Source organism: Crocodylus siamensis, chromosome 6 (assembly GCF_052110815.1).
Source record: "Crocodylus siamensis isolate JL-2025a chromosome 6, ASM5211081v1, whole genome shotgun sequence".
Taxonomy (NCBI): Eukaryota; Metazoa; Chordata; order Crocodylia; family Crocodylidae; genus Crocodylus; species Crocodylus siamensis.
In genome coordinates, this window is record NC_143400.1 from 12,751,865 (window position 1) to 12,816,676 (window position 64,812).

Sequence of the window (64,812 nt, forward strand, 5' to 3'; positions counted from 1 at the left end):
TCTTGAGGCCTCAGAAGATGCCACAGAAAGGGACTGGATTAATTAGTCAGCTGGGAGTGGGTTAATTCGCTTAAGTTCCTTTCAAGAGCAGCAAACAGCAAGGCAGAAAACAGTTGACATCTCCCCCTCCAGGCTTCCTTCTCCAAAACAAAACATGCCATGACCAAGCTCTGTGCTCCTTTCTTACCACCCAAACACGCTCCTTCCTTCTGGTTAAGGGCACTCCCCTGTTTCCAGCCATTGGTCTCGCAGCCCTTTGCTGAGCAGGGCAACAAGAATGGGGCAGGAATCTCCTCCTCCCTGGAAGATGACATCAAAGTGGGGTGAAATCCTTTTCTAAGTGCTGCAAAACGTATCCAGCTCCTTCTTGGAAACACAGATTTTTTTTTCTAGTTTTTGGCTAAAAGTATGACAAATAAATGCTCACCCAGTCCTGGGGCTGGGATGGATGAGGGCAAGTTTCCAAGAACAGCAGATAGTTTCTGCAGAAGTTTTTGGGCAACCGGAAACAGAATTTCCCACCCCAAAAAAGTTTAAGCTGGAAGGCTCTGCCCTGCCTTTGTTTATACCTCCCTGCCCCTCCAGATCTGTACAAATAGCTTGCTCGGGGTTGCATATCAGTCTGGAGCCAAGGACAGAACCCAGGCATCCGGCTCGTGGTCAGGGGAAGAAGACACTGCCATCCCTTTGGGGAGAGCTGGTCCACATCTGGGTGTGGGTTCTCCCTCTCCTCTGTGGCAGGGGCAAGACAGGAGACGGCTGGACCGGCTCAGACCCAGGGCCCATCTCTGCCAGTCTCCTGCCTCCCAGTGTCACCCCATTGCTCTGTCTTGTGCAGGGGAAGGTTTTGCCTTGGAGAAACCAGCTCCCCGTGATGCTGGAGCAAGGGCAGGTGAGTGCAGCAAGGCCCTTGCAGGGCCTGACACGTGGGTTCACAGCCCTTGGGGCAGAGGCAACCCAGCCCCGGCACAGGCTGCCAGGTGCACCAGTGTTTTGCACCAATGTAAAAAGCTGGAAGTTTCCAAGCAGAGGCTGGAAAGGAGTCTGCCTGGGCTGGAGCAGGATCCGGCATCTGGCAGGGGGCTGAACTAGGAAGTCTGAGCTTCTGCATCCAGTCCTATGATTTCAAACGATCTGGTGCAAAACCAGTGCCTGTACCGGCCCCAGCGCCCTCCTTATAGCACAGGATTTAGCCCCTAGCTCAGAGGGATTCCCATCTCGGGAACCACATCCTTTTAGCATCCTGCTGGAGGATTCCTCAAGGCACCCACACTCAGTTCTTACCCGGCACCTGGGGTGTGCAGTCAGGACAGCCCAAGCTGCAGCCGACTGGGAGCATCTCAGTCTCCTCCAGAGGTGCCTAGCACCCTCTGCCAGGCCATAGTGGACGAGCACTCAGCCCATGCTCGTTCGCTCCATGCAAGCTCTAGGCTGCAAGCTTCCTGCAGTGTGCCATTGGCCAGCTTTGCTCCTCCCCAACACTGCTCCAATATTAGTCTCTGCCCACGGATAAACAGAGAGCCGCCAGAGCGGTGAGAACATGGATGGTGAAGCGGCCCGTGGCCGTGCCTCTCTCCTGCTATTTCTCATGATGCTGATCAGCCTCTGGCCAGGTGAGTGAGACTGTCCGCAGGGTGGAGCAGAGCCAGGCACGTGGCAGCAGAGGGGACGGGTGGGTGATGTGAACTGCAGGAAGGAACAAGGGCTGGAAGGGAGACCATGGACCCAGCAGGTGGGTTTCTCCCTAGTGCACCCATCTAAGTGCAGGGGAGCAACTGGATGCTGAATGAATACCAGGGAAAAAGCAAGGACAGACGCACAGAGGCTTAAGGATCCTCTATCCCAGCCAGCAGAGGTCTGTCACTAGCTGTTTTCTAGAGCATTGTCTAATCAGGCCAGTAGATGCTGCGTCTGAGCGCGTGAATTCAAGGATTCATGACCGGGTCATGCAACACGCCTGATTTCTTCCTTCTGCTGGTGATGCCAGGGAAAGGAGCCTGCTCCACACAAACTTGTCTTCTGACCTTTTCTGTGCCACAATCCAGGCACTCGGCTGGTTAGGAGCAGGGCAGCATGGCCTGGCCCATTTGTAGCAGCCAAGGGGCTGATGTGGATCCCCCCCAAAACAGCTTCCTTATCTTTCACTTGGAGAATCCGTGGATGTGCTGCTTCTCCCCCGACTCTAAGGGAAAACCACAGCAGGAAGATCAGATTACCAGGGAGCCCTGCGTCCCTCAAATGCAACCCTCTGGCCAGATTTAACATTGCCCGGTAATTGAAGCATCCTCATCCCAGTCTCAAGCTCTGCTGCTCTGCGATGTGAAGAGATATCACCACAAAACCAGGAACCGCTCTAACAAGATGACTTAGGACTTTGCAGCAAGTTGTGAGTTGCTCCGTGATGCTTTGGCAGAGTTCAGACCTGGGACAGAAACTAGGTAATGCTGAACAAACCCAGGTGCCTCCCCTGCCGCTTCCTCCTTTTGTCACATTATTAGACCTGCGCTAGACTAATTCACATCCAGACCTGACCATGGGGATTTAGTCCCAAGCAGCTCAAATTTGTAACCGTTGTCTGGATAAAGCAAAAATAAGTCTCTCTCTGGAGCATTCGTAAGCTCAGGTTTAAGCCTCTTCAACTCTTGGACTTTTCCGTTGTAATCCGGGGCTCTCCTACAAACGCGCAGATCTTGTGGGTTGAGAGCAGGGATTTGCTGAGATTAATGTGTTGCAGGCAACTTCTGGGTAAACAAGATAAAATTCAGCTGCTCCAACGAGCTCAGGAAACGTTGCGATTGTAACAAAGTGACCCAGCTTCGGCATTTTTTCCGACCTGTCATTTCCTTAGAAGAACCCGAACAATAAAGCGGGGACCGCGCACGCCACTACCATATAGGTAATGAAAGAGCAGCTGGCAGCCTGAAACGGATGTCGAGATGTCAGAGGGACCCACGCGCCAAAAGGTCAGATGGCCGCTGGCAAACGGCTCGGAAAACCAAGTGGAAAAATGCCGGGTGTGGAAAGAGCAGAAGCACACGTCTTGCATCCTGTTAGTTGCTGGGACGTGCTTTTGTTTTAACTGCCAGCCTTAAAATGAACTACAAAGCGGTCATGAGAACAAAACATGGCAGCGGTGTCGGAAGGCAATCCAGGGATTGAGGTATCAGATTCATAGGTTTTGTGGGGGTTGGTTCTGGGTTTTGTAAGCCTAGGACAGTTGAAGAGTGTGTGGGCTCCTGAATCGCATGGACCTGACTGACCCAGCGCTCAATCCAGCAGTTTGTTCTGCTTTTGAGGCATGATCTCAATTTCCTGCTTGGCTCTACACTTCCCGTGCCTCTAGGAAATGGGAGGAATAACACTCCCCTACTTTGCAGAAGTCTGCTAATATGGGCTGCTGCCTAGGGACATAGGGTAGCACACCTTTAAATAGCAGGTGAGCCCTACAGGGGGGACTCACCATGTTCAGAGGCCAGCCAGGACAGCAGCCCAGGGCTGCATCTTAGTGGTCTCAGTGGTCCGCGCTGTGCTTTGATCGTAATGTGTACAAACATCCTCAGTGGTCAACTCATCTCGTCTCTCCTGTGTAACCAGCTGACGATGCAGCTGGGCCCCAGCTGTACATCCAAAAGCAAGTGGTGGGAGCATCCTCAGAGCCTGACATTTTGGGGGAAGGTAAAGGCAGCTGGTTTGGGCTTGACATGCTGTCCTGAGGGCACGGACATCTCCTGTCTCCCTGTATGCAATGCTGCAGAGCCCAGAGAGCACTTCCCACAGCCCCGGCTATGAGATGGGAGCCGAGTCATTATGTTCTCTGGAACTGGGAGTTTTGTGCATGCAGCATTTTCAGGTCTCAGCTGCCTCCAACGGACCAGATTTTCAGATAAGGTCGGGTGCACGAAGCGCTGTGTCTACTGGAAAATCCAGCCCCGGCAGTGGGTGCTGAGGTTGAAAGCCAACCTTGAGTTCTAAAAAAAAAAAACCAAACCATTTGATTTAAATCAGTGCCTGGTACCATAGAACGGTTAGATGCGGCCTGAGTTCCCTTGCCATCCTTTTAGCTGCTTCCTTTCTCTCTCCCCAGCCTTGCCCTGTAGCAGATCGAACATGCACAGTACAGGAAAGCATCCCGCCAGCTCCAACCCATCCAGAAAGAGTCCACCTCCCGCCATCCCCCAAAAAATAAAACCCCAAATGGCCAAAGAAAAATAAAGGTGGTTGCAAATATTACAGTGGGTTCTCCCCTCTTTGCTACAGCCTTTGTGTGTCCTGTTTGGATTGTTACCCCTGTGGGGAAAAGTGGGGGGTGTTGGGGGGGGGGGTCCAATGTGTGGCACAAAGGGGCCTTGATCTGGTCCGCTAGCAGACCACACAGTTTTTGCAGTAGCAGTATGGGTAGCATTGCCAGGTGGTGCTTCTACACCATCTTCTACGTTTGCTCTTTCAGCGTGCGAGTGAGTGGTCAGTCTTGGGAAGACGTGCTGTGTGAGGGCAAAGCTCTGGGGGGAGGGAGCAGGGGATTCGCTCTCTACCAGGGACTTCATTCTGGGGGGCAGAGCTGTCCTGTCATGGCCCCGGTGCTGGGCAATCCTTCCTCTCTCTCAGCTCTACGAATTCAGAAGGGAACAAAATGGCCGGAGAGGCGGCCGGGAGCAGAGTTTTGCAAGAGCCAAAAAGAAAATCCAAGAAAGGCAAAGAGGACTCAGTTCAGGCCATGCACCAGGACCCACAGAGACACTGCAGGGAGGTCGCTTGTAACTTGGCCGGCCGAGGGTTTAGGCACAGCCAGTGCTGCTGGGTTTAATCTTCTTGGATACTCAAGGCACATCTGCTTCTTCTGCCTTGCAGCAGGAGACCAGAGTAGGGAAATCACAGTCCATGCTGCTCCCTTTGACCTGGTTTATGTCGAGCATTGATGTCTGAGAGGTGGCAGCAGGATCCAGGGACCACTCCGCCCATCACCAGGGTGGGGGAATAACTTCCAGTTGACTTTGGGGTCTCTAGCCATGTAGTGCAGTGCTCTCGCCCTGCCCCCAGATGTGGCTTTGAGCTGACGTGACTCTGTGCAAACCAGGATACATGTTTTTTTAAGACCAGGGAGACTGATTGCCCATGGTGACCCCCTAACAGGTCTCAGACTGTTTCCAGCGGTTCCTTGTCCCCAGCTCCAAGTTCCTAATGGAGCTGGATCCAGAGCTGGCCGGTGAGTCTAAAAGTTTCCTGGAGTCCTCAACACTGAGAGGTGCCCCGAGGCCAGACCCCGGGGATGAGCATCAGAATCTGTCTAGATGGGTCTGTGGAGATCTCAGTGGCTGCATTGGGTAGGAGCATTGCCAGCAGATCGAAAGGAGTGATCCTTCCCCTCTGTTCAGCACTGGGGAGGCAACATCTGGAGTCCTGTGTCCAGTTTTGGGTCCCCCACTACAGAAAGGATGTGGCCGCACTGGAGAGAGTCCAGTGGAGGGCAATGAAAATGGTTCAGGGGCTGGGGAACATGACTGGTGAGGAGAGGCTGAGGGAACTGGGCTGATTTAGTCTGCAGAAGAGAAGACTAAGGGGGAATTTGGCAGAAGCCTTCAACCCCCTGCAGGGGAGTTGCAAAGATTTCATAGATTTCATAGACATTAGGGCTGGAAGGGACCTCAGAAGATCATCGAGTCCAGCCCCCCACCCAAAGGGCAGGAAGTCAGCTGGGGTCATAGGATCCCAGCAAGATAAGCATCCAATTTACTCTTGAAGGTGTTCAATGTAGGCGCTTGAACCACCTCCGCTGGCAGGCTGTTCCAGACCTTGGGGGCTCGGACAGTAAAGAAATTCTTCCTTATGTCCAGCCTGAAATGGTCTTGCAATAGTTTATAACTGTTCGACCTCGTCATCCCTTGGGGCGCTCTGGTAAACAAATGTTCCCCCAGATCCTGGTGGTCACCCCTGATAAACTTATAGGTGGCCATCAGATCACCCCTGAGCCTGCGCTTTTCCAGGCTAAAGAGCCCCATGGCTTTCAGCCTGTCGCCGTAAGGTCTGCTTTCCTGACCTCTGATCATGCGCGTGGCTCTCCTCTGGACTCTCTCAAGCTTCTCCACATCCTTTTTGAATTGTAGAGCCCAAAACTGGACGCAGTACTGCAGCTGCAGCCTCACCAAGGCCAAGTACAAGGGGAGAATGACGTCCCGGGATTTGCTTGAGAAGCATCTATGGATGCAAGCCAGCATTTCGGTTGCTTTACTAGCCGCAGGATCACAGTGCAGGCTCATGTTCATCTTGTGTTCAATGATGACCCCCAAGTCTCTTTCTTCTGTAGTGCTATCCAACGTAGCACTGCCAAGCCTATAAGGGTGCTGCAGGTTTTTCCTCCCAAGGTGGAGAACCTTGCATTGTTCGGTGTTAAACACCATGAGGTTCTCGTCTGCCCATTTGCTGAGCCTGTCCAAGTCTGCCTGGATCACCCGCCTATCTTCTGGCGTGGATGCTTTACCCCAAAGTTTGGTGTCATCGGCGAACTGGCCAGTCCGCTCCTGACTCCAACGTCCACATCATTAATGAAGATGTTGAACAGTATGGGTCCAAGGACAGAGCCTTGGGGGACCCCACTGGTCACAGGGCACCATGATAAGTGACTGCCATCAATCACAACCTTCTGGGTCCGGCCACGGAGCCAATTTCCCAGCCAGCGGATCATGGTGGACCCAAGGCCACAATTAGCCAGTTTGGCCAAGAGGTGATCATGGGATACCAGATCAAAGGCTTTTTTGAAGTCAAGATATATGACATCAATCTCTTCTCCCTTGTCCAGATGATGGGTCACCCGGTCATAGAAGGAAATGAGATTGGTCAAGCAAGACCTACCCACATCAAACCTGTGCTGGCTATCCCTCAGGATGTTGGCGTCAGCCAGTCCACTAAGGATGGCCTTGTTCATAAACTTTTCTAAGATCTTCCCCGGGATAGAAGTCAGGCTGATGGGCCTGTAGTTAGCCGGATCCACTCTCCTCCCTTTCTTGAAGATCAGCACCACACTGGCCTTCTTCCAGTCTTCGGGCACTACACCAGCACGCCAGGAGTTTTCAAAGATCCGTGCCAGGGGCTGGGCTATGACGCTCACCAGCTCCTTGGGTACCCTGGGGTGTAACCCATCAGGGCCGGCTGACTTGAAGGTGTCCAGCTTCTGAAGGTGTTCCTTCATGAGGTCAGCATTGATGGAGATCAGGGGATCTCCCTCACCCTGACCTCCCTGTCCCATAGCAGGCATGGGCATCCCATGGGACTGATGAAAGACTGATGCAAAGTACTTATTTAATAGGTTGGCTTTTTCCTGGGCGTCAGTTGTCAGTTGCCCCATCTGGCTCAGCAGGGGTCCAGCGTTGCCTTTGTTTTTCCTCTGGCTCCCCACATATCTGAAAAAGGACTTTTTGTTGTCCTTGATGCTCGAAGCTAGTTGGAGTTCAGTTGCAGCCCTGGCTTTCCTGGTTTGCTCCCTGCAGGACCTGGCCAGCGCAAAATAATCCTCCTTGGAAGTGAATCCCATCCTTTATAAGCCTTTCTTTTTAGCCTCAGGAAGTCTGCTAGGTCCCTGGAGAGCCAGGGGGGGCTGCTGTGTTCTCTTGCTGCCTTTCCTCTGAGCTGGAATCGAATTAACTTGTGCTAAGAGGATGGAGCTGGACTGTTGTCTATGGTGCTGGCTGGGGATGTGGCCTGCAGCTCTCAGTGGGAGTTGTGTCTGGGTCTGGACTTCCCCGCCGGCTGAAAGCTGCCCTTTGCCTCTCATGAAGTTCCCCCTCCCTGCTGCAAAAATTCATTCACCACTGCCCCGGGAAACCTGCAAAAACCAGCCCTGCCATCAATCTGGCAAATGCACCACTAGATGGTGGGTGCCCCTACCCCACCCCAAACCTAATCTCAGCACAGCATAGTGGGCATTTAGATGGGCCAGTATTGACAGCCAGAGATATTAGGACTCCTTGTTTTCACTTCTGGGTAAGAGAGTTTTGTGGCCAGGCACGGCTGTTTGCGGGGGGATTTAGCCCAGGATGGCACAGGCGGCCAGGGACGGACCTATGGTGGAAAGGAGGAACCGATACCGTTGTGGTCTCCGCGCCCCGACTAGCCAAGCAGGCAGTGAAGGAGGCTGTGTGGGGGCGCAGCCATCCGCAGGGGCTCCCCCATCCTCCTAGGGGCTGTTGCACTGCAGAGATCCACAGAGATGCGTGGGAGGGGGGAAACGGGGCCGCTTTGAAACTGCTGCTTTGAACAGACCTGGGGCCTTCCCAGGTTCCCCGGAAGCTGTCTGTAAAACCAACTGAGCCCACAAGTCCCAAGGGAATTTTTGGCACTGGCCAGACCCTCTACTCGGCTGGGTATCCTTGGCTTTGGCGGGACCATTGTATCAGAGGCCCAGCCCTGTGTCAGGATGCTACATTGGCACTGTACAAACTCAGGACAAGGGATCTCTGTTCAAGGGCATGTTCTAGTGAGGCACTAAAGCCCAGATCCTCCAAAGCTGCCAAAGTCCCTGGAGCCCAAGCACCCCTAAATACGTCCTTGCTGGGTGAGATTCGCCCCTGCCCAGATACTGCAGGGATCAGGGTGCTGCTTGAGCACCCCTGGCAGGCGGGGCTGGGGCTCAGTGCTTCGAGCAGCATCTTGCTTCCTTCTCGTGCTGCCTCGGTGGCCCCCAAAGCCTTAGGACAATGGGAAGAGACACAGCCCAGATAGGGGTGTTCCCCGCAAGCCTTCGCTCTGCTGATGTTGCTGCAATCCCGTGTTGCTAATGCTCCTTGTGCCTCTCTCCGCAGACCCCCCAGCCAGCCATGCACAGGCCCCACCACACCTCATGCAGCCCACGGCCCGCCAGGTGAACGGGGTGCTGGGCAGCTCGGCTTGGCTGTCTGTGTCCCTGCCTCCGGGGGCGCAGGTGAAGGCAACAGAATGGAGCTTCACCGCGGGGCCAAGCAGCGCCATCGTGGTGGCAGAGTTCAACGCCGGGAAGCTGGAGCGGCCGGATCCCGGTGACCGGTTCCGGCAGCGGCTGGAGGTGCCCAACGCCACAGCGCTGGGCATCCGGGCACTGCAGCGGGATGACAGCGGCAAGTACAGTGCCCGCGTGAAACTGCACCCGGCGGTCGTGGAGGATTACGACTTTCACCTCGCCGTCTACGGTAAGAGCCTGGAAGTCCGTCAGGGCTCTGAAACACAAGCAACTCCTGCGCTGGCTCTAGGCCTCACCACTGCTCATTGTTGGCAGATCCAGAGGGGGAGTCAGGTGAGGGATGAGGGGACTTGCCTGAGGCCACCCAGAGGCAGTGGCAGAGCCCAGGTTCCCACTGGTGCTCTAACCGCGTGGCCTAGAGATTCGCACCTCACGCCCACTTGGCACCTTCCTCCTCACAAAGTTCACACGTGTGTGTCTGGCATGACCCGCTCTCCACTTGCATTAAATCTCTCCAGCTCTGGTGTCTCTCTGAGCCCCAGAGATGGAGACGAAGAACTGTGCAAGTGTCTTGGTGGGCACCGATAAGAGACCGCTCCTTCCCCTGGCCCTGGCCTGAGTGAGCCCCAAGGAACAGGAGTATCAGAGATGGTGAAAGTCTGGGCATCTCCTCAGGGCCTGATGGATTTTGGGTGCTGGAGGCTGGGGCACATGCCAGGGTCGGGGTGGAGGACGCTTGCCAGGGTGGCTTGGTCTCTGCAGTGTCAGATCCAACTGCCTGTCTCCCGCATGCAGAACCAGTGCCAGCACCCCGGGCCCACTGCCAGCTTCTGGGCAGCACCCCAGAGTGGTGCAACGTCACACTGCATTGCCAAGCACCCAGCCAGGCCTCTGTGAATGTGACCTGGGGGATGGGCAGCCCACCACGCCCACTGCGGTTCGAGCCACACCAGCTCTCCGCTGACGGCCGGAGCCTGCGCCTGGCCCTGCCGCCCAGTGTCTGGAACGCCACCTACACCTGCAGCATCAGCAACCCCGCCGACCGGAAAAGCGCCTCCTTCGACCTGCATGCCACCTGCCTCCGGGAAGGTGAGGGGCTCAGGGCCTGGCCTTGCATGGCTGCTCCAGGGACTGGGATCGTGGGACTGCTGCTGGAGGACCCTGGACAAGCATCTCCCCCTTCTCAGAGCCTCATGTCCCCACTGTCATGACATGGGGGTGCATTTGCAGCCACTGAGTGCTCTGGGGACAGGAAGGGAGAAGCACAAGGCTGGAGGCAGTGCCTTTATGGCACCCCATGTTCTCCGTGCAGTGGGGAATGGGACCAGCTAGCATGAGTGAGCTGTGGGGCATGCAGCCAGCACAGTGATGGGCTGTCCCTGTCCCCACCAAACCCCCACAGCCAGTCCCAAGCACCCTCCTAGCTCCCCCTCGGCCCTGACCCGTGGCCCCTGCCATTCCAGACCGAGACTCGTCCTCCTCCAAGCCAGGCTACGTGGTCCTGACTATCATCCTGCTGGCACTGAGTATTGGTGGTGCTGTCTGGTGCTGGCGCTTCAACAAGAAGAAGTCGGCCCAAGCCAGTAAGTCCTGGGGATGCCAGGTGCTATGCCATGCCTCAGGGAGCTGGGGCTTTGGGAGGGAGGTGCTGCACTGCAATGGGTCTGTTTGCACCTGGGAAGGCATGAGACCACGCAATGCCCCTTTGGAGAAGCATCCACCGAAACCCCCCGTGTCTCGTCTGGCTGGCACCTGCACTGCAAGGCATTCTGCACAGCCAGGGGGGTTGGGGCACAAGGAGGGTGCAGCTGCCCAGATCAAGGTGCTGGGGGTGGGGAGAGCTGGGGGGTCTCACCCACCTCTCAGCCTCATGCTCTCATTGCAGCTGCAACCCCCCCAGTCCCAGCTGAGCCCAGCTCCTTGGACCCCCAGTACGCGGAAATCCTGCGGAGGAGCCCTCCAGAGGGCAACGACCAGGTGAGGTCTGCTGGGAGCAGGCAAAAGGTGAAGGCTTTGTGAGCAGGCGGGAACATGAGTTCAAATCCTGCCAGCACATTTGCCCAACACTACTTGGGAGGCAGCCCCATCCTCGCCTCCACTGCACTCAGCAGATGTGGAGCTTCCCGGGGCCCTTTACTGAAACTGGGGCAAGAAACAGCTCTCTGGTGCTAGGAGATAGGGCTGCTGCCACCATGGCATGGCTTTATCTGTCCTGGGGAGTTGATGACTTGGGGTGCACCGCAGAGCCTAGGCAGCCTGTGCCCTCTGGTTGTGCAGCCGGCGCCAACAGTGCACAAGTGGGCACGTGTGCATCTCGTCCTGGGAGCTGCTTGCTGCTACGCTGCACTTCAGGTGCAGGGCTGTGGTGGCCTCTGCCTTGCTCCCATCGCTGTGATGTGTGTGTATGCAGGGGAGGGGGGGATATGGTGTGTACTTGTGTGTCCTCTCTAGGAGCTGCTGCTCTCTGCTGCATACCCCTTTAGCGGGGTTGATGCTCCCCTCCCTAGTGTGTTGCCCCTCACTGGGGCAGAGAGGGCATACCATGCCAGGGGAAGCCCATGGTTCAACCCCACTGGCAGCCTGGGGAGGGGGCAGACCAGCCCACAGTCAGCTGGCAGAGCAATGGTGACGGCCTCCTCTCCACTTCAACCTCAGGCCCTGCGGCACCTGGATGGCACTGTGGACCGGCGCTTGCAGAAGGAGGCACTCATCACCACCGTGTACGACCAGATCCACCCGACCCCAGCAAACGCAGCCGAGGTCACCTAAACTGAGCAACGTAAGGGCACGCGCCCCTGCTTCCCAACAGATCAAGGGAGAAGCGAGGTCCCCAGGGGCTGGGGAGGCCGGGAGAGGATGCTCTTCTGAGCCTGTTATCATGGGCCCCTCGCTGCATGGGGGCCCCAGGACCAAGCCTCTGGGGGATAGAGGGGGTCAGGCCTTGTCTACACTTGGCTGTGCTGGTTTCACTTGAAACTGGATCAGGAACTGAGTCGGTTACATTGACACAAGCCATTCCATTTACACCCAGTGGAGATGAACCTGATCCGGATTTCTCCCAGGGATGGGGCGAAGCATGTGAACAGGGGCTGCAACCAGAACAGGGCTCAGCCATCCCCAGTGTCCCCTTAGGAAATGTCCTGAGCAACAGACGGGATCTCCAGACTCGCCTGTGCTGGAACATGTTTGTCCAAGGGGTTTGGGAGCATGTGAGCATGTCTCAGGGCAGGGCTTGGACCAGGGGACCCTACACCCCTATGAGTGGCCTCAGGGACCTTTCTCCTTCCCCCAGGACCCAGCTGAGTGGGAGCTGCGGGGTCGTTGCCACCCAGCGCCCTGGCTTCAGCTCACCCGGTGCTCTCCTGCCCCATGGCTCTCCTACCACCTTGTGTTTTACAACCTTCCCTGTGCCCCCGGAGCCTGCTGGGGAAAAAGGGACTGGAGCTAAGGCAATGGAGCTGGCTGCGGTGGGAGCAGAGGCTGTAGTTCCCGGGGTGCAAGCCACCGAGAAAAAAGGCCAGAAAGGAGAGGAGCCAGGCTGCACCGGGGGGCACGGCCCATCCAGAAGGGACATCAGCAAAGCAGAGAGCCACGGTCCCCCTCCCCGCGGGGCTGCAAGCCGGGCTGCAAGTGGAGCATCGTGGTGGCAGAGGACAGGTTGCTGTGCCCCTCCCCAGCTCTGAACAGGATGTGGCCATAAGAAACCATTGATCTCCACGTGCCGGGACCTTGAGCTGCATTTATTTTGTTCAGTGGTGCTCAGCGAGCTGCAACGCAGCAAAGAGAAGCAGGACTGATCCACTAATGAGAGCTTTGATGTGGGGAGGGTCAATGCTGCCTGGCTCCAGGGTACAGTCCCAGCAAGGGGGAGAGGCAGCTGGAGCATTAGGGAGGGGAAAAGCTGGCAGGGTAAAGAGAGACAGCTGGAAGGGTGAGCTGCAGCTGGTTGGGACTGAGGGTGACAGGGCCGGCTGGGGTTGCAACGTGGCACAGGGCCTGGAAGAAGCATCCCCATGATATTCCTGGGTGGGTGAAAGGTGCAGGGCTGCCTGGGGCTGGTGGAGGAGCAGCCCCAAGATCACAGGTATCCCTTCCCAGGACCACGGTAGATGTGCTGGTGAGCAAATTAGCAGGGAGGTGCCAGGAGTTGCATGTTACCAGGTGGAACCTGCTAAAAGGTGTATTGACCAGAAAATGTACTTTGCTCACACGCACTTCCCTAGAGCTGGGATGGGACGGGAGCGGGGTGGGATCAGTGCCTGGGAAAGGCCCAGGCCTCCCACTGATGGCAGCAGGCTGCAGCCCAGAGTGAAGCGCCCTGATGAAAGGTGTATTGACCATCTGTCAAGAGATGGACTTTGCTCACACGCACTTCCCTAGCAACTCTAGAGCTGGGTTGGGACGCACGGTGCGGTAGGATCGGTGCCTGGGGTGAAGCGTGGATCTGAGCCCTGCCCAGAGCAGCCTTCTGGGGGTCCAAGACCCTCATCCCCAGCCCTGCTCCCTTCTTGCCCTGGGGGGGTGTTACTGCTGTCTATAAAGGGGGTATCTCCATTCCCGTTTCCCTCTGTGTATCCAGCTAGGATGGGTGGGGAGCGCTGGTGCTAGGGTTACCCCCTCTGTCCTTGATCCAGAAGGGATCTGGCTCTGGGCTGGGACACGGGGCATTATCAGGATGAAACAAGTGAGGATGAGTTGGCAGGCAGATCTCATGTGAAACGTGTGTGTATGTGTGTGTACATGTGTATATGCGTGTGTGTGTGTGTGTGTACATGTGTGAAGAAATCACCCCAACCCCAGCGTGTCTCAAAGTCCTCTCTTCTTTTCCCCACTTCTGTGAGCACATGTAGCAAGGCAGGCGTCTGTTCCCGACAGGGTATGCCTCTGCGTTCATGCAAATATAAGAAAATTATGAAAATTAGCAGCCGGTTGCAGTAGTCTGTGGGGACGTGAGGTGGGTGGGCAAGAAGAAGAGCAGCTCTGGTTCTCACTGCCCCATTGTTCAGCCCCAGTGCTATGAATTCCCAGACAATCCTGCCCTGGGAATAGGGAAGTTCACCTCTTGCCACTTCCCTATTTGGTGATCCCAGAGCTATCTGCATCCTGCCCCAACCAGGACCAGCTCAGTCCTTTGTGTCCGGTCTCAGCCGGGACCGCTTCGCTTTCCTGCCGGCAGTCTTCCTCCAGCCTGCTCTGGTCCAAACAGCCGGTCCCTCCTGCGGGACCGCAGCCCAGGGCAGTGTGGGACCTGCCCTCGGGCACCTGCTGCAGCCGGCAGGGTAATCAGCACGTGTCCGGTCAAGCCTGGCTTAGTCAAACTGCTGTCGCGCAGGTTGCCGTGTAACTAGGCCATGTCGACCACAGGCAGGAAATGCAAGGGTGACCTGCCCTGCAGCTTGAGAGACAGCAGCCTGCCCTCCGCAGCTGAGCTGTTGTGACAAGGGAGCTGCAGGCCCCTGGGGTGCCGCCCATGGCCCTGTCTGGCGGGGGACAACAAATGGGTGCCACGAACAGGTGCATCTATAACATTGCCACCATCACGCCTGGCTGTGCACGGCAAAGAGCGTTGGGGAGGCTGCTTTATGAGTGGCCGGCCTGAGGGAAAGCTAAAAGGGACAGAAATATGAAGCAGGTGGTGATGGGAGAGGGCTGGAAGAAGCATTGAGATCCCCAAGGGGCTGCGGGCACGCAGCTCTGGGTGCAAAAAGTGTCTGGAAGGGAGAGGCAGCCTGTTCTGTGATGCTTGCAAAGCCCTTGGCTTCTTCCTATGTCCCCTCCCCGTGCAGGCTTAGTGAGCAAGGAGATGAGCATGCACTCTCACTTCCCCTTGAGCATTTGCAGCTCCGAGATCTTCGCAGCTAGTGCTTCAAGGCATGGCCTGCAAGAGCCCGCTGGCCCCAGGGATGCTACTAAGACTGATTGGCTGCTGGGCAGGTAAGCTAACACGCAGGCGGGGACACAGGTGTTTAGCAGTAAACAGGTGGCTTATTGTTAGTGAGGCAGAGCCACTCTTCCCTCTGCTCTTTAGTCCTGCTGCTTCTAGCTCGGGAGCTCTGAGCTCCAGGTGGAGAGAAAGGCATGGAGGTGGCCTCTGTCCCTGTCTTGCTGCTGCTCAGCTCTTGGACAGGTGAGTGGGCAAATGCTGGCTTGTAGCCCACGTCTTCCCAGCTTGAGATAAGGGCAGGAAACAGATCGGGGCAAACAAGGGGAAGGTTTGCAACTGCCTCTGCCCATTTTCCCCCTATGGTAGCACCCAGCCGACCTATTTAGAGAGATGCAGAAGCTCCTACCTGGCTTGAAGTGCTGCAGGTCAGACTAGGTGGGAGATGGGGAGGGTGCTGGGTGTCAGGTGAATGCTGTTGGGCTGCTATTTTTTTTATATGCAGCTGCCAGTCATGAGAAATAGCTGCTCTACCTTACCTGCTTATTCACCAATTTTCATAAATTGTAGTTCTAGAAGATTTTCATATTTCTGGGGTTAAAACTAGAAACACCAGGGTCATGAGTGGAGTTTAAACCTTCTCATCCTTGGTAAACCCAACAAACTCACGAGCCTGGGAAAACTTTATGGTGGTTGGAGGGCTGTTTGGCTGGGTGGACGGAAAGGAGCTGGTCTCTGCCGGCGCAGTGGGTTTGCTCGATTCGCTTGCCGGCAAGGTTCTTTGGGTGGATGCGATATCTTTTATTAGACCAACTAAATAGCTGGGAAAAAAAAAGTTCTTTCTTTGATTCTTTTGTGTACTCACTGCATTAAGGAAAGCAGCTCTGCTTAGAGCTGGAAGTGCTTTGCAGCTCTGAATACTCATCCAGCCCCGGGGTGTTAAGTCTAAAGGGTCTGAGCAATGCTTCTTCAGTTCTCTGACTGGTTTTTTGGATTTGTTTTGCTCTTTGTTTTTTCTTGGCTTGTCAGAGGAGAGTCCTAGCCGGTTCCCACCCCTGCTTTGTTCTGGATCTGGGAGGGGATGTTACCCCTTATCTCAGTGCAGGGCTAGTGTGTGGGTTCTTGGCATGGAAGCTGTGGGGTTAGGATTGGACCCCAGCTTAGGGGCAGGACACTTAAGATGCCTGTAAATATTGATTTGATTCGAGATGAGGGAGAGGCTGAGAACTGCTGGTCTCCATTGTATCCTGGCGGGTGCTATTCTGTAGTTTAAGTTTAAAACAAAGCCCCCAGAGCAGCTCTCTTCCCTCTTCCTTTCAAAGTCCCAAGAGGAAATCGCAGCACAAGTCCTAGCTGTCTTGGGAAACTATCACTTTGCAGCCCGGGGAATCTGCAGAAAACTCTTTGTCTCATGCCTGGTGGGTTAGCCCTGGGGTGGGGGGAGCTGTTTCTAGCCAAACTCGGAAGGAATTGGCCCTGGCCTGTGGTTTCACACTGTGGTGCCCTGAATTTGCAGCCCCGCCATGCAGATCTCAAAGAAGAACGTACTTTGTGCTGCTTTGGAGTAAGGGAATGGAGAGGCGGAGAGGCAGAGCGGCAGGGCTGTGTCCTGTGAATGCTCCTGGCTGAAATCAGGCATGGGACACAGAAAATGAGGGTGGGAAGGGACCTCGGGAGGTCACATCTAGTCCAGCCCCCTACTCAAAGCAGGACCAACCCCAACGACATCATCCCAAACAAGGCTTTGTCTACCCAGGTCTTAAACGCCTCCAAGAATGGAGATTGCACCACCTTTCTGGGTTGCTTGCTCAAGTGCTCTACTACCCTCCTCGTGAGAGGTTTTTTCCTAATATCCAACCTGCCTTACTGCAACTGGAGCCTTTTGCTCCATGTTTTGTCACCTACCACAACTGAGAACAGTCCAGCTCAGTAGTTTTCAACCTTTTTTCATTTGTGGATCCCTAAAAACAATCGAATGGAGGTGTGGACCCTTTTGATCTGTAAGCGTGGGTATTCATGTACTTTTCATTGATCGCAGTTATTTTTCGTGGACCCTTAGGCATAACGTGCACGCCTTCAGCAGTCTGTGGACCACAAAAACCACTAGTCTGGCTTCATCTTCTTTGCAACCACCCTTCAGGTAGTTGAAGGCTGCTGTTAAAGCCCCCCTCTGTCTTCTCTTCTGCAGACGTCTGCCAGTTAGACAAGGTGCTGGATACCACTCGCACGAGGCTCAGGGACCCTGGGTGTGGGGTTGGGACCTCTAATTTTTGCCCCTTTTGCAGCAGAGGCTGCCTCTGCAATTCCACCCTCTCCTGGCAGCAGTGCAGCTCCTCATGCTCCCTCCCAGGGCTTGTGGATAAGGGGCTGATGTGGCATTGAATAGTGAATACAGATGGCATTGAATAGCATACATTCATTCATCCTTGTTATAGGAAAGATCTCCCTCGAGGCTGGCCCAGGTCTCTGCATTCACCTCCCCCAAAGACCAAGGTGGGGTTCCCAACCTGCCTCCCATCCAGCTGTTGAAATGCAGCTGTGGGTCAGAACTCCCTGAACTGGAGGGGGCCAGGCAAACTGTTCTGGATCAGTCCCGTGGCTAAATAAAACCTTAATGCTCCACACACGTCAGGCTTAGGATGACAGCCCCAGATCTATTTTAAGGTTAAACTCCACAGATTTGATCCTCTGGTGCCCAGCAGCATGTGCTGTCATTTATCCCCTCCAAAGCGGATCTAAAATGGCACTGTTCTGCTGTTCTGCAACACGTCGTGGCCCCGGGCACAGCTGGAGGGGGCAGGAGAGTCTGTAACGCTGACAGCAAGACCTGCCAAGGGAAAGCCCTGGCCTTGAGCCAGCAGGCAGGTAGCTGAGCAGAGGCTGGTGAGGCTGCGAGCTGCAGAGACCATGTTTGAGGATAAATATTAAGACTAGTTTATTATTCTGTAGCTGGTGAATACAGTACACAGAAATGGAGGCCTCGCCTCTGGCACACCTCCGGGACACCAGCCTGTTCCTGGCAGAAGGACACAGGTGGCACTGGAGCTAACCCAGACACCAGGATCAGCACAGGCTGGTGCATCCTTGTTCTCTGTTGTTGGCAAACCAGCATTTCACACCTGCTTAGGCTGGGTTTAAATTATTGCACAAGCTAATACAGAGGCTGAGCATAGCCTGGCCTGGGGCCCGATCGCCGAGCTACCATGAGCGGCTGATAAACCCACACCTCTGCTCCTGCTCTAGATTATTTTCATATAATAGAGACCACTGGGTGCTGTGGTCAGGGTAGAAAGCGGGGTGCAAGCTGGAGCGTGCGGCATAGCAGCAGCTGCCTTTGTGCTATACAGGCTGCACAAAGGGGCTTCAACCGGAGCGAGACTCTGGTGTTTCTCCAAAGGGCTGGTTGGTGGTGGGTTTCAGAGCAGGGGGGTGGGGGCGTGTGTGTGTGTGGCACGCATGTCTCAGCCTCCGAAGCCTGCAGCTCCGTGCAGCAGGTGCTGGCACGTGCTGGGCGTGCGCCTGTTACAACCCAGCCTGTGGTTTGCCGGGTTCTGCGCTGGGCTGTGGTTCCCTGTCATTTCAGCTCGCAGACTTTGCAAACCAAATCGACCTCGTTGACTGACCCAGAGTGTGTGCAAAGAGGCAAGAGAGAGGCAGACAAATCCACCTGGCCGAGCTCAGAGCTGAGAAATAATTAAATGTCATTAAGAAGTCACCCCCTTCCCCCGCCTTCTGGAGACGAGCTCTGCATAGTGCAGGAAATCAGCGTCTCATAATTTTGACCACCAGAAGCTTTAATACAAAATTGGCTCTGTGATGTGGAAGCCTGATCTCCCTTCCTCTGTGTAATCGCATCTGCCTGTCCCTTTTAAAGCCCTGGATCTGAGTGATAAGCAGAGGCTGCTGGGCTGGGGGGATGGAGGGGGGGAGGGGAGGGCGATTAGATTCAAATTTAGTAATACCCAACTTTTGTATCACCTTCCCCATCCCAAACCTCTTCAAGAAAATTGGAGCCAAATCCCACGGTTCTCACTCAAGTGGAAATGACACTAGGGATGGGAAGTGGGGCTGGACTGGGAGCTGGGTAGAAGGGTTTGGGACACTGGTCCTGCACTGGGACTCGGGAGATGCGGAATAAATTCCTCGTGCTGACAGCATGCAAGACACAGGGTGTTTCTGGATTGGCTCTTCCCCACCTCCCCGCCATTCAGGCCGGGACTAATGTTTTTTTTTAATAATATATTTATTTCATATGCCCAGTCAGATCATCCAAATCAGTTCCAAATCATATAGATTGAGCAGAACTCAATCTTTCCAAAAAACATATCGACTGAGCTCAGTGATACTAAACACCACGTATAGTGCTACAACCGGCGAGCATCCTCCATCCCAGACCTTTCACACTGGGACTTGGGATATTCCCAAATCCACTGGCAGGCATTGACTCTGGGATTTATTCAGCAAGAGCCAGAATAAGACGGAAAAGCGACCGCTTCTCGGGTGGGGCAGGATTGAGGCTCAGCCAGGCGCAGCGTTGCAGCAGAGCGGGCTCAGGATCGCGGGGAAGAGGACCCGGGGTCTCGCTGCAACAGCAGGGCTTTGCTGGGCGGGGAGAGTGGAAAAAGTGGGGCGCTGAGACGGAGGTGCCCTGGGGTCTTGATCATCAGTGAGATTCAGGGTAGGGGAACACTTCCCACCTTTCACGTCATAGGGAGATAAATGGGCTCCATGACACATCTGGCCGCTTCCAGGGGCTTTGCCTACAGAGACTGTGGCCCCCTTGTTACAACCGTTTCTTACTTTTTTAATTGTCCTGTTTCTTAAGGTCTCTCAATGACCACTGCCCTGCCCACAGCCCACCAAATGAATCGGGTGCTGGGCGGCTCGGCCTGGATGTCCGTGTCCCTGTCTCCAGGAGAGTTGGTGAGGGCGACAGAATGGAGCTTCAGCACAGGGGCGGGCAGCGCCATCATGGTAGCAGAGTTCAGCACTGCGCAGCTGAAGCAGCTGGATCCCGGTGGCCAATTCGGGCAGCGCCTAGAGGTGCCCAATGCCACGACGCTGGGCATCCGGGAGCTGAAGAAGTCTGATGGTGGCATGTACAGTGCCCGCGTGAAACTGCACCCAGCGACAGTGAGGGACTGTCACTTCCACCTTGCCATCTACGGTATGGGGCTGGGGGGCAATGCTTAGTGCTGGGCCCCTGTGCAGCCCATCTGGTTTCCAAAATGGGTACAGGGGAGGATTGCAGCCCTCCTGTCTGTACCCCCAAGGCCCAGTCTGCCGCTCTAGGACCTAGGTCCAGGGACAGAGCTGGACGGGCACTCAGGGCAAGCTGTCCTCAGGGTCTTAGGGATGTGTTTGTGGGGGTCCAATGCTCTGCTGCCTAGAGCCAGACTCACCTGGGAGAGGTGGCTACAGTCGAGCAGGGAGGATGATGGCTGGGGAACCCGGGCAGTTCAGAGCCTCCAGTGCCAACACCTATGGTTGGCTTCTTTCGAACTCAGAGCTGGTGCCAACACCTGAGATCCTGAGCCAGGTGCACCCCAGCACACTGGGCTGGTGCAACCTCACACTGCGCTGCCAGGTGCCCACCACAGCTGCCATGAACATCACCTGGGGCACAAGAGACCACCTGCAAGATCTGGCGTGGCACCACATCTCAGCTGATGACCAGAGCCTGCACCTGGCTCTGCCCCCGGGCACCTGGAACGACACCTACACCTGCAGCGCCAGCAACCCCGCCGACCGGAAAAGCACCTCTGTGGCCTTGCAGAGCCTCTGCCCGAGCAACACCACACGTGAGACCTGTTCTCCTGGCGGATTCAGTCGAGCCCCCGATGGGCGAGGGGAGGGGAACCCGGGAGGCAGCTGGTTCCTGGCCATGCGTGTGTATTTGCACAGTGCAGACAGATCCTGTTTCCTCATAATCCCCATCCCCTTTTAAACCCTGCTGCCAAACTGAGCCCTGGAGTTCAGGACCCACCAAGCAATTCCCCCATCAGCCTGGGAACTGATTCATGCCATTGCAAGCTCCTTAGGGGCACAGACCCAAGGGGGTTTGGGCACTGCAATCTCCTTTGGTTTCAATGGGACTTGGATCCTAAACTTCCCATTGAAAGCAATGAGGAGCAGAGGTGCCTAAATCCCCTGGGAAACATTTGGGCACCATGCTTCATCTCTAAAGCATCTGGCCAGATGTTCCCCTGGTCCCAAATCCTTGTTTGTAGGATCTGCTTGGCACCAAGAGCTGTCACAGGCCCCCAGCTCTTGCCAGGCTGTGGTGTGTTGCGCGGGGTGGGGGGCACATCTTTCCCTGCACCGGACCACCCTGGGAGATAGTGAGCGATGTTGTTTTTCTGGTTGCAGATGCCACCATGTGGTGCTTCCTGTCCATTGGGCTGATTGTCGCTGTGGGCATGTGCTTTGGTGCCTGGTTCTGGAGGAGGAGGAGGAGGAGGAGGAAGAGGAAGCCAGCTGGAAGAGGTGGGTCCCTGCTCTTTGCAGGAGCTCCATCTCAGTGACCTGACCCAGCACTGGAACAGGCCTTGGGAGGGCTGGGTCCTGCTCCCTGCTTTGCTGCTGGGTGCCTCTGAGCAAATTCTTGCCTTATGCCTCAGTTTTCCCATCTGTGAAATGGGATGAGATGGGGTTTGTTATTCGGTGAAGAGGACTGATCACTATACATGATAATCCTGCCCTCTCCTCAGTCCCCATGCAAGACTGTCCCAGTGAGCCCCAGTACACGGAGATCAAGAGGAGGAGACCGCCGGAGGGAGATGAGCAGGTGAGTCCCTGCAGGAAGAGACGTCCTGGTGCCCTCTGCTCATGGGGACTTGTACAGTGCAGAGATCCCCAGACCCCGGCCTTGCCCCCGTCCTCTTGACCCCATACCGTTTCCCACCAGTTTGTTTGTGGCAGGGGCCCTTTGTCTTCCAGCTGCACAAAATGCCCCATCAGGGACCGGAAGCCTGTGGCTGCCCTCATCACCCCTTCTTGCCAGCCGGGAGTTGTTATTGTGACTGCCAGCTTCCTTCTCCCAGCTGCTGCGAGACATCCCAGGGAGCCTGGCGGAGCTCTCCCGTGCCACCCAGACAGGGCACTATTGCCTGAGTCTGACGCCAAGACGTCCCCCTTTGCAAGGGAGTGGCATAGTCTTTACTTCTTGTCCTAAAGTTCTCTGCAGCTGTTATGAAGCTGTCAGGCCCCACCCCAGAGGCAGCTGCATCCAAGGACGGGACAAAACTGGCACTTCCATATCATCTATTTTTTACTTTGGCAAAACCCCTTGGCTTCCCTGGCTCTCTTCAGCCGGGCTGGATGCAGGGTGTTTCCCAGGACTGGCAGGTCCGTGAGGATTTTTCCCTGGTCTGTTCCAGCCGGGAGCGCCCTCGGTCATGGACCTCCCAGCTGATCCCCGCAGGGGACCTGGCAAGGACAGCCCCTGCAGCCAGCGGCTGATCCAACAGCTGTTTCCACTTCTGCCTCATCCTTCTCTTGTAGGTCCTGAGCTCCCCGCCTGAGAGCCCTGCTCAGAGCCTTCTAAAGCCGACGCCGGTCACCAGCATCTATGCCCAGATCCAGCTGAGCACACCTCGGCTCCTCACCTAGGCCAGGTGAGGCTGTGGGGAACACGGGGCTCTGGCTACGTCTGCAGCACCCATCCAGGCTGCTCCCGTCTGGACAGAGCTGGGGCCATGCCTGTCAGCTCTCAGGGCAGTCTGGAGGACTGGGAAACCCCCATCCATCCTGAAGCCCTGACGGGGAAAGGTTTTTCCTGCATGCTCAGACCTCCGAGGGCCTGTGGGAATGGAGCATCCCGTGCTGGCGCTCAGCACCGACCTCTCTGGAGGGCACCAAACCTGTCCAGCCCCCTGGAAAGTTGGGGACAGAGGGAGCTGTGGGTGGGGGCAAGGGCAGGATCTTGGGCAATGGGGCCTGCAGGTTCCCCCCCACACCTTGGGAAGGGAGTGTAGAAGTGGGAGGCTAGGTTCCTGGGTCTGGGCAGAGGGGGGCTGGTGCCTGGCTTCTCTCCCTGCTGCAGGGAAAGGCACGAGAGCCAGGACGCCTGGGTTCCCTGCCCATTTCTGGGAGAGGCATGAGTGTCGGGACGCCTGGGTTCTGGCTCCTGCTCATGCTCCCGTGCTTCTTTTACAGGACTTCCTGGCTCCGAGAGAGGCTTTTATGTGGAATTCTCTGCTGAAGTGCTTTGAAATTCCTGAGCCAAAGCCAGCGCCCTCCCCCCGTCTCTCGCTCGCACGCACGCACGCATGCAGGCCTGCACTCGCACGCCTGCCTTTGCATGTGCGTGCACTCGCACACATGCACACCCTGCCCAGCGTCCTTGTCACATTTGACCCTTCCCCTCCGCTTTGCTCCAAACCAGGAGCTCGCTCTGCCTGGCCCCGGGGCTGGATGTGGGTGGCAGCGGCAGCAGCAGCAGCAGCTGGTCTGTTGGCTCCAGGGCTGCAGCCGCCTGGGCCTGCCAGAGCTGGATTTCCAGTAGCTCCTTTGATCCTCTTCCCCATTCAGCTCTTGACTCTGCTTCTCTCTGGAGACACCCATGCCTCCGCCTGGCCCCAGCCTGGGAGCAGCCCCACACCCCCCTGCCAGTAGGGCTGTGTCAGAACAGGGTCCTTGCCAAGCGGGGTCCCCAAAGACATGACCGGAGGGGGCAGGTCTTGGGGTGCAGCTAATGTAGGGTCAGGGGATGGAGGTCAGTGTGTGAGCTGGCGAGTCCTGGGCAGGCTGGGCCAGGGGCTCTGTACTCACCCCCTGATGGTGCAGGGCTAGCCAGGCTCTTGGGGCTGTGCATGGAGCTGGCCCTGATCCCTCTTGGCTTGTCTGCTCGATGACTCCCGTCTGCCAAGCAGGACATGCCAGCCAGGATGCCCTAGGAAGGACTGCCCCATGGCTCTGCCCAGGCCTGGGGGCAGGCAAGAGACCCCCTGGAGTGACCTTTGCCCTTTTGCACTGCTGGAGGGTTAGGGGGGCGTCTGGCTCAAACTTCTCAGAGATGGTGCAGCCACTGGGACCCAGCAGAGCAGCCAGACAGAGGGGATGCTGGCCAGGCTAGGCTCTCCCAGGCAGAGGGGCCAGGAGTACAACCCCCACCCCGTCCCCCCCCAGGCAGGAGGGACCTGGCCTGGGGGAAGATCAGGCTGGAGTTGGGCAAGGAGCTCCCCACCATCACAGGCTGTGAAGCCTCTTCCTCAAGGTGTTTCCTTAGGGCTGCACAAGATGCAAGTTCCAGCCCAGGGGACTGGAGAGGAAAGGGAACCGGCGAGGGTGCATGCGCCCGCATCTCTTGTGCTATGAGTAAAGAGCAATGGTGGTTTGGATCTCATGTGAACTCAGAGTGTTCTTACCTCAGGAAAGGGAACCGGTCCCCCAAGGAGCTCTGCTCCTGCCATGGTGTTTTGCAGGGGGGGCGGGGTTTGAAGTCCCTATGATTGATCTGGATGGGGGGTGTTCAGCTCCATGGTCTGTTCCTGGGTGCATCAGGCCGATTGAGACACACTATGCAACTGTCCCCGTGTGCAAACTCATCCTATTCACTAGCATTAGTTCTCTCGTATAAGCGCTGGTGTGCAAGGTGCTGTAGGAACAAGAGGATCCCTGCCTACCAGCAGCATCCTCCAGCATCTGGATTCCACAGAGAAAACCTCAGCCCAGCTCCCACCAACCAAATTGCCGCTCACCTCCTCAGCCAGGTTGCTCTTCTGCAGCAGCCAGATGTGGGGAGAGGCACCTGGGAGGCCTTCCAGAGGCCTGGGGGGCTGCCCCACTGACCCCTGGAGAGGTCTGTCCTCCATCAGGCACCTGCAATTTGGGGCCTCCCCATGTGGCTTGGGACAGCCTGGGCCTGGTGTGCGGGAGAAACAGGCTTGGCATCTGCGGACTCTCCTCCCGCTGCAGAGAAGCAGGGACCAAACACGGCTCCTGGGTCTGTGCCAGGGCCAGCGCGAAACCAGCGGGTTCAGGCCTCCCACACTGTCATCCTCTGTGTAAGCCCCACGACTTCCCCCAGGCCTCCCCTGGGAGCTGCGTCCACCAGGGAGCAGGAGGTTGGTGCAGCCCCGTGGTTTCCGGGACAGCGCTGAACCCTGATTCTGCCCCCGGGGCGGGGCAGGGACATCCTGGGTGCATCTCTGGGCGGGAGGGGGGGGCAGAGAGAGGTGTGGGTGCTACCCTATCGGGCAGGATAGGACCAAACTGCAGGGGCTCAGACACCAGCACCCCCGCTGCAGCCCAGCCCCCTCCAGCACCCCCCCACATGGAGGGAACTGACAGCAGGGGCAGTTTCATGGGGCTCAAGCACCAGCCCCCCCAAACCCCCCACTGCACCCACCCACATGGACCCCCAGGGACAGGGGTTCAAGCCCCCCCTCCTGCACCCCAACCCCCCAGGAGGCTCAGGGGCTGAAACACCTGCACCCCAACCCCCAGGAGCAGGTTCAGGGGTTCAAAAGCCCCCCTGTTGCATCCCAACCCCGACGTGGACCCCCAGGAGCAGGGGCTCAAACACCAGCCCCCCCTGCACCCCAACCCCGCTACATGGCCCCCCAGGAGCAGGTTCAGGCGTTCAAAAGCCCCCCTGCTGCACCCCAACCCCCCTCCCCGTGGGGTGAACGGACCCCAGGGGCAGCGGCAGGCTCAGGGGTTCAAACCCCCCACCCCCCCGTGGAGGAACCGACCCCAGGGGCAGGGGCTCAAGCACCAGCAGCACCCTTCCTGCCACGTGGGTGGAACTGACCCCAGGGGTGGGGCCTAGGAAACCCCCATGCAAATGAGCATGGGTGACGTCACGCGGGAGGTTCCCCGGGGATCCTCGCGGAGCTGCAGCGCTCCCGTGCGGCCGCGCCGGGAAGAGGCGCCGCCGCCAGGGGGCGCCCCAAGCCCGCGTCTGTCGCTGCCCCCGGACAGCACAATCTTATTCCGAAGTAGCGGCCCATGAGGCACAAGATGAGCCCATGATGCGGAACACCCCCACCAATCCGCATTAAAGGCCCGAATTGCCCAGTTCCCCCACCCCACGTTTGCTTTCCCAGGTTTTCTGTCCCGTCGCAGGCCCCGTCTGCGAGGCCCGTCCGCGTTATGCGTGCGCCGTGACGCAGGACGCCGCGGTGGCGGCGGCGGCGGGGCGGAAGCGGAATGGCGTGGGCGCAGCCGGAAGTGCGTGGGCGGCGGCGGCGGTTCCGGTTCCGGTGGCTGGGCTGGGTGAGGGGGAGGCCGGAGCGAGCGAGGCAGAGCGAGGCCGAGCGACGGGCGCAGACTCCGCCGCCCCGACAGCGAGGTGAGGCTGTCGCCCCGGCGGGGAGGGGCCCCGGGGGGTCGGGGCTGGCAACCGATTGCGGGGGGGGGGGTCGTGATACTGACAGGATTGGGGAAGGGGGATTTTGGGAGCACGTACTAATGGGGGGGCATGTATCCAGGAGGGAGGGGGATTTGGGGCATGTACTGTTGGGGAGGGGAATTTGGGGGAGGCATGTACTGATGGGGATGGGGGAGGGGAATTTGGGGGGGCCATGTACTGTTGGGGGGCATATACCAAAGGGGAGGGGGATTTTGAGGGAGGGAAGGGGACTCCAGAGGGTGCCTGCCCCTTTTGTGGGCACTGGGGTTCCTTGTGAGGGAGGGGCTGCAGCTTGCGGGAGTTGTTCTGGGGTGCTGGCACAGTGACGGGGGTGTTTGGGGTTTGCAGTGGGGGAGGGGTGACTGTTGACCAGGGGTTGGGGCGCTGAGAGCGCAGCATAGGGATCTCCGGGAATGGGGAGCTTGGAAACTCCTCTGGGGGGGAAGGGGCAGTTTCAGGGTGTCGGGGGAGCGGGTGCTGGGAGCGCAGGGGTCATTCTTGGAGGTATTGTTCGCCCTGGGCTGGTTAATCCATTTACGAGGCTCTTATCAGCCATGGCTCTGCTGGGGGAGAATTGCCAGCTCCAGCTCAGGCTGGTTGGGCCTTCAGGGTCTCTCTATCAACAACAGGCTGCTCCAGCTTTGAAATATCCAGGGGGAGGAAGGGTTAAAAGTACCCTGATTATTTTGGCTTCTGGTGAATTGATGTGCAGAGCTTTTTTTTTTTAAAGTACACGGATTGATGGGGCAGTGGAGATTTGAACCTTTTACGTTTGAAAGAGATTTAAAATATTGGGATATTGATATCCCCTCCCCCCTCCTCCCTAATCTCCAGGAGGTCAGCTTATTTGGAGGAGTTAAACATTGGCAGCAACTGTGGCTTCAGCAGTTAGGTGCTGTGCTGTGAATTCAGGCCACTCGTTCCTTAATTTTAATTTGTTTTTGGAGACGGTGGCATGGTCTGCCTTCCCTTGCACCGTCTTCTTCCCCTCCTCCTCGTAGCTCTACCTCATCAAAGCATAGGGCTCAAACAGGAAACTTTATTGAGGAAGTCTAAATCTGAAATGTTTGATCATCTCTAAGAAGGGCTGATCGTAAGCACCCATTGACAGATTCATTTCCTCATAGAAACCGAGTGTAAGTTGGGTGCTGTCTCTGCCACCGTTCACAAAGGACTCTGTAATCAGATCGTGGGCTAGTTCTGGCCGCCAGATATATCTTTCAGCCCGCATAGGCACATACTCCTCCAATTGTTGGACAGCTTCAGCACCCTTTTGAAGTTGCACCACAGACAATAGGCTGTTTTGTGTTTACTTCCTGTATCTCAGAATATTCTTGGAAACATGAAACGTCTGTATCTTGACTTCACGCTGTATGAGCAGGCAGGGTGCACAAAGGTAGTTTTTAACGTAGGCTTCCTCCCCCTAACAAAATTAAAATCAGATGTGCATTCTTGAGTGAGAATCAGGAGCTGGGGCTTTTTTTTTTTCCCCTCTTGCTGGTACATCATCTGGGCGAGCTTGGCAGCTTGTGTATTTTGGCACTGGGGCTTGTCTGGTAACAGAAGACAAACTGTTTGGCTTGTTTTGTCTGTCTTGTGGTCCTGTCTTGCTGTAAGTGGCAGGGCACAAGAGAAGCAAATATTATAGGCTGAGATTATGCATTGCAGTGTGAAGCTGGGTGGCAGCCCTAGATCCCTCTGGCTGCTTATAGTTTGGATTTTGGGGGTGTCAGGGCTGGGAGTCGGGGGAGGACTTGAGGCTTGTGGGATCCACTTTGGGTAAAGGAGAGTTGTGCTGCCAGGAATGAGACTGATGATGGAAATGAGCAACAACTCTCTCTCTCTCTCTTTCACAGCCAGCAGGAGGGTGAAAATGAAAGCAGGCTGCAGCATTGTGGATAAGCCAGAAGGAGGAGGAGGTAAGCGGCAGTGTCTAGCCTGAAATTCTGCACCCTGGGACCTCTCATGGCCTGATTTGCACTTACGCTAAGACTCTTTGACATGGCTCTGGCAGCACAAATAAGCCTTAAATTGGGCTACTGGAGCAGTGTGTACATGGGAATCAATCTGAATATCAGCTGGCACCTGGATTAGAGATGACGTCTGATGTCCTATGATTTTTGCATTTAGATTCCCCTAAAGCAGTTACTGGATAAGTTCTCAATAAATTATCTGGTGAACCTTACAGGGTATGTGATATCTCAGCTTGATTCCAGGCTGGCGTATAACTGCTTTCAAGAACCATTACTATCTAATACAGTGGAGACATAGATGCCATTCAAGCATAACGTGGTTTGGCCTAGCACATTTCACAAGCCAACCAAAACCTTGTCAGTGATTCAGGAAGCCCCAGTAGTAACAGTTGCGCTGGAACCCTATGCTGGCATGGCCAGCCTTGGCAGCAATTCAGAAACACAGCAGCCTGCCCAAAGTCATGGCAGGGGAGAGTCTGACTTCAAGGCTCACTAGAATCAGTTAGGTCACTCATGTGGGTACTTTATTTTGGCCGCTCACCTTCAAAAACTGTGGTCATGTCTCAAGTTTTTGGGCCTTTCTCCAATGTTTCCAGCTCTTTTAGTCCCTCATATTTTTGTATCTTCTGTTCAGTTTTGCAGTTTGTTTTTCAGTTTTGCAGTACGAAACGGTTCCAGCCAGTGGTCTGGATTCCTAGGCACCAGGCCAGTAATTATATCCACCATCTGTCTGTTAGACCCTAACCAAGATAAGAGACCTCTAGTAGTAGAATATGTACAGACAGCAAAAGACACCCCATGTTAAAGAGCTTGAAGATGTTGGGTTCTGATCCCAGACCAAACTAGCAGCACATTCTTTTTCTCTGAGCCTTCTCATTGGTTCCCTCTTGCTTTCGGTGCTTTTCAAGGCTATCACTTCCCAGAGTGGGCCTACAAGACTGAGTCCAGTCCTGGCTCCCGTCAGATCCAGCTGTGGCATTTCATCCTGGAGCTCCTGCAGAAGGAGGAGTTCCGCCATGTCATTGCCTGGCAGCAGGGTGAATATGGAGAGTTCGTGATCAAGGATCCCGACGAGGTGGCACGGCTGTGGGGCCGGAGGAAATGCAAGCCCCAGATGAACTATGACAAGCTGAGCCGGGCACTCAGGTGAGTGGAAGCAGGGATCAAAATAGTCATTAACTAGAGCAGTGGAGGTTTTTGGGCATGGATAACCAGAAGACTTAGTTAATCCATATAGAACATGAATTATGGGGATTGCCTTAATCTCCCTGTCTCAGTTGTCCCTGGAGAGCTTTGGCTCTGAGTTTGGCTTGTATCTGGGAAAGGCTGGGAATATTTCCAAGCAGCTATGACCTGACAAACTAGTTCTGTCCCCAGCTGTGGCAGGCAAGGAGGTAAATTTCCCCTAATAAGTTGAAGATTGTTGTAATCGGGATTAATTTGTTCCAAGGAGTTTTGCTGCCTCTCTTCTCTTCCTCCATTGTTGATGCCTCCTGAGCAGCGTAGGTGTGGGAGGAAACCTTAGGTGTGCTCCATTATCTCTCCATCAGCGATAATTTCAAAGAAAGCAACTCCCCTCTCCACTGTAAATGTTTCTTGTGCCAAACTAGGGTGAAGAGCCAGGGTGCCTTTCCAGCCCCCAGTCAGTCATTTTACAGTGTCCCCATTTCCACCTACAGTTACGCAAATGTTGCCCGTCTAGTATTTATATGTTTCTATGTAGCAAGGAATTCCATAGTTCAGCTCTGCTGCATTCTCTTTAGCAGCTCTAAACTATTTTGGGCTATTTTGGAGCCCTACAGCTGGTGTCGGAAGTCCTGCTATCCTCATGAGAGATCACTCATGGGTCAGAGATGCTATGCATCCAGCAGCTCCTTTGTTTAGAAACATCTGACACAGTGACAAGGGCTTGATCAGCTGACAGCCTGTCCTTGATAGCGCCAAATCTCAGTGAAGTTCCCCCCAGCTTTACTTTTCCTCATCAAGTGTTTTTTCGATCACCCCTTTGTAGTTTGAAGGGAAAGTAACCAGAAATGGATGTAGTCCTGTGGGAAAGCACAGTTTAGCAAGGGCTATCATTATAAAAATGACTTGGGGTTCCTTTGCGAGAGGCTGTGGTGTTCCCGATTTTGCCAGTTATATGGACGTCTCTGCCATGTGCCCTCTGATCCCTCCCGGGTGGGGCAGGCAGAAGATAAACAAGGCAGCAAACGCAACAGGCTCATAATGGAACAGGAAGGAAACAATAAATCGAATGGCACCAACACTGTAATTGATGTATGGGAGTGGAAGGGACTCCACCTGCCAGATCTGGCTGTGTTTGGTGCCTCCGTCACACCAGAGACAGCAGAGAAGAGAGATTAATCAGTGCTGCTGGCCTGAGTCTCTGCCTTGAGTAGGAGCTTTGGTCTTCCTGCTCCTACCTGGAGCCACAGCTGCTTGATTTCACCTTGTCTGTGCCAGTGGGAAGAGCAGGCAACCTGCCTTTTAAAGAAGGGGTGGTGGGACCAAATATTGTGCTACATCTCTGCACATTCCACATTACTGAAAGAATAAAAACCAGTGGTGGCCTGGGTGTGTAAACGGTTGTGGCTCCTCTTCCAGGTGCATGGAGGTTACTTAAGTTCTGGCTTCTATTCTCAATCCCACTGCATCCCTGTAGCCATTATTCCTATGGCTTATATAGTAGTACACCAGTAATGCAGTGCGTAGTGGTTGCCTCCAGTGTGATTTAGCAGCTGGAAATTAAGAGCTTGTGCAACCAGGCTCCTCTCTGTGAACTGTTAATGAGCCTTCTGGGGACCCTGGGACAGGGCTCTCTGCCTTGGGAGAGTGTCACTTGATCTAACGATGTGGGAGACACTGTAGCCTTGTAGGGAGCATATCAGACAAACACATGGGCCTGCTGGGTTGGTTACCTTGGGCAAGTGATTTCCCTTCTGTCTGCCTCTTTTTGATACCATACCCTTCGTGCCAGTGCTGAGTTCCTCTAGAGCTGTTGGGGCTGCTGCTGAGAAGGACCCAGGTGCCAGCTGGGCACATTTGACCAGCCTCCACTGTCTTGTGCTTCTCCCCTTCCTTGCATTCTGAGTGATCGTATCTCTCTGTAGACAAGCAAGACGTGCACGTGGCAAACACCAGGTGGTCTGTAGCCTGGTGTAAGCATCAGAAATGGGGCTGCCTTTGCTCAGGTGGGCAGGCATCCTAATAGCCTTACATTTTTTACCCTTTCTTCCAACAGATACTATTACAACAAACGGATTCTTCACAAGACAAAGGGCAAGAGGTTCACCTACAAGTTCAACTTCAACAAGCTGGTGATGCCCAACTACCCGTTCATTAACATACGGCCCAACGGTAAGCTGGTCCCTGGGCTCTGGCAGACATTAATTGGTGCTGGAGACCGGGTGCATGTGGAATGCTGGTACAAGACAATAGGGCAGGTGGGAAGATAAAGCCAGCTGGGCAATCTGTGCAGGTTCACCTCTCGGGGATCTCTAGCTTGAAAGACTGGGCCCAAGCAATCAGTGCTAATGTAGTGGGAATGCGTGGACTGTGATAACGCTTTATCTGGAATGCCCCTTCCCTCTCTTTGTCACAAGCTCATCTGTGGTTGCCTTCAGGGCAGGCTCAAGGCATTCTGGTTTCCTATTGAGCGGGCTCCTTGAGATGTCCTTATTGGTGCGGCAGGTTTGCTTTGCTCCCAATGTTACTGGGGTATGTTGCCCTTCTGATAATGGAGGGGTTTAGTTATATTGCCAGGGACCTTGTCTTACGTGTTTGCAAAGCATGGAGTGTATTTACAGCACCATGTGACCTTTCTCGCTGAGAGGCCCAGAGGTCCGCAGGCATGGGTGAGTGCGAATGTTATCAAAATGTTCACAACCTAATGACAGTGGCAGAGCTCTCTGCTCTTGTGAAGATCAGTTCAAACAGCTCTTATGCCGCCAACAGCCTGGTTTGCTGGCTCTTCCACCCCTTTGAAGTCTAGCTGAACAAATTCTTTGCTACGTTGCTTTGGCTTTCAGGGTAATTTACTAGTGAGTGCAGTTCAGAGCAGTTCCTAGGGATGGATATGAACTGTGTCATGGGTTTGAAAGGTGGCACAGGAGCTTCTGAACTCCTGCTATGACCCAAATCCACAGTGATTCACAAAAAGCATCAGTTTTGGCCAGTAGCATGTCCTCAGCACAGTCTCCTGGATAAAAGTCACTCCAGGGTGGTGGAGACTTGCTAAGGGCAAGTCCACCCTGTGTGAGCTAGAAACCCCTGAATCCGTTTTATATGACCCTAGATTCTGACCTAAAGGAGCACTGATGTTGAAGGGTGAGTGCCCGGGGCGGGGCTGGGCTGGGGGCCACAGCTGCCTCTGAGAAACTGGCTGTGGCCAGCAAAGCACTTTGGGAAGCCACTGAATGCCGGTCTGAGGCAACAAATCACCTTCCTGTAAGAACCAGCTCAGTGGGGACCCAGGGCTGTCTGTGCTCAGAGTACTCCCAAAGAAGCCTTTGGGAGCAGCTGCCGAGTAGAAAGGGGGTGTAGGAGCTGAGCATTGATACCAAGGCACTGGCACCTCAGCAAAGCTGGCAGGGCTCATCTTCCAGGAGAAGGATGTTTGTCATCCTTGTTGTAGTTCTCTCTTCCTAGATACTGTGATAACAGAACACTTCGTAATACCTCGAGCGAGCTTGGCACCGCACCTGTCATGTGTCTCACTCCTTGGCTGACTCAGGTTGCACCAGGAAACCTTAGCCCTGAAAGAAAAGAAATGGGGTTTCAGAGAGACGGTCCTTCAAGCGCTTGCTTGCTTGTGAACCAAGGGGGTATACAGAGAGAGACCTCACCACTGAGGCAGTGATGCTGTCTCCACGTAAGAAATGCTGCGTTTGCAGAAAGAGAAACATATTTTCCAGAGCACGGGGAGCACAAAACATCATGTGAGGCTGCACTGCCAAGCTGTAATTACTGCAGCAACAAGTCCAGACAGCTCCTTCTCGCCTTTGCTCGCTGCTGTTCCTTTTCCCTGTTTGCAGGCACTCCCTTTTTGTCTCTGGGGCATGCATTTAAAAAAAAAAAGAAGAAGAAGAAGTTTGGAGACTTGGAATGCATCTGTCTAATTTAATTACAACCTGTTTTGTTTTCTCTTGGCTGTCATGGGGGTTGGGAGAGCAAACCTGTTTGGGACACTGGGATCTGGTTTTCTCTCCTCCCTCTCCCTTGTGCATTTTAAGGGGTGGAAGAAGCTGAATTGAGAGGTGTGAGGGGAGAAAGTGGCTGTGAGTGCATTGATCAGGCTCCTATTAGCAGCAGTGAATCCAAGGCAGTGGAGTATTCTCTGCCCTTCTGCCAGAAGTCAGATCCAAAACTGGTCAGTGCTGGGAGCACGTGGTCTGAGCCAAAAGGCCAAGTGCTAGAACCTCCACCGCTACAGGACAGCCCACACTCATACTTTGCAAACACCTACTGTAGGGTTCAGAGCATGTGGCAGCTGCAGCGAGGCCTCATTGCATAACACTCCTGCAGGCTTCAAGCTCAGGAGAGCAGGGGACAGGTGCACAGTGTGTTAGGGTGTGAAAGTCGATGACTAATGGAGAGTGCTAAGAGACAAAAGCAACTCCAGGAGCTGAAGGGAGGATCCTCTGCCCTCAGGCAGGATCCTAAGGTTGGGGGTAGAGGAAGGCAGAGCTGCAGGTGGGAGGGGAGGGAAGAGCAGATTAGGAAGGCTCCTTCCAGCTGATCACCTGTTACACTGTTCATTGTTGATGGTGCTCTTGTTTCAGCCCAGGCCCAGGTCCGGCTGGGAAGGCCTTACTCTGGGACTTGCCTCTGTGGCTAATCAGGTCCCTAACCTTCTTGTCTGGCTTTTTCCCCTTTGCACCAGGTGTCGTGCCACAGAGTGCCCCGCCTGTTCCCACTGCCTCCTCCCGGTTCCATTTCCCACCTTTGGACAGCCACTCCCCCACCGAGGATGCCCAGCCCAGCCGGTTTCCCACAGGGCCCCTGGTGCCATCTGGCCAAGAACCTTTGAGCGACAGCGGCGAGAGAAAGCCTGATGTGCCTGAGCTGGAGGACGGCTCCTCTGACTGGCGGCGTGGCATGGATCTCATGGCACCTCGCAACGCAGTGGGCCCCGGCGGCATCAACCCTCAGAAACGCAAGCCGGAGATCATGCTGCCTCTCTTCACAAGGCCTGGGATGTACCCAGATCCTCACAGCCCTTTTGCCGTATCCCCTCTGCCGGGGCGTGGCGGGGTGTTGAATGTCCCAATCTCGCCTGCCATGTCCCTGACTCCGACTCTCTTCTCCTATAGCCCTTCTCCAGGTCTCAGCCCTTTCGCAGGCAGCAGCTGCTTTTCTTTCAACCCTGAGGAGATGAAACACTACCTGCATTCACAAGCCTGCTCTGTCTTCAACTACCACCTGAGCCCGCGGACTTTCCCTCGCTATCCAGGGCTCATGGTCCCACCACTACAGTGCCAAATGCCTCCAGAGGAGCAAACCCAGTTCCCCATCAAGCTGCAACCTCCTCCTGTCGGACGCAAAAACAGGGAGAGACTGGAAAGCACTGAGGAGTCAGCTGCCCCCCAGCTTGCTACCCCTTCCCCTAGGGTGAAGATTGAGCCTATGGTGGACAAGGAGCTGGAAAGCGAAGAGCTTCCAGCAAAAGGGAAAGACAAAGCCGAGAGGGAGGAAGGATCTGGCATGGCAATGCATAATGCCACCCTGGAAGGAGAGAAGGGGGCTATCTTTGCCAGGCCGGCTGCCCCGTCCTGGCCTCTGGCCCCACCAGCATCCACCCAGGTAAATGTCTCAGCTGAAGAGTCCCAAGAACAAGGGGATGGTGGTGGAGAGAAGCCATCCAGAGAGCCAGTAGGAGAAACTGGGACCCAGGAGAAGAGAGAGGATGCCCTGATGCCACCCAAACTGCGTCTCAAGCGCCGTTGGAACGGTGACCGCCAGCCGGAATCCACCGAGGAGCGCCAGAATGGGAAGGTCCACTGGAACGGTGCGCTGGGTGCCCCGCACCTGGTGGCAGAACCCAAGGCAGTGATTGCCACGGCCACGTCCGACACCTAGGACCGAGGAGTGCCGCCGTCCGCTTGGACCGACAGCCGTGTATTTATGTAGCGAGATTGCAGAGCGGGGGTGGGGGCGGGATGGGGAGGGGGATTAGTCTGGTTTGATCATTCTAGAGACTAGGATTTTCTGGGTTTCTGTTTTTTTTTGTTTGTTTGTTTCGTTTCGTTTTCCTTGTCGAATTGCAGGTGAGATAAAGTCGGCTTGCTCAGATTAGGAGGGCGAGACGCTCACCTCTTCCGGGCCTCTCGCAAACTCCAGAGAGGCTGAGGCCGAGGTCTCCGCCAAGGCTTAGGGACTCCAGCCGTAATCTACTTTATATTCTCTAATATTTATAGAAGCAGGAATCTCTGACTACTTCTAGTTCTTTGTATGGAGTCCAGCATAACAGTGAGAAGGATTTCCTGGCAGTTTGGGGTACAGCCTTTGTCAGTGTGGGGATCGGTCTGTTTTTAGTTGGGGTGGGAGTGGGGGGTATTGCACTGTCCTTAGCTTGGAATAAATTGCGGAAAGGCACACATCAGGAAGGGAGAGAGGCCTGCCAAAACCATGGTGGTGGTGGGCGGGGGGGGGCAATTCATGTTAGGACTTGAGGGCATCAAGGCAGCTCTTTTAGCTTTCTTGAAACATTGAAGAAGCCATGAGCAGTTGTAAAATCTTTCAGGGAAGGGAGCGGGGTGGGGAAAATAACCTAATGCCTTTAATATACGCATTAAAATGTACCCAGGGTTTGTTTTTTTTCCCCCCTTTTCCTAATTGTATGGGTGGAGTCAGGAGCGATTGGAAGATTAACACTGAGATGATTGTGGTGAGTTCATAGAGGAGGAATGAGAAGAGGTTTGCTAAGTCTATTTCCTTTCTTGTTTGGTTTCCCCTATCACTTTGAGTCATGCCTTAACTACATATACACTTTATGTGATCAGGGTCTATTGACAGAAGAAACTTGTGCAAGAGCAGCTGAGCAGAGGCTGGGTTGGGGTTTCGTCTCGCAATCGATAGTGTTGGCAGGAGATTGCAGAGGGTGAGCCAGCAGTGGCTGGAGGACAGAGGGTTGCATGGAGAAGCAGGGGAAGGCCAGGCAAGCACTGAGGCCAGGCCTTCAGTGAGCACACAAGGAGCTTGAAGGTGGATTAGAGAGGGCACGCGGGGGGCTGGGCACTAGCCACTTAGGCCTCGCAGCACAGATCTTGTTGTTGAGTTGCTGTAAACCTGCTATTTCCTTCGATAGCTGCATTTCTCATTAGCCTAATTAGCCTAGATTGTGGCAAGGAACATGGATCTTTCCTGCTGCATTGGGTCTCCCTTTCTAGGGATTCCTTGAAAAGAACTGACGCACTTGATCTCCACGGGACTGCAGTGGTCTCTGCAGCCTTGCGGCTGATTCATGCCGGTCTAGGAAAACAGCCTGAAGCAGGCGAGTGACTGTAACCAGAAGCTTAGCTGCTGCAAGAGGACGGATGGGGAGGTGTGTGAGCACAGGGCTACTCGCACGCACTGGGTGCAGAAGTTTGGTTTGTGCCCTTTTAGGGGGCGGTTTGCCTGTTTGGATAGGGGCCCACATCGAGGCGCTGTCCAAGCCAAATACTGTACATAGTACAAGGTGGGTTCTTCAGAGGAATCCTCCATTGGGTAACTAATGCCTGAGAGGCAATGGAAGAGAAACAACCGGGGGGGGGAGGGGAGGGGAGGGGGGGAAGGGGCTGTCATCTCTTTACTGGGGTAGTTCATCTTAGCTGCCGCATCGGCGCCTTTCATGGTTTGTTCCAGGCCGCCCAATGCCGCAGACTGCAGCTCAGCGGGGCCTCCAAACCCACAGACCTCCTCGCTCCCAGTTCACAACCATCACCACCAGCCCCGTGGCTGGCTTTCTAGCCCCTAAATTTACCTCCACATTTGGAAGCAAACACAGCGAGGGTGTTGAAGGGGAGGAAGGGATGGGAAGGGTGTTGTGGGTTTGAGAAGACCCCCTTCCCAGAGGGAGGGCCAGCAGATGTCAGTATGAACTCAGGAATAGAAACATGAGGCCTTTCAAATCAGTACTGCATATCTTCACCCCCAGTGTTCCCAAGTGCCAGATTTAATGCTGCCGCCTGTTCCGGGCAGAGGCAGGCAGGGGAAGCGGAATCACCTGCTTCGCACTTCTTTTAAAAAAAAAAAAAAGAAAGATAGTTGACTACATTGAAAATGTCTTTTGGCTTTAAAAGTTCATAACCTGTTTGGGTCAGGGGGTTCGATAGCCATTGCACTGTAGACTGGGAGCTCCACGTTCAGGGATAAAGGACTCAGGTTCTCAGGACAATGGACCAGCGAGTGCTGGGTACATCGGGTTTGGGGTGATGTATTCAGCTTTGGAGGAAGAGGCGGCCTTGCCGTCCTCTTCCCCACCTGGCTTGGGAAGTCACCTATTATTTTGCAAAGGCAGGTGCTCCTCCTGGCCAGACTTCACCTTGCCTAGCAGCAGCTGAAAGGAGGAAACTTATAAATACATTTTAAATGAAAAAATATATATTCCAATGTGCCAAATATTTAAACTTGTGAAGTTTAAATGGTTGAAATCTCAACGTCCACCTGTATTAATTAATCAAGAGCATGTTAACGTTTAAACCATTTTTGCTTTGTTTAGCCATAGAGAATATGTAGGAAAGGAACTTTTTAATCGGACAACCAGCTGCCATCCAGCTTTCTGGGGAGGCCTCCTCGGGGCAGAGCGGGGGTAGTGAGTGCCAGCCACGCAGCTCCTCCAAGCGTGAACCTAGCCTTGCAAAATCTGCAAGCCCCGAGCTTGCCCTACTCCACGAGGAAAGTGAGTCCCCACCCTGCCCCTTCAGAGGCAAGTAGGATTTTGCAAGGCCAAACTAAATGGGAGATTTCTGTGGCGACCTTATCCCTGCTCTAGCTGGAGAGCGTCAACTCCTGATAGCACTGCCTGGGTGGAGAGAAAGGAAAGCCCCTTTCTAGAAGCATTAACTGCGGTGGCCGATTGCTGCTGCCTTCACCTATCGGACAGGTTAACCCGCTGCTTGGTTGTTCCTTGTTTTTATTTATTCCATAATTATGTTTTTGTTTTTATTTTATTTTTTTTAAGTAAACCTTTTCTTTTCTTTTCCTTTTTTTTTTTTATTTGTCTTATGAATCCTGGTGGGTTTTTAAAGGAAAATTAGATATCTTCTTTGGTTTGAAATATTTTTAATCAGATTGTTTAAAAGCAAAAAAAACCTGTTCCATTTTAGAGTGTTTTAAAGAGAAAGTATTTACCCATAGAAAGTTGTAATTTCACTTTTCATGAGGCATGTTCTTTTGACTTGATTCGAGTTGATTCAGCAGGGATTTGTAAGGATGTATACACATTGAAACAATGAAATGGTTAGCTTGCGCTATCTGTCCACTGAAAGCGAGATTGAAAAGCGTGTGTGCATATGTACATAAAAAATGTAAAGTAGTCTTTAAATACTTCATTGTGCAGTGCCTTTAGACGTTCCACTTTCTATAAAGTCTTCAAAAAAAAAAGTTTGCATATATATATATATTATATATATATGATGTAATGTTATAGAAATATATGTATAATATACATATTTTTTCCAGGGGTATCTGATAGCTCTGTATTTTGTTATGGAAGTTGAAAGAAAAAAAAAGTATTTTACCTCAAATTAAAAAGTTAAATAAACCTTTTAAATACGCCTACACACGTGTGGCTCGCTTTGTCCAGCTCCGCATGCCATGTGCTACTGTAGAGCCCTCCCGGTCGCAGTGCCTCTGTGGGGAATACCGGCCTGGGTTCTCCAGGTTGGAAGTGCGGGAGTGCTTTTGCCATAAGATCCTGTCCTGCACTCTCCCCTTCCCCTAAAGCCTGTCCCTGGCCGGTTTGCATGCTGTGGTCACGGGTGCTCTTGAGGTTGGGATCTTTACTGTGTCAGGGCTGGCGAAATGAGTGCAGGGGGAGGAGGGATGGGGGTGTTTAAAAGCAACTAGAGCCGTGATGGACAGATGGCAGGATGAATCCAGCTAGCCTTCATGGAAGACTGTTGCTGGGAGAAGTCTCAGCTGTGTTGACAGGAGGGATGTGGGACTCCAATCCTTCTACTTCTGGGACCTGATGGTGGTTAGAAAGGCCTCTGTTAAGACTTCAGCGGTTCCCAGTGTGTGGTACGGATACCACCAGTGGCATGCAGACACCCTGTAAGTGGTACATATTAACAGATGTATTGTAGGACAAAAATTTGCTGGTGGTATTTCAGGTTGTATCATTTTAAATTGGTGGTGTGTGATCTGTCAGAGTCTCGGGACTGCCAGACTAGATGATATCACTACTGGGAATTGGCCCGGGTGTGGGAAGCTTTGTCCATGCAGCTTGTCCGAGAGGGCTGTGATGTGTCCCTGGAAGACAGAGATGCTTGTTCAGACTTGGCACTCCTGGTAGCTGGTTTGTTATGCTTTCCATGAGCATCAGCTTCTGGCTCTTCTGCCCAGTGTCCATGCCTCAAGAGTGCTTCGACTTCAGGCTCCTAATGGATTTTAAACAGACATACGTCCAGTTTGAAAACAGCCCAGCTGTTCATGGCAGATGCCGTCCCTGCACCGTGCAAGGAGCCCTGGGCAGCTGATCTGGGACCTGTGGTACCCGTGCAGACTGGGACGCTGGTCCCAGCCCCCTGAGGGCTTGCGGTGCAGGGAGGAGATGAGACAGCAGCTCTGTACGAGCAGACAGGAATGCAGGGAGACAGCGAGGCTGTGCCAGTTGCTTTGCTTTGGCAGCAGTTGGCACACGGCTGCCTATCCAGCATCAAGTGGGTGTACACAAAACTGGCCCAAATCCAGGCCCTTAAACAAGCTTGCCTTGCTCACGTAGCAGAGGCTTTATGCCAAAGGTACTTTTCTACCACTTCCTCCATGGAAAGGGGCCTGGAAGTAAGGCTCTGGGGGCAGGGAGGTGTACGGCAGCCCCAGCCTGGCTGAGAATCAAGCCCAGCGACTTGTTCTCAGGCACGGGGGAGATCTGTGTCAGAAGCAGCTTAGGCTCTGGGTGTTCCTGGCTCCCGGCCTGGGCTGACACCACAGAGCTGCGCCTCTCTGGGCTCGCGTTTCCCTGCCTTTCTGCAATTAGCTCAAAGATGGCTCCAGGATGGAGGGAGCAGCGATGCCCAAATTCCAGCTACCTGGCAGACATGTCCTCTCTACACCGCACTCTGCCACGTAGCTGTGGTTTGTGTGCAGGGCTCAGAGCTGCTTGGCACTGGCTTCCAGGCCCAATTCATGTCATATGGACTGTACGTTAATTAAATGGCCGTTAATGCCGAGGACACACATAGCCGGCTGCAAAGCGCTGTGAGCAGGCATTCTGTTGCCTAGCTAATCTGCCCATGTTTTTACTAATTAATTAGCACTGGTAACCTTAAGAACATTGGCTGTCCTGTCAGATGGAAATGAAACGCATGCTTCAAGAGCTCCTGGTAATAGCATTAGGCTGCCTGTGAATCGGGGTTCCTAACAAGAGACGAGCAGTAAGCCCTGCCCAGAATTGTTGGCGGTCCCAGGAGATGGAGGGTCTGAGTCCTTGTTCTCAGTGCTGGTAGATGACAGAACAGGGAGCAATGGGTTCCGGTTGCAGCGAAGGAAGTTGAGGAAAAACTTAGGGTAGTATGTTGTTCTAGAACAGATGTGGCAGATCAGGGAGAAAGGGAGCAAGACTATGCGGCTGATATGGGGGAGCTGAGAGCAGAGCAGCTAATAAGATGAGAAAGGAGCTAAAAGAGCAGCAGTTTAGATATAGTAATAGATGACAGAACAGGGAGCAATGGGTTCAAGTTGCAGCAAGGGAGGTTTAGGTTGGATATTTGGAAAAGCTTTCTCACTAGAAGGGTGTTGAAGCACTGGAACAGATTACCCAGAGAGTGGCATCTCCATCCTTGAAGGTTTTTAAGACCCGCCTAGACAAAGCCTTAGCTGGGTTGAGGCTGGTTCTGCTTTGAGCAGGGGGTTGGACTAGATGTGACCTCCTGAGGTCCCTTCCTGCCCTCCTTGTCTGTTATTCTCTGTTGTTCCGGATTCCAAGATCTTGGGTGGAGGCAGAAAGAACAAAAACGTGGGGCTGGAACAATACCCCTGCCACATCTAAAGGGGGGAATAGGTGGAAGCACCCCGTTGCTGCTTCAAACCCAGAGAGAGGAAGACACACGTGCCCTTTGGAAGGCGCGATGGCATTTCCCCATTGGGTGTGCACAGGCCCAGATCCCCAGAAGCAGGGGAGCTGCGTGCTCTGAGAGAGCCTTGTTTGTGCTGGGGGCTCTGGGACAAGGCTCCGGTTGCCTGGGACACGCTGGCTGTCCTTGGTGCTTTGCAGTTTTCACAACCAGGCCCACAGCAAATGCATCCCCTTCCCCTAGCACATCCCTCCCTGTCAGCTCCTTCCTTGTGACTCAGCAGCTGGGCTGAATCTTCCCCCAGGTATGGCAGGCACTTGGCGCTGCATGGAGACCTCCTTTGGAGCCAGACACTGATTCTGTCCCACGTTGTCCCCTCTGGCAGGTTTGGCCCAGGAAGCAGAAAGGCCTTGCGGGTGCATCTGTCATATTTTGAACAGAGCCAAGCCCTGGGTTTCCTTTCTGCACAGAGTGGGGAAATCGGGACCTAAATGAAAATGAAACCAGCTCCGTTTCTAAACATTTCCAGCAGGGTTGGGGGGGAGGGTGCAGGCCCTGGGTATTTTCCAGCCTGCCCTTCCAGCCGCTGTTGTGAGCCTCAAGGTGACCACAAAGCTGCTTAAGAGCCTCTTTCCCAGCCTCCGAACTCAGCCAAGCAGCGTCATGGTGTTTAAAGCCAGCAAAGATTTTTCCAGCCAGGTGCTCTCCCCTCCTTTCCAAATATTAGCACAGCCGAGAGCCAGGAGTTCAAAGCAGAGGGCATGAGCCAGCTCTCCTACTCCTGCAGCTGTTCTGGGGGCTTACGGGATCCAGCTGCTTCCACTCAAACCTGGGCAGGGTGGGGTAGAGGGAGCCTTGGGGAGGGGAGCCAGGACGCCTGCGTTCTTGCCGTAGCTCTAAGCAGAGAGTGCGGCTTAGTCAAATGTGAGGTCCAGCACCCGGCTGTCACCCCTGGGTTGCAGACGGAAGTTGAGCATGGGCCTCAGGACACCGGGGTTCAATTCCCCATCTGCAGGAGAGGCTGGAGGAGCATGTCAAGGATACCACCCCCCCACACCCCTCCTGTCCCTTCCCGCTCCATCTCGCTCTGTCAAAGCCAGCATGTTATTGCAAAGCAGCACAGCAGCAGTTAGCACCCTCTGCTTGGCAGTGGAGGGCATGGGGGGGGAGGGATGGTGCTATTGATCTGTTAGATTACTCAATTTCACCCGTATTGATCAGGTAATTGCTTTATCTCGGCTCTCATTTGGAAACTGCATTACTTGCTCTCTTTCTCTCACCCCCCCCCCCCCACCGTGCGCTCGCTCTGGTTTTTAACTCTCCTCTAGCACCAGCAAGTGGCCCTCGGAGAGGGGGTAAAGTTTCGGATAGCTTCCCCCCCAGGGCAGGTGAGATGGGGCAGGGGTCTCCCAGCAAGCTCCTGCCTGGCTGCTGCTGTCCACACCCGGAGGGCTGCTGGCCTGGCCTTCCTCCCGAGAGCTGCCCAGTGTCCGGGTGCATTGCAGCTCTGGGTAGTCTCTCCTGCAGCCAGGCTGGCTCGAGGGCTGGGGTTGAAGTCTGATCCCCCTGGAGTAAATCCTCAGCCAGCTGCTCTGGGCCTGTAGGAGGAAGCTGCAGAGAGAAATGCTGCTGGAGCTGCTTCATCAGGTCGGGCAGAACAGACCCAGTCCCATCTGTAACATGGAAGGGCCCCTTCGCAGCCAAGGCCTGCTCTTGGTAGAGAAAGGAGAGCCCTTCTCTGCCCCAGAGACCCTGCAGAAGGGCCCAGAGGGCTGGGGGTCTTCCCCACTCTGCAGAGCCAAGCACAGAAACTGGGATCTCCCTCTTGCCTCCAAACCAAGTGAATCTCTAGCAGAGATGTCTTTTCCACCGGCGTCTGAAACTTCTAGTTATATCGGTGCCATTTTGCAGCCACTGGCACCAGTGTGGCATAGATGGGCATATGTGGGGTATACACAGCACTTGAGATTTGGGCCAGGAGATGCTAAGAGAAGCCGGTTAAAAGGTTGCTTCCCCTCTCACTTCTCTGTGGCTTGTTTCTGTCATAGCAGTTGCCTCCCTGGCCTGGTTTTGACAAGACAGCCCACTTCCAGGTAAGTGCGTGGATGTAGTTCTGCCCATGCAAGATCGTGGGTGCCTTGGGGTAGGAAGGGACTGGCATTTGCATGACCTGCCAGGGTCTGATGCTGCCCATGAGCACCGACACCACTGCTTCTCGCGGGTGCAGCTTCTGCTACATCCATGCAACAGCCCAGTCTGGCCAGTTATGCGGCCTTTGTGTGGGCACTAGACACCTGGCTTTTGAACACCTTGTTTTCTTTGCATGGCATTGCACTGACTTCCCTCTGGATGTGCCCTCTGCTCTTTCTAAGCAGGCAGCCACCACTGGCAAAGAGGACAGGTTTCCCCACCAGATCCCCTTTGTAAGCAGCCAGAACAATCTGATGCCAGGCTGGCCCCAGGAGAGCGGGATGCACCCGTATATGTTGGATACAGCAAGGGGAATCAACCCAGAGCCCTCTCCGGAGTCTACAGACATCACCCCAGTGGTGTGGGGGCAGATTGGCCGAGCTCAGGCTGGGCCATTCAGGGAAGATGCAAAGGTAAGAGGTGCAGGGTCTTCTGTGTCCCACAAGCGCCTGCTGTACTGCAGCCCCACAGAGCAAAGGGCTGGGAGCCACAAACCTTTTGCCCTCCCTGAGCTGGGAGGAGAGGCATTTTCTGTGCCTGAACTGGCCCCTGGGTCCATGTCCTGATGGGGGCATGGAGCCAAGCAGCATGCACACAGGTGCTTTGCTGGCTCCGTGACATGGCCTGGATGTCTTCGTACTAGCATAGGTAGCTGGTTTGCACGGGAGTGGATAGATAGCTGGGCCGAGGGTGAAGAGGCATTTGGGAGGCAGAGGCTCCTCGCCCTTGCTAATCGCTGGCTGAAGGAAGGCAGCACATGGCTCCCGACTGTATAAAGGCCCTGAATGCTCTCTGGGCCCCGTCCTGAGAGATTTCAGCCCTTGGGTCTCTCAGGGTAAAAGACCATCGGCCTCAACCACCTTCTCTTTGCAGAGCAGAAGCCCAGACCCGTGCAGCTATAGGATGATCCCCATGGGTTTCCCCAGCCCTGACTCCTCACCTGGTGATGCATGTTTGTACTGGGGTACCCGTTTTCTGCAGAATTTGCTCTCACGCTGCCTCATTAGCTGGCTCAAATGGAGACATCACAAGGGACCCCGGGGCTGTGCAGGGGACACAGCTGCTGGGGCTAGAGGGAGGCTGCTGGGTTTCATCAGGGACTAGCCCCTCTTTGCTCTGGGGCTGGGCAGTGAATGATCTCTAGGCATGTCCCCAGCACCCTGCTCCACGGGCCCCGTGATCCTGTTGGCATTTGCAGCTCGCTGTGGCTGCAGGCAGTGGTGTCACCCACAGGGGCGGTGCAGTGACACCGTGGAGAGGGGGAGCTTTGCTTCAGGTAGGACTCAGGCCCAGGCTGGGGGAGATGATGGGCTCTAGCTGCCTGAGAGAGGGCAGGAGCCAGAGCCAGCCCATGCCCTGGGCCTTGCTGGAAAGTAGGTGCCTTTCTTGTCCAATTGCCCGGGTCTTGACAGTGGGCATCTCTTTGGCCCAAAACTACTATTGAGGTTTTAATTACCAGGTGTGTCATTGTTTCCCTGCAAAACAGCTCAAGGCCTGTGCCTTGCTGGGAGCTGAGCGGAGCCCTGTAAGCCAGTGCCTGGCAGGGTGGAGGTGCACCTTCTAGGTTAACTGGATCAGAGACATGTAAGCTTAACCCAGGTAGAGAGCTGGCGCGGGCAAAGGAAAAAGGAAGCATCGATGGTGGGGGTGCTGGGGCTCTCAAGCGTGAAGGCAGAGCAAAAGCTTCTCCAGTGCACGCCCCCCTGCCCCCGCGCACCGCAATCAATGCCGCCCGGCAGGGAGTAGAGCCAGCATCCCCGCTATTAATTTAGAAACCTCCCTGGGGATGGGAAACTTTACCCGGCCCTTGTTAGTCTGCACAAACACCCCCTCCCTCCCCTTGCGCCGAAGACAGGGACGGCCCTGCCTGGCGAGACACCAGGCGATGGGTAGCGGCCACAGTAGGACAGCGCAGCTGGCTCCCGCCAGTGCATGGAGCTCACAGGGCTGCAGAGAGCATGGGAGCCTGGGGCCCTGCCACAGGTTCTCGCCATGATCATGGGCATGTCCCTTAGCCCCTGTACTAGAAAGGCCGCCTCGCAGGCACTGGTATGGCTCCCACCTGCATCCTATCCCTTTTTTCTGCTTTCCCAGGACAAGGCTAAGGCTGCAGTGTGCAAAACCGCTTGGACCAGGCACATTTCTAGACACCCTGCTCCCTCCCAGTCCTGGAGGGGTTCTGGAGTGGAAACTCAAGTCAGGCTTGGCCTGGCCCCCCAACCCGGGGTGGCTCTGCCCCTGCCTCTCTCCCCTCTGGGTTCCCAATCTCTCCCTCCATCCTGTTGTCCATCCCTCCTGCAGGGCTGTTGCTCTCTCCTGGGTGTTATGGAGGGGCTGTTGTGTGCAGGGACAGTCCAAGCCCAGCCCATTTCATCCAACTCAAGCCTCTTGCTTCACCTGGTTTTATACCCAGTAATTAAAACCTCCTCCAGCCCAGTTCCTGCCTAAGGGGCCATTGTCCTCAGTTGGCCTTGGAGAGGCAGCCCGCGCTTGGGATACGGGGCTGGAGGACGATCATGGGCCTGATTTTCAGGAGCAGCACAAAGGAGACCTGGGACCAGAGCTCCCACCAGGGGCTGCTGTAACTGCGGCAGCCAGGACCCTAGTGTAGACACCGCTCTGCCATAAACTGAGATGTTCTTCCAGAAACAGCAGCTCAGCTGTGTCCACGTGGGGGTGGCCGCACTGGCATCTCGCATGGCCACGCTGGTAGCATCTTGTGCTAGAGGCGAAGGTGTTGGGGTAGCAAGGATGTGAGGGGCATGGGCTGCAGCTGTCTGTGCGTGGAGAGCCCGCGGTCCCGGGGGCAGGGTCCAGGTGGGATGTTGGAGTGCAGGGGCGAGAGGCCGGGGTGCCGAGGAGGAGCCGGCGGAGTGTCGGGGCGACGAGATGAGCCGGGGGCGGGTGCGGAGGGGGGTGCAGAAATGTGAGCGAAATGGGTTTATTACTGGGAGTCTGTTTGCCGCGATTGTTATCGATCCGCAGCTGTCACCTCTCATTGCTGCTAATGGGACGTGAAGAGGCCCCTGTAACCGGAGCGAGCCGTGCGCTTCGCCTGCCGCCCACAGCCGGGCCCGCGCCCTCCTCTCCTGGGCCATTGTCTCCTCCCTGTGCCCTGCACCCTCGAGCCCTCCGTCTCTCATCCTTCATCCCTGCCTCTTGCCTTCTTCCCCCTTTCCTCTCTGCTCTCCCTCTTCCTCCCTTTCCCCTTCTTTCCGCTCCTCTCCTCTCTCTCTGGCCCCATTCCCCCACTCTGGGGGTGGATGCTGGAGGAGGGGAGTTAGGAGCAGAACGAGCTTTCAATTTGGCAGGTGATGCTGTTAATAGTCCTCTGTCAGCTCCGCTTTCCCCGCACAACCCGCCTGATGGAGTGTGGCTGCGCCGCCGCCTCTCGTGCCTCTGTTTTCCTTCCCGGCCTGCTCTTATTATTATTTTAATTTGCCATTGCACCAACAGGGAGGGGCTGGGGGGGACCTGGGGGGTGGAATTAACCCACGAGAAATGACATATCGATCCCCGCATGGCCCAGCACACCAAGCTGCCTGCTCACGTCCCCCCAGCCGCAGCTGGGCGGGGGGGGAACCGCGGCGTGTTAGTATGCGCTGGCCGCCCCGGCCTTCCCTGGCACTGATTGCAATTAGAAGCTGGGTACGGAGTGTCCTCACTTCTCTGCTGCCTGGCCGCGATGCTTCCTGGCTGCCCGAGCTGGGATGGGAGCTGGGTTCGAAAGCCCCAGGCAGTCGGGCTGGAGGGTGAGGAGCAGGAGGTTCAGCAGGTCGGGAGCAAAGGGGTCTGGTGCGTCATAGATTCATAGATGTCAGGGTCAGAAGGGACCTCAGTAGGTCTTTGAGTCCGACCCCCTGCCCGGGGCAGGAACGACCGCTGGGGTCAGATGACCCCAGATAGGTGCTTGTCCAATCTCCTCTTGAAGACTCCCAGGGCAGGGAAGAGGACCATCTGCCTTGAAAGCCCATTCCAGATTCTGGCAACCCTTACTGTGAAGTTCTTCCTGATGTCCAACCTAAATCTGCTCTCCATCAGTTTGTGGCCCTTGTTCCTAGTTACTCCAGGGGGTGCCCTAGTAAACAGAGCATCTCTTATCCCCTGCCGCCTGATGAATGTATAGGCAGCCACAAGATCACCTCTCAGCCTTCTCTTGTGAAGACTTAAGAGATCCAGGTCCCTCAGTCTCCCCTCATATGGCCTTGCCTGCAGGCCTCTGACCATACGAGTGGCCTCCTCTGAACCCTTTCATGATTCTCCGCATCCCTCCTGAAGTGCGGCGCCCAAAACTGGACACAGTACTCCAACTGCGGCCTGTCCAGTGCCGCATAGAGGGGAAGCATCACCACCCTGGACCTGTTCATCATGCATCTGTTAATGCATGGTAAAGTGCGGTTAGCCTTGTTGATCGCTTCGTCACACTGACGTCTCACGTTCATCTTGGAGTCAACTATGACTCCAAGATCCCTTTCCGCTGCTGTGCTACTGAGAAGGTGGACAACCAGCCTGTGTGTTGGTGGCTCTTTCTGCCCAGGTGCAGCACTTTGCACTTGTCTTTGTTGAACTGCATCCTATTTGGTTCTGCCCATTTTTCCAACCTACCTGGATCTATTCCCTACCCTCTGCTGTGTTAACTTTGCCCCATAATTTGGTATCATCTGCAAACTTGGACAGGGTGCTCTTCACGCCCTCATCCAAGTCACTGATGAAGACATTGAATAGCACCGGTCTACGGACCGAGCCTTGGGGGACCCCACTGCCCACATCTTTCCAGGTCGATCTCAACCCATCCACCACCACTCTCTGGGTCCAACCCCTAAGCCAATTTGCCACCCACCGGACTGTGTAATCATCTGCATCACAGCCTGTCAGTTTATTTACGAGAACAGAATGCAATACCGTATCAAAGGCCTAATTAAAGTCTAGGTAGATGACATCTACCTCAACTCCTGTGTCGTGTCAGCCCGGGGCCATGATGCAGGGGTCTGCAACCATCCGTGGTTGCAGGGGTCTGGAGCCAGGACCTATTTCCTTCTTCAAGGAGGGTGTAATCAACATCAAGGACAGGAAGGAGCTGGCGCCAGGCAGCAGGACTCCTGGCTTCCATGCCCAGCTCTGGGGTGAGGTCTGGCCTGGTTTCTAGCCGCGGGCCCAGACGTGTTGTCCCACCACGCGCTGCCGACTGCAGGGCAAAGAACCGGGGCTGCAGCCCTGTAGGCTGAGAGCCATGTGAGAGCAAGATCAGGGCTGGCAAGGAGTGAGCTGGCAGCTGGTGTGGGGCTCACACAATAGGCGTCTTGCCCGTCAGCTGCAGGGAGGGTCCGGACTCCTGGGTTCCCTCCCAAACTTGAAGCCACTTGCTCCCCTGAATGCTCCTGAGATGCAGGAAGGGCGCCGAGGTCTGCGGCTAGGCGGCACAGGTCTAGATAGCTTGGTCCTATTAGTCACACCTTCCTCTCCATGAGCTGAGCCACCCCTTGGCCTCACCAGGGAGATTCGAGTCTGGGCAGATCCAGAATCAGACAGAGGATTAATTCCAGCATCAAGGCCACACACACGCACGTACAGCAGCCAGCAGCATGGGCACGGCCCTGGGGTCCTGGATTGCAGAGGAGAGACTCCAAACTCTGCCTGGTGTGTGTGTGTCTGTCTCTGTGCTGGGCTTGATATGCACAGTGGAGTGTCCCCATGCATCAGGAGCCTGCGAATGGGCCCAGCCCTGATGGCACTGGCGAAGCATCCCAGATAGCCCAGGGGAGGACAAACAAATCTGCCCGCAGGTTGGCAGAACTGGTTGGGGCAGTCCTGGCAAAGGGCTCTTGCCCATGCTAGAGGCTTCTCTGCTGCTGGGGGAAAAAAATATTCCCCAGTGAGCTGTACCAGCAAAGCCAGATAAGACCAGGGTTATGACTGGGAGAGCGAGATGGCAGCACTTAGACTCCAACTAGCTGGAAACCATAGAAGCTGGGGGGAAGGGGGGGCTCTGCATGGGGTGCCAGGGGTCCTCGGTGCTTCTCCAGCAGCAGAAGCCCATGGTGCTGATACCCAAGCGTTGCTGGCTCTGGTTTGTCTGTGTCCATGACACGCTTGCTGTGTGTGCACATTGCTGGAGCCCACCAGAGATGTTGTGTAGCTGTGAAGGTGTGAGATGCACCTGCAGCTGCATTGGGCAGCTCCATGAGGGTCCCACATGTGCTGTGTCCATGGCTAGGCATCAATATTACACATAAACCGGTATAAGTAATCAGAAACTGGTTCAAATCTGCAACACAACAGAAATTCAGTACATATAAACCACTCTCAAAATGGCCAAAACCAGTTTAAGATAAACCTGGATGGATGCAGCAGACTTAGCTGATTTAGGTTAAATAGGTTTATTGAACTTTTGTCCTAGGTCTTCGAGTGTGGCTGTGCATGCGTGTAAGTTGGCAGTGTCTGGACCCAGAGCAATGCTGTGGGGGGCTGCATGTCTGTCTGGGTCATGGTGGAGCCTGATCTTGAGGGCTAGAGTTGTCCTGGGCTCAGACCGATCCCAACAGGACCAGGTCTGAGGGTAAAGACCGAGCAACCCAGCAGCACGGAGGACGGTGGAAGCCAGCAGGCTGGGAGAGGAGCCACCTTCCTTGCGTTGACCTCCAGGGTTGCTGGCAGGGGGAGCCGGGTGGCTGGCGGCTGGGGCTGACATGCGCCCACCGGCCCGTGTATCCCCAAGCCCGGGGGCCTGCCAACACGTCTCACCTCACCAACTCCCATGCGTTGAAAATTCAGGCTGCAGCCAAAATGTTTTGAACGGTCCCCGTAACCTTCATTCAGCACCACACCGGCTGGAGCAGCTGGGAGCCCGATGGGGCTGGGACAGCTGAGCTTGCGCTCTACTTTTTTTTTTTAGCGGCTTGTCCAAATATTGACATTTCTTGGAAGGCTGGAAAAAGCGGGTGGTAACAGCAATGGAGAAAAATCCCTCGGTCTGTTCCCCAGTTTGTGAACTGGGTCTAGTCTGTCTGTCTGTCTTGCTGGGCCAGGATCCCACCCCCAGCCAGGGCCGAGGCCCCAGAGGAAGGGTCAGACCCTAGCGGCCTTGCTGTGCTGCAGGATCCCTTAGTGCTCTAGGAGCCCCTATTCCCCCCCGCCCAAGGTCTCAGGCCTGGCCCTCTGTGTACTTCGCACTGCCCGAGTCCATCAGCCTTTGCACGGAGCTGGGGTCATGTCCTCTGGCTTGGACAGGGAGCTGGCATGAACCTGGGATGGCACAGATGCCCTCCTTCTTGGGACAGGTGCCCTCCGTGAGTCGCAGGCTCCCCCACCCCTGGGAGGCCTTTGCCCCCAGCTGCAGTCAGGCCACGCTCATGTGTCCCTGGTCATTCAGTGTGAATGTCTGGTTATGGGCTCTGCCTCGCGGCCCCGGGGCAGTCCAGTCCACCCTCCGTGCTGACCTGGCCGTGGCCGTGACTTCTTGACTGCCCAGCTGGAGACCGATTAACTCTTTTGGTGCCAGCAGCCCTAGGCTGTACATATCAGGAGCATTTGTCATGAGAGGTTGCACTGGGTTCCCTCTTGACCCTTGCATGCATGTATACGCACACATGTGGATGCACACACACACACGCATGCACACACGTAGATGTACAGTGCATATATAAACATGATCATACACTGATATACATGCATGTAGACACATGCTCATGTGCGGATGCACAAACACACAGATGCACAAGCACATAAACTGATGCGCACAAGCATGTACACACATGCACACACATGCAGCTACACACATGCACATATACCCACACACATGCGCACGCACGCTATTTCTCTGTCCAGTCTTGTCCCAACTCGAGGCTGGCTCACCCCAGGAGCGAGTCTCGGATAACTCTTCCTGGAATGACAAGAATCCCGCGTGCGAAGGCTCCTATTGCAAGCAGGCGTCACCCGGGAACAACACGGGCACTTCATGTTCTCGCCCTCCCTGGCGCCTCCTCGGCTTTCCGGGGTAGCCAGGCACTAGTGGGATCCCAGGGGTCTGCTGAGGGAGTAGGCGCTTCGCTCCAAGTCTGAAGTCCAAGGGCTTGGTCCTGAGCTCAGGCCAAGGGACTGGATCCAGCGGCACCTTTAATTCAATCAGCCAATGCTGATGCAATGGGAACGGGATACAGGCTCAGGGCCAAGGGTGGGAAAAGGGGTGGTGGTGTGCACGTGTGTGTGGATTTCAGAGATCAAACCTAGACACGAGTGACCTTGGGCACGCCTCTTGCATTGCACATGGATACACGGTGCCCTTTTCTTGTGCCCGTGCGTGCAACCCGCTTCTGCACGCCTTTACATGCTGTGACTCACTCAGACCCCCTCCCATGCACTTCACTGGTCATTTGGGCAGCTCTCCTCCCCCCCCCCCCAATGCATGCACACACATTTCCACATCATCTTCACACACAGAGATCTTCAGATCTCTGAAACACACACACACACATCTCCGACACGTTCATGCCCGCACACACTCAGATCTCTGAAACATACACACGCACGCTCAGATCTGAAATGCACATGCACGTACTCAGATCTCTGAAACACGCACACATACATACTCAGATCTCTGAAACACACACACACATGCATGCACTCAGATCTCTGAGCCTCTGAAGCACATGCAAGCACGCAGGCACATCCACACATGCACCCAGATCTCTGAACTCACGCACACACGCACACATCTCTGAAGCATACACACATGCTTGCACACACACACATCTCTGAATCTTTGCAACATGCACACATACCCAGATCTCTGACACATGTGCACACACCCCTTTCCCGTCCCTTGGCCCTGTGCCGTTATCCCCTTCCCATCACATTAGCCTTGGTTGACTGAACCACAAAATGACTCCCGAAGTTCACTCCCCTCCACTTCAGTCCCCATCTCAATCAACCCCCAGGTCACAAACACAGGAGGGGTCCTGCATGTTCCTGGCTCAACCAGCCCCACACCTGGCATCGGTGTAGAGACTGCATCTGTTGCTCGCTCTCCTCTGCAGCAGATCAGATGAGGCACCCCTGGCGTGAGGTGGGCTGCAAAGCAAATAGGTGGGTGAGCATCAGGTGACACTGGCCCACACACTAGCCCAGCATCCCAGCCCCTGGGAAGGAAGCATGCGCATATGGTACAGTCCTCCGGAGGGAGGCATGTCCTGGGCTGTCCTGTAGGCACACAGGCCATCTGGCTCCAGGCTCTCAGCCTGGCAGCAGGCACTTTTGCAGCCTGGCTCTCTGCTGTCCCCACTTGTAGCTGAGCCTCGCTGTGGGCAGGGGCTGTGCAGATCCCTGAGCTGTCAGCACCTTGCACTGCACAGCTCTTGAGAGGCTGAGGGGCGACCAATGAGCTAGGCAGAGATGCCAGTTGGTTGCCCTGTGCATCCTAAGCAAACCTGGTCATCCTCCTCCATGTGGTACATTGCAGAGAGGCCATGAACCATGCTTCCCAGCCCCTCTACGGCCACTCTGCTGCTGAGCTGAGAACCCAGCACTCGCTGCACGCAGGAGCCATGTCGGGTTGGACGCGCCCCTGAGCCGCCCAGTCCCTCGGGCGTGAGCCAGCTGGGAGCCCTGGCACAGGGCCACCCGCGTCGCTGGGGATCGTGCTGTAGTAACCAGGTGCTCCCTGGCCCCAGGGCTCCTTTGCGAGCTTCGGGAGCGCCTGCACCAGCCCCCGCCTAGAAGCCTGGGCGAGGGCTTGACGTCAGTGGGATGCACCGTGGCCGGGGTCTTGCAGCAACACGCTCCTTCCTGGGGCCGTGAATCAGCCATACGGGGGGGGCCTCATCTCATGCTCCCCCAGTGACTTTGGTGTCGGTGCATCCCTACCCCCTGGCCACTCGACCCCAGTCTGTTGGCTGGCTGTCCAGAGGCCGATCTCAGTCTCGGCAGCTCCATGGATGGGACCTTGCACTTCTGGCCTGCACTGGCTCTCAGGTCACCCTTTCTCCAGCCCCTTGCCCCAGATTCACAGCTCTACCAGCCCCAAGCTGCTGCACTGCTGGAGTGTGAATGTGGCCAGTCCAGCCCAGCCTGCCCCTGTCTTCTCTCCATCCTTCCCTCCATCCGGGCGTCTGTCTGCCTGGTCCCCGGTCGCGTCCATCACGAGTTCCCCACGCTATTGGTGCCGGGGCTGGCATCGCAGTCAGCTTCACTGATCCTGGGGCTGTGCTGCAAATGGTCCCTGCTAGGTTGCTGCAGCCTAGTCAGGCCACATAGGCAAAGGGACATTGTCCCCCATGGATAAGTGGGAACTGAAGGCCGGAGGAACTCGCTCAGAGCGACACGTGGCAATGCAGCATGTCTACCCCCCACCGCTTGGCAGCCCAGGGGTGAGCTCCCCACCACGCCAGCCTGCTATGAGGTGACTCATGCAGGTGGCTGTGGCAAGAAGTAGTTGGAAGAGCTGGCCCTGGGGGCCAATGTCCCGGCCGGGGCTGGGAAGAGCGCAGGCGGAAGTGAAAGGTGAGTGCTTGGTGGCCTGGCAGCTTCCAAGCTGGGCCTGCGCTTGCCCGGATGAGCTGCATTGCAGCAGTGAGCGCTACCCCTCCTGCTGGCATGGTCACCCCAGCTGTGAGGGCCAGAGAGTGGCACACCTGTGAGCTCCTGCCCCGGAGCAGGAGTGCTTTCAAGGTGGCTACAGCGTAGCTAGACGCAACCTGGGCTCTCCTAGCTGTGCCCCAGGGCCAGCCCATCGCTGCCCTGTTCTGTGCCCCTCTACAAGGAGGGGAGGCCAGTGGGTGACTACCCCTATGCATAGGGTACAGTGGAAAGCATGGCACCCCGGAGGGGAGTCGTGCCTGGGATGGAGCAGGGGGTGGAGAGAAAGGCACCGCATTCGCCTGGTGTCCCCTCCCCGCAGGCAGTCGACGCGCGCGGGGGTCGGCAGCCGGAGCTGTGCGAGGGGTTAACACGATTGTCTCTGCAGCCGCGGCGTGCCGAGCCCCCTGGGAGCACCGAGGACTGGGCTTTCATTCTAAGTAACCCCAACGCAGCATGTGATGAAATGCACGGGGCCAGCGTGACAGGCAGAGCGCGCGGGCCAGCGACGCCGGCCAGGACAGCTGCAGGTGCCTCCGCAAGGTAAGACCCCCCTCGCACTCTCCGAGCCGTCTCGAACCTGCTCACAAGGTACTGCCAGTTTCCCACCCACGGGAGCAGGCACGTCTGGGTCTCTGGAGGGGTCTGGGTGCTGCTTTCCCAGTCACTTCGACTCTCACCCAAGTGACTAGGGGTCCATGGGATGCTGGTGATGAGACGTGGTTGGTAACCCTTGGGGAGACCCATGCGGCAGGGGGTGTTCAGAGGGGATTTCACACCGCTGGAGCAGGACCAGGGATTTCACACCACTGGGCACTTTCTGGATGCTGCCAGCCACAGGCATGCCATGATGCTGCAGGTGCCAAGCCAGGCGGGGGTCCCTGTGGGAAAGGGAGGGACACGAACCATCCCTGGAAAAGGGGAGCAGGTGAAATGACCCCATGCAGCACTTTCCCTGGGCAGGAGTGACGTGCTCTTGAGAAGCATCAGGAACCCTACAGAGAGCCATCTCTCTGGCGGGTGCATCCGTGGCACGGTGGGGATAGGCCAGTGCCTGCAGTGGCTCCGTTGGGAGGCATTTCCAGGGGGTGCCACCTCTGGACTTCTGTTCGGACCCGTTCTGCTGGGCATGTGTGCGGAGGGGTCTCCTGCGATCAAGACAGCCCAGATCTCAGCTGGGATGTACTGGCAGCCTCAGTGCAGCCTCCCCACAAGCTGCTGTCCCGCTGTGAGCAAGAGGGAGCGGACGGGTGACCTGGGCCCATCTGGGGTTGCCATAGTTAGAGCACAGCGCTCATTAAGAATCAGAGCTCCTGTCTGCTCGGGCCAGGCTTTGCCTTCTGCCTCTGCAGGAGCTGGCAGCTGCCGGGAAGGAGGCTACAGGGTGTCCCAGGCAGGTTTCTCCCCCTTGACGGACTGCATCTCTGGCTGGATTTGTGCCCCCTTCTGGAGGAATTTGCATAGCTGGGGAAAGCCCTCAAGCCTTAGAGCAGGGCTTAGTAGATAGCGGTGGCTAATGCATGCAAAGATCACAGTCAGGCACCGCCAGGAGCCCAGGGCAGAGGTCAGAAGGGCACTTCTCTGCAGCCAGGCTGCCCCGTGCCCTCTGCCACCAAGTCCCGAGCATGTGGTTTGATTCCCAGAGGGAAGTGATGGAGCTGCCCCCATGCCCAGCTCACATGGGCGCAGCATGGAGGGCAGGAGCAGAGAAGGTTTAAGCATCACTTTACAGGGCTGTTGTCCCCAGGCTGCTCTGATCTCTCTACCCTGTGCTGAGTCCCTGTCCTCAGCCTCCTGCCTCCGGCTGGGCTTTCTTGTTTGGCCGGTTGCAGCCACTTCTTGCAGGGAGGGCAATGGGCCAGGGGTCAGGAGAGGCAGCTCAGGGCAACTGGGGCTGGTTGCTTCCCTGTCTCTTGTGTGCCCAGGCCACCGGCTCTTTGGGATGGGAGCTGGTCCCCAGGCTTTTGCACAGCAGCTACTCCCAGTCCATCCCTGCCTAGTCCCTGGTGCTGCCCTGGGGACCATGGGCTGGGAGTCCACATGCTAACGAATCTCATTAATCATTTGTCCATTAGGCATTTGTCCTGCCTTCAAGGCTTCATACCCCACCACCACCTCTCCCCCAGGAACGGGGGCACTGCGGAGCTTGTGTTAGCAGCTCTGGGTACTGGCAGCACTTCCCATTGGGGCAAGCGGGGAGATGGATGGAGGAGCGAGCAAAGAAAGGGGGACAGCCGGGCTCAGGCCTGGCTCAGTCAGGGGCTTTGCCCCTCCAATGTGACCCAGGGTCCCCTACCCCCGCCCCACCTTTTGGGGCTGGCCTGCAGGTTTTTCCAGGCCTTTGACTTTCCAACCTGACCTTCCTTCTCCTCTCCCCCTCCCACCCCGCGTGTAAGGTTTCGGTACAGCCGCGGTACAAAAGCCTTTTAAATCCCACTTCCCCGAGAGACCCGGAGCTGGGGAGCGAGGAGTCAGCACAGGGGGAGGGGAATGCCCCCTCCCGGTCCTCCATGCCCACACCGCTGGCTCCGCTGGAGCTGCTTCGGGTTTGCACTGATGTACCGTGGCACCAGCCACGAGGGAAGGGGGGCCACGACTCCTGGGTTCTTTCCCAGGCTCGGCAGATGGCGACGTGCTCTCTCCACCCCTGGATCAGGGCTTTGCTTCACAGAGGCTCCATGCACCACCCTTGGAGCTGGGCCGGGGGCCTCGGGGGCCTGCTTGAATGCGGGCACAGGGAAACATGCCCTTGTGTTTCCAGCTTGCCCCCCAGATCCACAAAATGCCCGGCAAGGATGGTGTCTGAGCAGAGAGGTGGGTGGGTGAAGGTCATGTCTGGGGGCAGGAGGGAAGAAAGGGAGCCCCGAACAAGTTGCGCAGTGCTAGCAGGTGGACATGGGAGTGAATCTGAGCCACGGCAGGCATTTCGGGCTCTAGCGGGGACAGGAGCTGGTTCGAGGCAGCGGCAATCGGGGACAGATGCTCACAGAGGCCGAAAGCCACAGGGAAGCAGCCGGGGGATATGGACCTGCTGCCTGGCTGCCTCCCTGGAGAGGGACAGATCCTGGGAGCTGGGGACAGAGCTCTCCCCCGGGTAGGGGACGTCTGAGGGGTGCAGGCAGGGGGTTGTTTTGGGCCAGCTGATTTTTGTCCATCCTCCTTGCTCTGTACAAAAAGCCTCCAGCTCCCCATGGTTCACCTCTCCTCGCTGCCCTGTCTGCAGAAAAGGGGCGTCTTTAGGGGCCGAACGAGTCCAGGGGAAGCTGGCGGAGCAACACGGGCGAGAGGTCAGGCTTCGCTTTGTAGGGCCCAGGACTCTGGCCTCTGACCCCCGGCAGCAGCCTCACACCACGGCTGAGCAGGTACAAAACAACCCGAACAAGAGATAATTGTTCTCCGGTGGTTTCTCTCCTGTGGGATCCTGCTGGTCCCAAGCACCTCTCCTCCCACTGGATGGTTGGACTGATGGGGCTGTTTCCACACCAATCCCTTCCCCCCACCCCGTGTCATTCCTTCACTGAGATGCTGCCTCACCAGCCCGACTTTTGCTGGATATTAGGAATGAATCTAAAATATTTTACAGTGGTTTTTTTCCCCCCTTTTCTCTCCCTGTCAAACCAGCTGACTTGAACCTTTCTAGAAAATAAAGGGGAGAACATGGGAGGAAAGGAAAGCATTGACTTGGGAGGAGAGGATTCAGAGGACGTAGAGCAGAGGCCATGGATGCCTTTTCCCCTGGCTGAGTTTTCATTCAGGGGGTGGAAAGGGGCTTGGAAACAGGTGTTTATAAAAGCCATGCAGTCAACCTAGTGGCAAAGAGGAAAACCATGAGTCCAAGAAAATAGAGCCATATCTGGGCAACCTTTATGCATCGGAGCAGATTTACTCTTGGTTCTCATGGGTTTAAACGTGGGGAGATGGGACCTGGCTTTGCTTCCCTGTGGATGAAGAAAGTGAGAGCCACAGGCTCTTGCTAGGATATATTGGTGTGGTCAGAGGTATGAAATCCCCTGAGCCCCTCTCTTCTCTCATCGTCTCTGTTTCAGGCCTTAAATGTCTTGAATTCAAGCCAGGGTTGTCCTTTGCTGCTCTCCTGCCCAGCACCTGCCTTTGCTGGGCAAGTGAGTGGGTCTAATGGTTTTCTGTAGGAAAATCATAGAAAATTATAGAAAATTAATGTTGGAAGGGACCTCAGGAGGTCATCTAGTCCAACCCCCAATCCAGCAGAACAGTCCCCAATTCTTCCAAATCCATGAATCAGGGAAGTTTCTCTTTTTCTCTCCCCCCTCCCCTTTCATTAGCTTTCTGTCTCTCTTCCCTGGCAGAGGGGTAAGAAGATTTCAAATTAACCCTTCCTCTTCCCATATATAGGATGATGAATCTTCCTAAAACCCTTGCGCTCTCATTCGTTCCATCCCACCCACAATAGTTTCCAACTGAAACTTTCCCCAGAGACCCACGTCTCAGCAGCCAGGGAAGTGGAGACCCAAGAGCTCCCCAGACCTTTAGGTTTCATAGCCTGGGGTTGTCAAAGGAGCATGTTCAGATCTGAACCCACATCACCCTGTTTGTTCTTGTCCACTTTGAGCTGGCTAGTGAATTTGGGGGGGGAGCAGAGGGCTTGGTGCTGGGGGTGTTTTATTGTTCCTTATGTGGTCTAGGGAGATAAAAAGAAAGGTATCAATCATTGCATCCCTTCCCCCCTCCCACCTCCCCAAAAAAAGGAGTTTTATGATAGAAAAGCCCATTCTGCTGAAGTGAGACTGGTCATGGCGGGGAAAAGGAAACCCGCTCTTCAGATTGCAATAGAGACCGAATCAGATAAATCTCTGCACACAAACTGGAGATGCCGACCTGGGGAAATAGGGTACTCTGGGGCACTCTCCAGCTGGGTCCCCTGGTCCCATTCTTGCCACTGTGCTCTAGAAACATCCTGCCCTTCAGAGCAGATAAATTCCCCTTGCTCACTGCTTGCCCCAGACAGGACTGAGAGAAAGACTGTGCAAGCGCCAGAGACAGGACCCAGGAGTCCTGATCTCTGCCCCCTCTATGCTACCCCTTGCTGTAGCACCAGACCCCCTCTGTTCCAGGACAACCCAGGAGTCCTGGCTCCCAGCACCCTCTGCTTGAATGGGCAAAGAGCACTTCCACCCGCGCTGCCCTCCCGGGGCTGCTGGCAGCTCCTGTTCCCAGGCAGCCCCTTCCCCTGCAGTGATGGCTTTGCCTTTGCGCTCTCCAGGTTGGCGAGATGCAGTGTAGCTGCGTAGCCGAGGGCATGCCAGCGGTTCCCAGCTCCTACTGGATCTCAGGTGAGAACGGGAGCCAGCCCCTTTCTTCCCCCCATGGAGATGGTCAGTGTCTTGGGGACAAACTTGGAGCTCTGGGTCCAATTCTGATGTCCTGAGCCCCTGCCTCTCCCAAAGCACTTTGCAGAGAGAGTTGTTTCCCTCCAACATGGATAGGCAGCTGGTTAACAACCACACACAATGCCACACAGGAATTGCACGCCCAGCGCTGAAATGCAGCCAGCTCTGGGGTGGCATGTGGCACCTGTCTACCAGCTGCACATAAAGCTGCATCCCGTTGGTGGCGGGGGCAGACGGGTAGGAATGGTGCATGCATAGCACTGTCCCCGGGGTCCATCTGTGCTCCCGCTTGCTCTACAGGGCTGGCGTTCCCCGACTGGGCCTACAAGGCAGAGTCCAGCCCTGGCTCCCGCCAGATCCAGCTGTGGCATTTCATCCTGGAGCTGCTGCAGAAGGAGGAGTTCCGGCACGTCATCGCCTGGCAGCAGGGCGAGTACGGCGAGTTTGTGATCAAGGACCCCGACGAGGTGGCACGGCTGTGGGGCCGGAGGAAATGCAAGCCCCAGATGAACTATGACAAGCTGAGCCGGGCGCTCAGGTGCGAGGCAGGGGCAGCGCTGCCCAGAGGCTTGGCCTGGGGTCCCTTGTAGCAGTACCCCTGGGAAGTCCTGCAGCCTGGGTACCGGGTCAGACAAAGCAACCGGGCTCATCTCTGGGCCTGATCCCTGTGGAAGTGTGCTCAGCTCCAGGGCCGTGCATGGCCCATCACTGTGGAAGTGAGCGACAGCTGCGATTTAGCTGGGCCCTAACCTGGAGGGGCTCAGGGAGGACCAGACTCAGCCTAAGCCCTGGGAGCCAGGAAGGAAGGAACGGTGCAGGGGAGAGAACAAGTGTCCTCTCCAGCTCCTGCTTTCCTTCCTCTCTCCTTTGGTACCCCTCTCCCTTTCTTCCTCCCAGGCACAGTGGGATGCCCTGGGCTGGCAGACCCGAGGCAGGCAGGTACCAGTGCCGTTGCCCAGCCGTGGCCAGACTCCCCTGTTGCTGGTCCCCACCCTGGGGGAGGGTTTATAGGACTCCCTTAGTGCAAATCTTCCTCTCCATCAGCACTGACAGTCTATCTGTCCTTCCTTCCCTCGCACTCTCTCTCTGGGCTCCTGTCTCCCCCAGGTATTATTACAACAAGCGGATCCTGCACAAGACCAAAGGCAAGCGCTTCACCTACAAGTTCAACTTCAGCAAGCTCATCTTTGTCAACTACCCGCTGTGGGACCTGCGCTGCCCTGCGCCCCCGCTGCTGCTGGGAGCCGCCGGCATGTGCCGCCCTGCCATGGTCTCCACTGGGCTGCAGAGCGAGGTAACCGCAGGCCGACGGGGAATGGTTTGCCCAGCCTAAGCGGGGTGTGGGCCCAGGCTGGGCTTGGGGCTGAGATGGTTTTGCTCCTTTTCCGGCTCCAGTTCCTACAGAACGTGCTCTTTACTCGCCGGGCACTGGCTGACCAGCTGGCCTGCCACCGCAGCCTGCAGGAGCCATCGGGCGCAGATGGCACAGGGGACAAGAAAGCTGTGTCCGGGGGAGCCCGTAAGTGCTGGGGGCGGGTGGGTGAGTGGCTGAGCCAGGGGCATCATGCAGCCCATTTTGCTGTGCTAAGAACAGTTCTGATGGCAAGTAGGGCTGGACATGTGGAGACCTTGAACTGGAGCAATGCAGCCTGGGCATGCACACATGCAAGAGTGCCTGCACACTGGCGCACGCTTGCCCTCACCTTCCATGCAAGGCTGGCACCTGCCAGTACATCACAGGCCCCTGGGTGGGCACAGCCAGCTCCCCTCTGAGCCCACGGGCACTGGGGTGGCAGGGCTCAGATGTGCATGTGCCAGGATGGGCAAGGAAGGCGCCCATGGCAAAGCTTTGACTTGCTGCCGTGGCCTGTGGGGGCCGCTGATGCCAACAGGGGCCCCGCGAGGTGGGAACTGGAAAGGCCTGCCTGCCTCCCACACCCTGACGTCAGCTGGGCCTGGCACAGGTGGCTACAGGTGCCTCCTGGGGAGCTGCCCAGGCTGGAATCTGCGCAGGCTCCCGCACCCAGGGTGCGGCCGGGAAATCACAGGAGGCTGCAGACAGGGAGGGACGGAGGGAGGCATCTGAAGCAGGGGCTGCGCTGACATCCTGCCAACGTCCCTCCTCCCCAGGGCTCGGGCACGGGGACCAGGGCTGCTTGTCCCATGCAGCTCCTCCCAGCCTAGAACGGGGCCTGCAGGTGAAACCGTGTCCGCGGCTGCAGTGGAGAGATCGGTGCCGCCCCGCTGCGCTCACCGTCTGAATGACCGAAGGGAGGGGAAGGGAAACAGGCACAAGGAGGGACCCAGCGCCTGAGTGGGGGGCAGAACCCAAGTGTCCTGACTCTCAGTTTGGTGCCGGAGCAGGTTGCTGCCAGTCTCACGCCTCTCCCTGTCTCTCCGCAGGCTTTGGCTCCGTCCCTTCGCCCTGCTTCTTTGGCTCCTACTGCAGCCCAGGGGTGCAGGATGAGTTCCCCCACCTGGCTGCCTTCCCGCCCCCCAGGCTCGCCCCTAATGGCAGCCGCCAGCTCTGCTCACCCAGCCACTGCCCCATGCCCAGCCCGCCCGAGTGGCCACGCTTCTCTGGCCACATCTTCCCCCACAGCCAGGTGGTGCTGCCCCTACCAGAGCACACCCAGCCCCATGGTCCCTTGGGACTCCCCAAATCAGATGCCCTCTTGATGGGGGTCAGCTTCCTGCCCCCTCGGCTGCAGGGGCGAGCCTTCCCTGGGCATCCACTGGGCACCGTGCAGGGGGCTGCAGAGAGGCTGCAGTTCCTGCCGGACCTGTCCCTGCCTGAAGAGGAGGAGAGGGAGGATGAGGAAGGCCAGTGCCGGGCTCCTTCTGCACAGCACGGCCAGGAGGTGAAGCCTGAGGTGGAGCTGGAGCTGGAGGGCACGGCTCTGGGCAAAGACACAACCTTCCTGGGCCCTGGAGGGGAGGGCGGTAGCCCGTGTTACCCCTCCGAGCTGAGAGCCCCTGCGGGAGCTGCCCCCCACCTCTCCTGCCTGTCTGGCTTCAAGGCCACCTGGCCCTTGGACCCCACCTAAAAGCAATGCCGCGGTGCCGTGTCCCCCTGCCATTTTGCCCCTTCCTCCTGCCTGGCGATGCCTGAGCCTAGCCCCATGCCGCGTCTGCCTGTGAAGCGTGCACAGCTTGTCTCGTCTCACCCTGCCCCGTCTGTGTAAAGGATGAACCGGGCCGTGAGAATAAACCCAGTTTGCAGACAACCGTCTCTCTGGCTCTGTCCCTGCCCCGTTCCCTTGTCGCAGGGGGTGGGACAGGACTGTACCCGGTGCTTTTTGTCCACATCACCTGCAAATACTGTCTTTGAGCAAACCGCTAGGAGATGCTTCTTCTGGCATCGAGGGGAGAGCTCATTCTAGGGATCTCTGGTTTGATGCTCTCCACTACATGAGCCAGGAGAGTGACCAAAAGGTACCATTGCTCTGATGCAGTATAGCTCTGCTCATGTTTTGATGTTCCCCTGTTTACTGGTGGATGCTCTGCCTGTGTCATCCGGCTGCCTAATGGGTTAGCACTTGCCTAGCTGCAATGCTGAAGGGTCCAGGTCAGGAGCTGCACCCTGGTGCACCGGGTGCTGTAAAGACACGGCTGTGACCCTGTGTTACAGGGAATCCCTTTCTTCTCGTGGGGGCTCTGAATGCCAGTGGCCTCCTCCGTTTCATTGCCTGGGATCAAATTCTTGAAGCGGGTGGTGGTACCTGCAAGTGAGGCATAATGCGGAGGTCCCAGGCCAAGTGCTAGATCCTGACTTAACAAAGCTGGGCGAATTAATTGTCTGTGGCACGGGTGCCCCCTCATGGCCACCTCTGGTTTTAGCAGATGTTCCTCATGGCTCGTGGTTCTGGTGGTGGGGCAGATATGCACCCTCTTTCCCCCACCCCGCTAGTAAACTCAGGGGTAGGGGCTGCGCAGGATGAACTGAGCAGGATGCGGCCCATGTAAGCCAGGGTGAGGTGGGCTGCAGGGCACGGATGCTTGCACTTAGGGAGCTCGGCTGGGCCTGCTCGAGAGGCTGAGAGAGTCTCCCTTGGGCTGTGACCCCAGAGGGCTGGAATTGGGGCTGGAACGGATCTCGAGGGGTCACCTAGTCTGGCCTCCTGCCTGAGGCAGGATCCATGTTCGAAACATGTTTTTCTGTTTTAGCTAAAAATGTGTTTGGCGTGATTTAGCACCTGGTGTAGACACGGGCAGGTCATATATGAACGCATCTTCTGTACTTGTGCTTTATCTGCCCCTGACCATCCAACACGGTTTTTAAATCTAGCCGTCCTTGTTCCCAGCCCAAGCAGAACCGCGTTTATTTATCGGTTGGTTAATAGGGTGTCTCGCACTTTGGATGCAATGTATTTTCCACAGTTCAGAGGGTCTGTGACGTGTTTCATACCCAGAGAGGTGGTGGCATCTCCATCCTCGGAGGTTTTTACGGCCCGGCTCAACAAAGCCTTGGCTGGGATGTGATATAGTTGGGGCTGGTCCTGCTGTGGACTAGATGTGACTTCCTGAGGTCCCTTCCACCCCTCATTTTCTGTGATTTTATGATTCATTTGGTGAGTACCTGAAGCCGTGGGGATGAGAAATGGGGGGCTGGACCACACAGGCCCAGGCTGTTGTGCCCGCAAGAGGAGGGATCTGCTTTGCCTGAGACATCAGGCCAGTGTCTGAGAGCAGCGATGGGCTCAGATGGCAGATGAGGTGGTGAGAGCCGGCCACCCTTGCACTGGGGAAGAGATAAATGTCCAACTCCCCTGCTGATCTCCAGGCCTCAGGGCCTCGAGACACCGCGCGCCACAAGAAAGCGCCCTTATCTTCGATGCAGTCACAGTCCCAACCCAAGCGCTGACAAAAGGGCAGTGCCTGGAGGGTGCCGGACCCCTGGCCAGATCTGCCAGGCTGCAGGGCAGGGGCAGGCCACTCCGTATACCCCTGCCACGATGCATAGGTCTTGTTCCCCCTGCCCCGGGCATGTGCAACTCCCCCTCTCCTGCTAGTGCCTTTGTTCCAGGTGGGTTTCTCCATTGCTGGAGTGACTGTCTCCAGCTGCGTGCCCAGGGCAGGCGAGCAGCTCAAGATGGCTTCCTGCATGCACTGGGTTATGCCCCATTAACTCTTGGGGTCAAGTGGCACAGCTCAGCGCTGGCACTAAGATTGCTGCACAGAGCCAGCTCCAGGGCTCGCTGCTAGCTGGCACGCAGGCTGCAACCAGAAAAGTGAAACAGGCCACGCCAGGAGGGACTTGCAAAGCGAGTGCCACCCTTGCCCGCGTGCCTTGGAAGGACGAGCTGTGCCACGGGGCCCGGAGGAAGAGGCTCT

The 64,812-nt window shown here is 56.0% G+C and overlaps 4 protein-coding genes across 5 annotated transcripts; all 4 read left to right on the forward strand.

The window, feature by feature from the left end:
• The first annotated feature begins 1,504 nt into the window (after positions 1-1,504).
• LOC149861120 (SLAM family member 8-like) lies at positions 1,505-13,840 on the forward strand. 2 transcript variants are annotated; one of them, XM_090053252.1, is made up of 7 exons: positions 1,505-1,613; positions 8,793-9,155; positions 9,722-10,015; positions 10,390-10,509; positions 10,812-10,903; positions 11,582-11,705; positions 12,219-13,839. In XM_090053252.1, the coding sequence occupies exons 1-6, from the start codon at positions 1,541-1,543 to the stop codon at positions 11,693-11,695; spliced, it is 1,056 nt and encodes a 351-aa protein (XP_089909378.1). In that variant the 5' UTR covers positions 1,505-1,540; the 3' UTR covers positions 11,696-11,705; positions 12,219-13,839. The 2 variants fall into 2 exon arrangements, with proteins under 2 accessions (XP_089909378.1, XP_089909379.1); XM_090053253.1 differs by lacking the exon at positions 1,505-1,613 and adding an exon at positions 1,739-3,160 and having other exon boundaries at positions 12,219-13,840.
• A 1,012-nt stretch (positions 13,841-14,852) lies between these two features.
• Positions 14,853-24,148, forward strand: LOC149861121 (SLAM family member 5-like). The gene is made up of 7 exons (XM_090053254.1): positions 14,853-15,053; positions 19,633-19,974; positions 20,315-20,608; positions 21,177-21,293; positions 21,518-21,594; positions 22,311-22,423; positions 22,965-24,148. Exons 1-6 carry the CDS (start codon positions 15,005-15,007, stop codon positions 22,416-22,418), a joined length of 987 nt encoding a protein of 328 aa, XP_089909380.1. The 5' UTR covers positions 14,853-15,004; the 3' UTR covers positions 22,419-22,423; positions 22,965-24,148.
• Positions 24,149-25,966: 1,818 nt separating this feature from the next.
• ETV3 (ETS variant transcription factor 3) lies at positions 25,967-38,893 on the forward strand. The gene is made up of 5 exons (XM_090053397.1): positions 25,967-26,103; positions 28,020-28,082; positions 29,045-29,282; positions 31,378-31,493; positions 34,018-38,893. The coding sequence occupies exons 2-5, from the start codon at positions 28,037-28,039 to the stop codon at positions 35,211-35,213; spliced, it is 1,596 nt and encodes a 531-aa protein (XP_089909523.1). The 5' UTR covers positions 25,967-26,103; positions 28,020-28,036; the 3' UTR covers positions 35,214-38,893.
• Positions 38,894-59,360: 20,467 nt separating this feature from the next.
• On the forward strand, positions 59,361-62,568 carry ETV3L (ETS variant transcription factor 3 like). The gene is made up of 5 exons (XM_090055231.1): positions 59,361-59,421; positions 59,779-60,016; positions 60,586-60,772; positions 60,874-60,997; positions 61,882-62,568. Exons 1-5 carry the CDS (start codon positions 59,361-59,363, stop codon positions 62,523-62,525), a joined length of 1,254 nt encoding a protein of 417 aa, XP_089911357.1. The 3' UTR covers positions 62,526-62,568.
• Positions 62,569-64,812: the final 2,244 nt, after the last annotated feature.

Coding starts and splice junctions, on each gene's coding strand:
- LOC149861120 (XM_090053252.1), top strand. CDS start 1,541: ATGGATGGTGAAGCGGCCCGTGGCCGTGCCTCTCTCCTGCTATTTCTC. Junction 9,156..9,721: donor CTTTCACCTCGCCGTCTACG/GTAAGAGCCTGG, acceptor TCCCGCATGCAG/AACCAGTGCCAGCACCCCGG. Junction 10,904..11,581: donor CTCCAGAGGGCAACGACCAG/GTGAGGTCTGCT, acceptor CTTCAACCTCAG/GCCCTGCGGCACCTGGATGG.
- LOC149861121 (XM_090053254.1), top strand. CDS start 15,005: ATGGAGGTGGCCTCTGTCCCTGTCTTGCTGCTGCTCAGCTCTTGGACA. Junction 15,054..19,632: donor GCTGCTCAGCTCTTGGACAG/GTGAGTGGGCAA, acceptor CTGTTTCTTAAG/GTCTCTCAATGACCACTGCC. Junction 19,975..20,314: donor CTTCCACCTTGCCATCTACG/GTATGGGGCTGG, acceptor TTTCGAACTCAG/AGCTGGTGCCAACACCTGAG.
- ETV3 (XM_090053397.1), top strand. CDS start 28,037: ATGAAAGCAGGCTGCAGCATTGTGGATAAGCCAGAAGGAGGAGGAG. Junction 28,083..29,044: donor TAAGCCAGAAGGAGGAGGAG/GTAAGCGGCAGT, acceptor GTGCTTTTCAAG/GCTATCACTTCCCAGAGTGG. Junction 29,283..31,377: donor AAGCTGAGCCGGGCACTCAG/GTGAGTGGAAGC, acceptor TTCTTCCAACAG/ATACTATTACAACAAACGGA.
- ETV3L (XM_090055231.1), top strand. CDS start 59,361: ATGCAGTGTAGCTGCGTAGCCGAGGGCATGCCAGCGGTTCCCAGCTCC. Junction 59,422..59,778: donor CAGCTCCTACTGGATCTCAG/GTGAGAACGGGA, acceptor CTTGCTCTACAG/GGCTGGCGTTCCCCGACTGG. Junction 60,998..61,881: donor AGCTGTGTCCGGGGGAGCCC/GTAAGTGCTGGG, acceptor GTCTCTCCGCAG/GCTTTGGCTCCGTCCCTTCG.